Source organism: Trachemys scripta, chromosome 6 (genome assembly GCF_013100865.1).
Source record: "Trachemys scripta elegans isolate TJP31775 chromosome 6, CAS_Tse_1.0, whole genome shotgun sequence".
In the NCBI taxonomy this organism is placed as follows: Eukaryota; Metazoa; Chordata; order Testudines; family Emydidae; genus Trachemys; species Trachemys scripta.
This window is the reverse complement of record NC_048303.1, coordinates 21,448,353-21,515,829: the sequence shown is the minus strand read 5'-3', so window position 1 is coordinate 21,515,829 and position 67,477 is coordinate 21,448,353. Positions and strand designations below refer to the sequence as shown.

The window sequence follows — 67,477 nt, the reverse complement described above, 5'->3', positions numbered from 1 at the left end:
GGGGGGCAGGGGTTCGGGTGCTGCTGGGGGAGGGCACCTGGGGGCAGGGTTTGGGGGCAGGATCCCTGGGGGCAGGGGTTCGGGTGCTGCTGGGGGAGGGCACCTGGGGGCAGGGTTTGGGGGCAGGGGTTCGGGTGCTGCTGGGGGAGGGCACCTGGGGGCAGGATCCCTGGGGGCAGGGTTTGGGGGGAGGGCACCTGGGTGCAGGGTTTGGGGGGAGGGGTATGGGTGCCGCTGGGGGGAGGGGTACTGCTGACCGGAGAGTACTAGGATGCAAAGCTTGGGTGTGTCTGGTGGATCAGAGATGGGGGTGCTGTGCCAGGGAAGAGATTCTGGGGGTGCTCTGCAGGGGAGAAGAGGCAGAATGGGGGCTTGGTGCCGGGGTAAAGTTGGGGATGGTGCTGCTGTAGAGGAGGAAAGACAAGTGAATAGGGGGCAGTAGTCAGATAGTGTTGCCCCACTTGGGAAATCAGATGTGCTGTCAGGGAATGACAGCTCTCACCTGGCTGGATGCCAAGTAGTGTGGTTGGTGCCAATGCCATGGGGCAAACCCAGATTTATGGGACACAGCAATCCATAGAAGAGAGTTTAAGGTTAAAGTATCCTATCCAAACAATGGCCCATTAAGCCTCAAACAACTTTGACAATTGTCCTGGAGCCCGTGGATGACCCCAATGGATGTATAATGGGCAAATTGTGGCATGCTTCGGCCTTGACCCTGCAAAGACATGCTTACACTTTTCAATGGCGTAAACACTTGTACTCCTAGTGTGTACAGTTTATCAAACGTGCAAGGCTTTGTATGTCTGGGGCATTAGTTTTTAATATGGAGGTGCTGTTTCTGTGGAGACAACAGGTCCAGCATGCTCTGTTCTTTCCTAAACCCTTGATCCACAAATATGGCAAGTTTTAGCAGGAGTCTCAGCTTCAAGTTGCATATCACATGCTGACGCCTATTGTTCCTTTAGGGCTGCAATTCTGTATTAAATATTAAGGATTCACTGTTCATGTGCTGTGTTGGGATAAGAGGGAAGGTCCTTTCATGGATTGAGAACTGGTTAAAAGGCAGGGAACAAAGGGTAGAAATAAATAGTAAATTCTCAGAATGGAGAAGGATAACAAGTGCTGTCCCCCAAGGGTCAGTCCTAGGACCAATCCTATTCAACTTATTCATAAATGATCGAGAAAGGGGTAAAAAGTTAGATGGCACAGTTTACAGATGATACTAAACTGCTGAAGATAGTTAAGACCAAAGCAGACTGTGAAGAACTTCAAAAAGATCTCACAAAACTAAGTGGGCAACAAAATGGCAAATTAAATTTAACGTGGATAAATGTAAAGCAATGCACATTGGAAAAAATAACCCCAACTATACAGACAACATGATGGGGGCTAATTTAGCTACAACTAATCAGGAAAGAGATCTTGGAGTCATCGTGGACAGTTCTCTGAAGACGTCCACGCAGTGTGCAGCAGCAGTCAAAAAAGCAAACAGGATGTTAGGAATCATTATAAAAGGGATAGAGAATATCTTATTGCCCTTATATAGATCCATGGTACGCCCACATCTTGAATACAGCATACAGATGTGGTCTCCTCATCTCAAAAAAGATATACTGGCATTAGAAAAAGTTCAGAAAAGGGCAACTAAAATGATTAGGGGTTTGGAACGAGTCCCATATGAGGAGAGATTAAAGAGGATAGGACTTTTCAGCTTGGAAAAGAGGAGATTAAGGGGGGATATGATAGAGGTATATAAAATCATGAGCGGTGTGGAGAAAGTGAATAAGGAAAAGTTATTTACTTGTTCCCATAATATAAGAACTAGGGGCCACCAAATGAAATTAATGGGCAGCAGGTTTAAAACAAATAAAAGGAAGTTTTTCTCAACTTGTGGAACTCCTTGCCTGAGGAGGTTGTGAAGGCTGGGACTATAACAGTGTTTAAAAGAGAACTGGATAAATTCATGGAGGTTAAGTCTGTTAATGGCTATTAGCCAGGATGGGTAAGGAATGGTGTTCCTAGCCTCTGTTTGTCAAAGGGTGGAGATGGATGACAGGAGAGAGATCACTTGATCATTGCCTGTTGGGTTCACACTCTCTGGGGCACCTGGCATTGGCCACTGTCGGTAGACAGGATACTGGGCTAGATGGACCTTTGGTCTGACCCAGTACGGCCATTCTTATGTTCTGTGTTCTGGCCATACCAGATTTAGGACTAAAGGGTCACTATATCATTTTAAACATCAGTCATTGTAAATAAGCACATTTACCTGCATAACTAATAACACCTGTGAGCATTAAAACTGGGAACTTCATAAGTCTGGGGTGCTTTTTCTCTATGTATTCCTGGTTTTTGATGTGTTGTGTGTTTTTTTTCTCATAGACTGTACAGTGGAAATCAATAAATCCAATTTCATTTTAATTTGTAGTTTCACATTTTCTGTGTTGAAATGTTTGGGTTTCCATGGGATTGTTTGGTTAAAAGTGACAAATTCAATTGGAATCTTACAGTTAATATAATGGAAATTTCTATTGCCCTTTGGTTTTGTAAAAACTTTGTTACAAAATTTAAATATGGGTGCAAATATGAGTTGAGACTAGTGTCTCATTAAGGGTAAAATTCCATCTGCGGTTCCTTGTAATTCTATAGCTAGATAATGCATCTCATGGACCTGGTCCTGAAATTGGCTCAACGCTGATTTGGATCTTCAGGCATAGAGCCAGTTGTAGGATTTGGGCCCAAGTGATATATGGGGAGATTTTAAATGGCACAAAGAGCAGTTAGGCATCCAAATCCCATTGGCTTTCAGTTAGTTTCTTTGTGATATCTGTTGGAGTTGGGCTTTTGAAAATCTGTCTGTCGTGGTAAGAGCAAGCAAATAAATTTTGTGCCTTATCTAGTAAATTTTCACAACAGTTTTGTGAGGCTGTATTATAACTTTGGTGGTAGTAAAGGTGTCTATAAATGGGTATGTTTTTAACTTCATAATACATCTCCATGTTGAAAGTGCTTTACAATCCTGAGTTAACACTGACAGAGCTAAGATTGGTTATTTCCAGATTAAGATCTGAGACTTTGATCCTTCAACTGCATTTATGCAGATGCAGAGCTTCATCAGTATGGTTTCATGTGGGTGGATCCAATTTGTATTTATAATATACAGTCATGGAACCTCAACATTTCATTTTTGCAGGAAGGGGATGGATTTCTTTTTGTTTAGGAATTTTCTGTTATTCAGTGGAGTTCATCTTTCAGGTCAGGTGGAAATTTGAAGATCCAGATCTGTATAATTATATACACCTCTACCTCGATATAACGCTGTCCTCGGGAGCCAAAAAATCTTACTGCATTATAGGTGAAACCGCGTTATATTGAACTTGCTTTGATCCACTGGAGTGCACAGCCCCGCCCCCCCCGGAGCACTGTTTTACTCTGTTATATCCGAATTTGTGTTATATCGGGTTACGTTATATAGAGGTAGCGGTGTATATTATTAAATACATACATACATACCAGCAAATCTCTCTGCTTCTCTGCCTAGCCATTACCAGTTGACACTTTCCAGTCAGTGTCATGCTAGAATTGGGTCTTCAAGGAGTTGAAGGATGATAGAGTTGTGATTTTATAGATTACCGGTAATTTGGGGAATTTCCATTCATAAAATGTGATGTGGAAGAAGGTATGAAAGCAATTTTAAGAATCCAGTATTTCTCCTTTCCCTTCCATATAAGATCGTGTTGCTCTGCAGTGTCTGCACTGTTTATCAGACATAGTTCTGACCAAAGTTTAGTTGTAATTTGCTAAACACAGATAAAAGTCCATTTTACAAATTATACACAGCTTGAACATTTTGTCTGGAAAAAACAAACAAAAACAAGACAGTTTTTTTGGGGGGTGGACGGGCGCTAAAGGGAGGGGAAATTTTCAAAATGTGAATTTACAGCGTTTTTCATCCCTGTACATTAAAACTGATCAAACCTACATTTATTTAATTTTGCAAAAGTTTCTTGAGCTTGAACCTACAGAAGAAACTTTTTTTTGTACAGTTTCTGCAAATCATTTGCTGAGTATAATTGCCCTCGTCTGCTCTTGTTTTTATGATAGAGAAAAAGTAATAGTAGTAGATGGCTAGGCTAGCGTAAGGATAAAATGGAGTGTCTTATGCCAAAACTGAAGGAAAGAGGGGAATTATATTGGGCAGGTAAGCAAGAAAAATGTCATTGAGCTATATTCTGTTAAGAGACAGAAGCAGTCCTGAGAAAATTGTCCAGAGGTTCAGCCTTGTAAATATTGGGGAGTGTATTAGTAAAAAGTTTGCCTCTTTCTTTTTACTGTGGTGCATGACCTCCTGGGAGCTGTCTCTTTGATTCAGCTATGAATTGGTCCTAGGACTGACCCTTGGGGAACACCACTAGTTACCCCTCTCCATTCTGAGAATTTACCATTTATTCCTACCCTTTGTTCCCTGTCCTTTAACCAGTTCTCAATCCAGGAAAGGATCTTCCCTCTTATCCCATGACCACTTAATTTACGTAAGAGCCTTTGGTGAGGGACCTTGTCAAAGGCTTTCTGGAAATCTACCGTATATACTCAATCATAAGCTGGTTCGTTTTATAAACCAGCCCCCCCCAAGATGGATAAGTAAAAATGGAAAATTTTTATGACCCGTTCATAAGCTGACCCTATAATTCAGGGGTCAGGAAATTTTGACTCCCGGGCCATCGGGATAAGTTACTGGCAGGCCGAAATGGTTTGTTTACCTCGCGTCCGCAGGCATAGTGGTAAACCTAAGTAAACAAAGTGTCCTGGCACGCCAGCGGCTTACCCTGATGGGCTGGGCAGCAACTGGTGGGGAAATTTTTTGGAGGAAGAAACTAGGGGTCAGGGGAGTAACCCCTGTGACCACCCCCCCACATCACTCCATGCCATCCCTTCCCACCTTATCTGGGGAGGGCCAGGGGAGGATGTCTGTGACCTGGTTGGAGCTGCTCCGGCAGGCTGGGCAGTGCGGCTGCAACCTGCTCCGGCAGTCCAGACCCGGCGGCACGGCCGCAGCATGTTCCAGCGGGCTGGGCCAGGCAGCACGGCCGCAGAGTGCTCCGGTGGGCTGGGCGGCGTGGCCACAGCCTGCTCTGGGGGGCAGGGCCGAGCAGCACGGCTGCAGCCTGCCAGCCCTGGAGTTGCAGCTGCTTTGGAGGCTGGGGGGAGAAGCTGAGAGACTCTGGCCCCGCCTCTTCCCTTCTGGCTCGGCTGGCTGTGCTGCCTCTCCTTGCTCCCTCTGTTGGGGGAAGGGGCTGCGTCCCACCTCTCCCTCTCTATACCCGACCCCCTTCTCTGGTGCTTCCCTTTTTTACTAAAAAAATTCAGCTTATGAACGGGTATATATGGTAAGTACACTATGTCCACTGGATATCCCTTGTCCACATGTTTGTTGACCCCTTCAAAGAACTCTAATAGATTAGTAAGACATGATTTCCCTTTACAGAAACCATGTTGACTTTTGCCCAACAAGTTATGTTCTTCTATGTGTCTGACAATTTTATTCTTTACTATTGTTTCAACTAATTTGCCCGGTATTGATGTTAGACTTACCGATCTGTAATTGCCAGGATCACCTCTAGAGCCCTTTTTAAATATTGGCGTTACATTAGCTATCTTCCAGTCAGATAGATACAGAAGCCGATTTAAAGGACAGGTTACAAACCAGAATTAATAGTTCCGCAATTTCACATTTGAGTTCTTTCAGAACCCTTGGGTGAATGCCATATGGTCCTGGTGACTTGTTACTGTAAAGTTTATCAGTTAATTCCAAACCTCCTCTAGTGACACTTCAATCTGTGACAGTTCCTCCGATTTGTCACCTACAAAGGACGGCTCAGGTTTGGGAGTCTCCCTAACATCCTCAGCCATGAAGACTGAAGTAAAGAATTCATTTAGTTTCTCTGCAATGACTTTATCATCTTTAAGTGCTCCACTGCTTCCTGCTTCTGATGTACTTAAAAAACATTTTGTTATTACTTTTTGAGTTTTTGGCTAGCTGTTCTTCAAACTCCTTTTTGGCTTTTCTTACATTTTTACACTTAATTTGGCAGTGTTTATGCTCCTTTCTATTTACCTCACTAGGATCTGACTTCCATTTTTTAAAATGTACCTTTTTATCTCTCACTGCTTCTTTTACATGGTTGTTAAGCCACAGTGGCTCTTTTTTAGTTCTTTTACTGTGTTTTTTAATTTGGGATCTGCATTTAAGTTGGGCCTCTATTATGGTGTCTTTGAAAAGTGTCCAGGCAGCTTGCAGGGATTTCACTCTAGTCACTGTATCTTTTAATTTCTGTTTAATTAACCTCCTCATTTTTGCATAGTTCCCCTTTCTGAAATTAAATGCCACAGTATGTTCAGTGGTCCACAGCCGCGGAAGTTGGTCAGAATGGTCATGAGGGGTCTGAAATTGGGGAGAAACAAAGTGCATTTAAACTACTTTTACACTAAATTTATGTTTGGTGCATTCAGCATATAAAATTAAATTTAGTACATTATTAATTTGTAAAATATTAGCAGTTCATGTTTTAATATGGCTATTGTACTTGAGGCTTTTTTTTAACTTAATCAGCATGTTAGTTGTAATTCAAGTTCATAATGATTAATACATTTTACAGTTTTTTTATTTCAAATCAAGTTTGTTTTGAATCTAGATTAAAAGCAAAAATTTGGATTGGGATTAAACATTTTATTTTACTGTTAAGGTGTCATGGAAAAACTTGGTCTTGGTCCAAAGGTCCTTCTACAGGAAAATCCAAAACTTATCTATGCTAGACTTACTGGATTTGGCCAGTCAGGAAGATATGCAAAGTCTGCAGGTCATGACATCAATTATTTGGCTTTGTCAGGTAAGCTGTTAACATTCCTATTAGATTAACTTTATTTTTGCTTTAATTAAGAATTGTATTAGCAGGTACTTTGTGTACATGGTTTAAATTACCTGAGTGTTGTCTTCTTCTAGTAAAAGAGTATAAAAGAAGAAAAACCTAGATAAAGTTTTTTTCTTTTTTTTTAAAGGTAAATATAATTTTCATGATAGTCTTTAGTTTTATCTTTTCATTTTGGGCCTAATCCCACAACCTTTACTCACCTGGGCAATCGTTGCATGGTTAGTCCCATGAAACTACAAATCAATAGGTTTACTTGTGTGAGATTGGATTATTGAAGTAAGTGAAAGCTGCAGGATTCAGGCCCTTTGTGAGCTCTGTCTTGCCTGAGTGCTGTATATATCCTTATGTTGAATGCCAGCCCAGAGGAAAGTAGCTAACAAAGTGATGTTATTGACTTCAGGATTGCTGGACCGTGGAACAAAATCCACACTGCCTGCTAAAATAATTTTCTTCTTCCTAAATCCAGTTTAATCAGTACCATTTTGTGTGGTTCTTGGCAGCTATTACTGTAACTTGGACAGCCTTTTGCAAGAAGAAAACCTCAGCCAGCAACACCTGTATCTTTACACACTTTTTGGGGGGGTCCTTTGAATTAGAAAATGTAAACTATGTTTTTGCACCAATTAACTCTTTTTTCCACAAATCAAGTTTTATCAGAGTTTGTTGGCAAAAATATCAGACAGGTATATGGAATGTTTACAGATCTAGCAGTACGCTTCTTATGTGATCCTTAGTATTTCTCAAACTGCTTTTGCCAGAACATCCCAAAGTAAATGATAATCCTAGTTTTTGGCAAACTGTCTATTTTCTAAAATAAAACCAATCTGCCTGAAATGTCACAGGCATGCCAGATAGATTATTTCTGCCAAGTTTAAGGCAAATTAGACAAGGCATTTGGGAGGTGTGACTGCTCAGAAAATGAGGTCATCTCATGTCTTGGAAATTTTCCTTATGGTTTTTGGTTTGCTGTAGCCCAAAAATGACTCGTCCTGGAAAGTCCAAATTAGATTTAATATGTTCACCTACTGGTGCTTATGACACTGTTGAATGGCAGATTTTAGTTATTGAAAAGCTTTCTGCGTGCATCCTAAGCTCAACGGAGTTCTTAACACCATGTGTCAGCTTGTGTGCACTTTAGAAAACACACATTGGTGTGTGAGTTACCTAAACAATTCATCAGTGCCAGGCAGTGTTTTAGGATGCATTGAATTTGTATGCTGCTTAGGAGGAATGTGGCTCTGCTGCAGGGCTGATAAACTCCACATTGCCCCATTGGCAGGAGGAGGGGGAATAGGGTGACCAGACAGCAAGTGTGAAAAATCGGGACGGGGTGGGGGGTAAAAGGAACCTATATAAGAAAAAGATCCAAAAATCAGGACTGTCCCTATAAAATCGGGACATCTGGTCACCCTAAGGGGGAAGAGATTGGTTGTGGGGGAAACTAGAGAGCAAAATGAAGGTAAGGGGGCTGTTTAGCGGAGCAAAGAGGGCTAGCAATCTAGAAGCCCCCTCCCAAATAAAAACAATGGTCAGATCCTCGGCTCTGCTTCAGCCCTTTTTTTGTCACTGCTGCAGTGTAAAGGGGCCATAATGTTGTCTTAAACCGCTAGCTGAGGATTCTCTTGGCGTGTAGGGGATTCCATAGTTACCTTGGTTAAGGTTTATAAATTGAAGAAACTTTAGTTTTCATTTTTCTAACATTAATGTTCATACACTTTATGATTAAATATCTGTTGTTTTTTGCACTGTTTTTCAGGTGTGCTGTCGAAACTTGGTAGAAAAGATGAAAATCCTTATGCACCAGTAAATCTTCTGGCTGATTTTGCTGGTGGAGGTGTCATGTGTGCAATGGGTATAATTATGGCCCTCTATGAACGTACAAAATCTGGCAAAGGGCAGGTCGTTGATGCAAGTATGGTAAGTTTTTGAAATCTGTTTATTTTTAGTTTTCTGTTTTTAAACTCTAACTCTACAAAAGGGAAAAAGGATGAAGTTGTTGGTAAGGCATAGCGCTGGGAGTTAGGGAAATGAAAAGTTAAGCCACCTAATGGGACAGCTTTGCTCCTTCACCCACAGGCAAATGTCTTATCACACCTTGCCACTGCCCTAACTCCTTTACACCACAGAAAATGGACCACAACCTTACCTCTGCCCCATGAATGCCAGTGTCTGACACACCTTTTAACAAACTACCTCCTCCCAATGAGATTATTTGAAGATGTATGATGTGATAGTTTGATGTGTTGGAAGGTGGTATATGAGGCGAAGATTTTATGCCTCACATGCATCCAAAATGATGCATAATGGCAAAAAATGACCCTTAATCTTTAAAATTACTTTTAAAAAAGTCTGCTTGTTGCACCAAATCTATCGAAGTTTTATCTGTCTGCCAATTTTTGTTTAGACAGACAATTTCTTTTGAAAATATATCAGTTAATAAAAACAAAGAACAAGTCAGATGAATTTCAACAACAGATCAGTTTCAAACACTTTATTTTAAAAAAAATTATGAAAAGAAATCAAACAAAATCTACATAGAAAATTCAGAGGACTTAAAAATGAACACTGAAATTTCTCACTGAAAGGAGAGAAAAAACAAAAATGTATGTCCCACTTTAATCCCCTTACAGAAGATAACCTTAGCCATGGAGCCACAATTGGTCCCTCCATTATAGTGTTTTCAAATTAATTTTTTCCTTTTTTAAAAAGGAACACAGTACACTTTAGGTTTAAAACTTGACCTTTCTTAAAAATATTGTACTGCAATTGGTAGTGTCATTTGGATGTTTCATTATGTTCCATTCACTTGAACAGACATTACATAGGAAAGTGCTGGTGCAACACATACATCATCATCAGCAGCAAAGTCAGTTAAATAATAAGCTGAGACACATGAGTCTGGTTCCACTTCCAACTCTGACTCATGGAAAGAGATTTTTCTTTTTTAAACCTATCTAATACCACAACCTATCAATATTTGAACTGTCACTTCATTTTAACCTACTTTTGTTTAATGGGCCCATTACTTATGTTGTTATACAGACATTTGCATCACAATAAGAACTCTTTCAAGTGGCGGGATTTTCTTAAGGAGGAAATTGTTTTTTAACCTCCTCCCATGTCCCCACAATGACTTTTCATAGCATTTCAGTCTTTCATAGATTAGTTTGCCTTTGTCAAGTTGTTCTCAACTTCCTGCCAAGTGGCCTTTTTCAAAAGTCATTTAACAACTTTCACACTGTTCTCTACAAAACTACTGGATTGAGAATACCTAGGATTTGAAGTTATGTACTTAAACCCATACCCTCAAGAAAATGTTTTAAATTCACGTCCATCAAAGTGCTGACCATTATCAGGGATTCCATGCCTGGACAATATGGATTTTATGTGCATTAAAACATATTCTGATGTACTAGTTTCTAATATAACAATCTCTAGTTAATCAGAATAATAATCCAAAATCAAAACATAGTCTTTAGCTACATATGTAAATAAATCCACACTAACTTTAGACTATGCCCTTAACTGTTCATTGTTTATCAACATAGGTTCTTTTCTCTGTTTAGTTTGGTATTTTTGACATGTTTAATACATTTTTATTTTTTTTATTCATTTACAAATGAATATCTCATTATAGCCGATAAAGTATCTCTCTGGCTCTGCGTTTACATTTCTCCATGCCCATTTGTCCTTCATGTATTCTTGTGAGCTTGTCAGCTTTTTATATCTTGGGCACTACTATTCTGTTTCCTGTAAACAATATGCTAAGAGTAACAGACAGTTCTGCTTTGAACTGGAAATATGGACTTGGTATGTAATGTCCTGGCCACCCTGTGGAAATAGCTTTAATTACCTCTGTAAAGACTCATCATTAGCTGTAGCCTCAGCAAATTCATTCCACTTCCTTTCTGAGACAAGAAAATTATTTTTTTTAATCAGGTTGACATGCACTATGTCTGACTCCACCTCTCTTTCTACTACAGTTTTATCAAATGTTCTGGACAATGTGTTCACTACCACCAACTTTTTTCCTGGTATATATACAATTGTTAAATCATACAGTTGGAGCTGGAAAAACAGTCATCATACTGTGGGAGGAGTGTCAACTAACCCCTTCTTTGCAATTGATATCAGAGGCTTATGGTCTGTTTCTGCAGCAATTGGTCTTCCATAAATGAACACATGGAATATTTTACAACCATGCATTAGGGCTAAAGTTTCTTTTCAGTTTGGGCATAGTGGCATTCTTCTTCTGTAAGAGCCCTGGATGAATTTACCACTGGTCTCCAATGGTAGTCATATTTTTGTAGTCATGTTGCCCCTATGCCTTCTTTGGAGGCATCAGTGGACAAATTGGTCAGTCTCCTGTGGTCAAAATACCTTAGCATAGGGGATTTCTGAATCAGTTGTTTCAGGTTGCCAAACTCTTTGTCCAGTTTAGCTGCCCTTGTCCATTGACTGTTCTTTTGCGTGAGTGCATGGAGGTTGCTGGTTTGTGCAGCCAAATTAGGTATAAATTTACCAACAAAATTAACAGTTCCTGTGAATCCCTGTACTTTCTTCTTCTTTTCTGGGTGTGGCATATTTGTTATAGCTTGTGTTCTGCTAGGATCAATAAAGTTAACTTTTTTCCTAAATAGGTTATGTCTCTGAGCCTGAATTTACATTTTTATTTGCTTAGCTTTAGACCTATGTTCCTCTGTTGTGTTGCCCCAGAAGAAAGCTTTAGACCTATTGCTCTAGTCCTGTCCATTGTTTTCTCTAACCTGTAATTATGTTCCTCTGTTGTGTTGCCCCAGAAGAAAGCTTTAGACCTATTGCTCTAGTCCTGTCCATTGTTTTCTCTAACCTGTAATTATGTTCCTCTGTTGTGTTGCCCCAGAAGAAAATGTCATCTGTATGACTTTTGTGCCTTCAGTTTCCTCAAATATTTGCTGCACAGTTCTATGAAAGATTTCTGAAGCAGATTTTAGACAAAACAGGAATCTGCGAAAGCGATATCTTCCATATGGTGTAATAAAAGTACATAATTTGGATCTCTTCTCATCTAAGGGAATCTGCCAGGATTATGCATCTAATATAATAAAATACTTTGTACCAGCCATATCCCCCCAAATGTCTTCCCTGATATATAACTGAAAGTGTTCTCTTTTGATATAGTTATTATGCTTCCTTAGGATCCAGGCATAATCTCAGTGTTCCATTCTTTTTCCCCCCCCCCTACTATTTGCTAGTGAGTGCACCTATTCTGTAGGCTCTTTGAATTACATTGTTTGTTACTAAATGATCATGGTCTTCTTTTGAGATTCTTTTCCTCATACTTAGAGGAATATTTCTAGGGGCTTGTATGATAGGACAATTTGGTTCTGGCAGTTCAATTCTATATTCAGTTGCAAATTTTCCTATGCCCTCAAAAACATCCTGATACTGTTCCTCTGTCCTTTATCTCCTCCACCATATGCACTCTTTGGATCAGCCCAAGGGCTTGGCATGTCTTTAAACCCGCTAAAGATGCTTTATTTCTTTTAACAGTTACAAAGGATATCAGTTCTTTTTGATCTTTTACCTTCACTTCTAGTACTCATGTACATCTAGTAGGAAAGAGTTCCCTATTATAAGCTTTCGGTTTAACCTGTTAGTTGCCATGTTCCCTGTTTTTTTCTTTAACCTTTTAACGCTAATATCTGAAAAAACAATTACCTGAGTGCCAGTGTCCAATTTGTAGGTTATTTGGGGTACATCTATACTTACCCGCTGGTTCGGCGGCAAGCAATCAACCTTCTGGGATCGATTTCTCGCGTTTTGTCTAGATGCGATAAATCGATCCCAGAAGTGCTCGCCGTCGACGCCGGTAATCCTACTCCGCGAGAGGAGTAGGCGGAGTCGACGGGGGAGCCTGCCTGCCACGAGTGGACCCGCGGTAAGTACCTTTAAGTTCGAACTAAGATACTTTGACTTCAGCTACGTTATTCACATAGCTGAAGTTGCGTATCTTAGTTCGAATTGGGGGCTTAGTGTGGACCAGCCTTTTAGAGTCCCATTAGTCTCTAAAGAAATTATCCATTCATCTGTTCCTTCCTCTTCAGATACAGTTTCTAGATAGAACTCTTCTGTGCTGCTGTTTTTGCTCTCATCCTGGATTATGGCATCAGCATGCACGCTTTGCTTCCTCTTCTGCAGTTGTTGATCCTGACTGCAGACATAGGTAAAATGATTATATTTCTTACAAATATTACAGCGCTTACTAAAAGCTGGGCATCGTTGAGGCCTGTGTTTGTGTCCACATCTTGTGCAGTCCTTGAAGCTGCCCCTTGCAAATTCTTGTGCTTTATTTTTTTCATGCTTCTGTTTTTTTGCTCTGTACTGAGTGACTGCTTGCCAGTTTTTTCTCTCTCTTGTTACTATATTCAGAGTGACAGTGGCCTGTTTTCCTTCCATTTTTTTTATTTTATTCAGAGTAATATCAGCTGCCTGACACAGTCTTACTGCTTTATCCAAAGTGAGAGTCAGATCTTCCTATAGCCTTTTTTGCAGCTTTGGATCTATGATTCTAATTACACTTTGATCCCTTATAACTAAGGCTTTGTTTTAGTCACGGGTATTTTTAGTAAAAGTCACGGACAGGTCACGGGCAGTAAACAAAAATTCACGTCCCGTGACCTGTCCATGACTTCTACTATACACCCCTGACTAAATCTGGTGGGAGGGGGCAGCCTGAGGGCACCACCGGTGCTGTGTGGGGGTGTGTGGACTGGGACCCCCACTGGTGCTCGGAGGGGTGGGGGGCTGGTGGGGCTGGCAGGCTCCCTACCTGGCTGCGTGCCTCCCCAGAAGCGGTGACATCCCCCTCGCTCAGCAACTAGGCGGAGACGTGGCCAGGCCACGCTGCATGCTGCCTCCACCCAGAGTGCAAGCTTCGCAGCTCCCATTGGCCAGGAACCGCAGCCAATGGGAGCTGCGGGAGTGGTGCCTGCAGGCAGAGGCAGCACACAGCGCTGCCTGGTCATGCCTCCACCTAGGAGCTGAGCAAGGGGGATGTCGCCGCTTCCAGGGAGCCCCACAGGTAAGCGCCACCCAGCAGAGCTTGCTTCACCCCGTTCCATGCCCCTGCGCCTGCCCCCTCCGTCACCCAAACTCTGGTGCTATGGGAGAGGGGCGGTGGCCTGAGACTGCCCCAGCAGCAGTTGGTGCGACTGGTGCAGGGCCATGCTCACCGGCTGTGCAGAAGTCACAGAGGTCACGGAAAGTCACAGAATCTGTGACCTCCGTGACAAACTCGCAGCCTTACTTATAACTGAATCTGTTAATCCACAGTTGCAAGTTTGGCTCATTAGCTTCCGCTCTGTTAGAAATTCTTCAAATTCTCCTTCCTTTTGTCTTCTGACATAAAATATGTACCTTTCAAATGTTTACTCTTTTTAGGTAGTTGGGCCATAACTCACTCTCTTGGCCTGATCTAATGCACGCCTTCAACTCCTGTGCCTCAGGTCCTGCAGTGTTTAAGAAGATTGCTATTTTCTGCTGGTTTTCTTTCCCACCAAAGCTAGCTGCTTGCTTGCATGCATGCATATATATATAATCTCTATTTGAATCTCAACCAGGAGTCTGCTGCATTACCTGAGAGTTTCAATTCTTTGGGGATTTTTAGTTTGTTTATCTCCGAGGTGACTCCTTCACCACAGTCCTCTCTTCTTTGTCCTTTCTTCTACCTCACTCTGATACCATGTGTTGTTTGTGGATTCATAAGAAGAAGGTATAGTCTAGACTCTTAGAAGTAAGGCTTTACTAGAACTAAAACAGAATTATGTAAGACAAAGGAGACCCAGGTGCTCCTAGCTACATACCTGTTGAACCCGACTTCAGACTGCTTGGGTTTTCTCTATCCCAGTTCCTCTATCATGTGTTCTGCTCTTAAAGGTACAGGGCATACTCCTATGATACCTTTCCATCAAGGTCCCTTGATACCTTTCCATTTCTTTTAGGATACCTCTTACATAAGTTTAATATGCTCAAAGCCAAACATACCTTTTGGTTTCCCGTAATCAGTGCTCGGAGCTCTACACCCATATGTCAACATCCTCACCATCTCTGCTACCCTGTAGGGTTCCTAAAGTGTGCTCGCCGGTGAGAACAGGGAGCTCCATAGATTAGAGAGAGCTGTGGGAGAATAGTCAGGTTAACACAGTGATCTCTATGTGCATCTCAGTTTTCTGCGTACTGAGAACTAGAGAGAGGTGTTTCTCTTTTGACTTCCTTCTTATTTTCTGCAAGCAGTCTTATCTCAGCCAGTTAAGTGCTGAGGCACTCACTGTCCTGTAGAGCCACTGAGGTTGGCCTGTTACCTTACAACTCATTTCTTTGCTATTTGAACCACTAGGAGCTTGATAAAATAAGAAACTTCATCTGTTCAGTATATTAATATGTCTTATTATCTTTCAGGGCTCCTTATTACTCCATTTAAACTTAAAAAAAATCACACACATTATTTTAAAGGCAAGATTGCTCTTATGAGAATATTACAATTCAAAATCCTAACCTTAATTGTAAATTTATGAATACTTGTTTGTGTGGAATTGCCAGCGATTTCACTAGTAACTCTGAATTTGTTTTTGTTCTTATTTTTGTTTTTAAATAAATCTTTAAGGTAGAAGGAGCAGCATATCTAAGTTCTTTCCTGTGGAAATCACAAAATTTAGGCCTTTGGAATAGACTTCGGGGGGAGAACTTGCTGGACAGCGGATCACCTTTTTATGAGACCTACAAGACCCTAGATGGGAAATTCATGGCAGTTGGTGCCATTGAGCCCCAATTCTATGAGCAGCTAGTAAAGGGTAAGTAACTTTCAGCAGTTGGTTCATACATGTGCCTTTCCTCAGCCAAAAGTGGTTGAATGAAATGAAGTCATTATCATTTGATATTTGTTCCATGAAATCCATTATGTTTGTTTTTTTTGTACAGGCAAGAGACCTTTTGAAACCAGTTTCAATAAACTATTTTTTGTAACATTTGGATGAGTAGGTCTTCTTTAAATAGATATTTTTAATTACAGATTTTCTTCTGGAGATGTGCTACTGTGTTGTTTTGTGACTGAATACTGAACAATTTCTTTGTAAACCACTATTCTCAAAGGATTATAAATCTGCTTCAAAAACTCATTGTGGGTGGAATGCAAGGTTTTAGGCTAGACTGCAAATTAAAAAATATCTTTCAATTTTTCAAATAAATTAATTAAACTATTTTAAAATGCACTTGCAGTGTAGATAGTTCGTAATAGCATTTGACTTTTTAGGTTAAATTGGATTTTTAAAAACAAGTTGGCTATTGTAAAGTAACTTTTACTGCCAAATTTCATAAAGCTTTGTAATGTCCGACATCAGATTGTCATGCTATTAATCTGTCTTGCAAATACTATATGCAAGTTTTTCTAAAAATCCATGATAGGTAAAGTAACAAACTAATAAAAGATGTTTAACACTAGACTTCACTAGACTTTCCTCTTGCACTTAAAACCTGATGTGCTCCTTGCTTCCCACATCTTGCCCCCATCCCCAGTGATAGACCTTTCCATTCTCTCTTGTCAGAAGACTGGGACTCCTTTAGAATTGAAGTTATGTACACTTTACACAGGAAGATTTGGGATTTATGTTCCATTTCCAATATTCAGGTTATGAACTGTGCAAGAATCTGCTTTCAGTTTTATCTAATTTCAGTTTTGTTTTGCAAGTAGAAGAAACACCAAGATAGGAGGTGCATAAGGCAAATGTCTAAATATCGGAGTATAATAAAGCTCTGCTATGTTATGCACAGTGATAAACATACTGCACCCTTTTTATTTTGAAAGAATAGTTTTTATTCATTGTTTTGACTGCTGTAAGCCTGTTTTTGAATAGAGTGTTAAGTATAATTAATTTGAGTGCAGCTGGGATCCCAGTTGGAGTGTGACAGCCTTATATAATCCAGGACAATCCTTTTATTCGTTTTGTATAACAAACCCAAAATTTCCCTCCATTGCTGCTGGCCTTTCATAAGTTTCCCAGCCTTTGTAATTGCAGCATCTCTGCCATGTTCAGAAGAGACACTTCTCTTGGGAAATAGCTACGTAATGCTGAGTGCCGCCTTATGAAATTCCCTCTCGCAACCTGCCCTCTTCTCTGGGATGGAGCCTCTGGGCCTGATTCCACTCACATCAGTATAAATAAGGAATAACCCCATCAAAAGCAAAGGGGATGACTGAGGCATACTCAGTGTGGCTCTTTAGGTCCTATCTCAAGCAGATGGTTATTCCCTAGAAATGTTACAAGGGGTCATACAGCCAGACAGCAACATCTCCACATTCAGACAGAACTAAGAGACTGGTCCTATTGGGATGAAGATTTTCCTTCTCCTTTTGTCCTCTCCCCATAAACAAACAGCGATGATGGATCAGAGGGACATATTGCCCCTGTCCAGCAACCAGTGATGGGAGAATCCTTCATTCCTAACTCTGTGATGGCTTCTTTTGTATAATTGACAGGCCCTATTATGTATTCCAAACATTTTTGGTCTACCAACTCACAATGATTTGAGCAGCAGAAATAAATGGGGCTGTGTACAAAAGGTACTTCACTTGTAGTACTCCACTAACTTGAACAGGTTCTGTAGTTTCAGTAGAGAAAAGAAACTGGACCTAGGACAGGGAAGCAGGACAGAGATTGTAAGCTCATTCATGAGTAGGCTTGGCAGAATTCAATTTTTATTTTTTTTTCTGAATTTTGATAGATTATACCCATTTTAAAGCATTTTTTCTATTATCTATTTGAATTTTCACAGCTGTGGGAAATTAACGGAGAGTCAGATATTATTTAATGACAGTAGATGTTGAGATTCAAAGAGTTAAAGCTTTATTTTTGTAACAAGACTAATTCAGAAGTCTGAATCACAGAACTTTGCCCATAGTCTTCTGTTCCCACAGTTAGGTGGTTTGAACAAAAAATAAATTAAGTATGGGCCATTTGTTAAAGGCACTAGAATGCCTATTATGTCTTTTGCTAGAGTCAGCAGATGATACCAGATTTTTGAAAGCTTTACAAATTTCAACTCATGTCATCATTGTAGTAAAAAAACATTGAGCTGGTCTTCAGAGAGATTCATGGAAGTGTTTATTTTGAACTTTTCTGAACAGACTGGACAATCTTACCATGGACACTTAAGTTACTGATGCTGCTAGTGCATGTAATGCCACGCTGGGCATGACAGGCAGGGACTGGGTTTCACTTCTTCGGTATTCAATTGCTGTTATGCTGTCATCCCAGAGCACTTCACGTGCCATGTACAAGTCAAAATTGTGGTTGAACTCTTCTGCCTTACAATGGAAAATATACATAATATTTTTGTAGTTGCTAAAATTGTATGACATCTCAGCCTTGACAAATGGATCAAACACTTTACAGTTGGCAAGAAGAGATCTTAATCCAGAGAGTCCATCTGGTAGGTGGCAGGATATGGTTGCCTTCAGTTTATTTTGAAATTCTGATGCAAAAGCATGCATTGCAGATTAAAAGAATTTCCTTTTGGGTCTCATTGACTCAAAGTTCACTTCTTTTAAGGCATTACATACAACAGCAGCAACTTTGAAATTGCCGTAAAGCAGGGTATCAATGTGATGTAACCAGGGTACATTTGTTTCTATTTGCAAATGAACCCTGTGGCTTTTTCCCAAAAATATATAAAGAAAAAGAATTTGCAATACAGTTCTTGCTGGTTTCCATCATCTTCAGCCATCCAACATAGTTTCATTGCCTTCTTTGCGATGATTGCATCTTCTTCTTTAATGAGTTTGTCACACTGTCCCAATGTATATAAATACATTTTGCTCCCTCAAGCCAGGCAAACCAGCATGATGGTACAACATGAGGGGAAACAGGCAAACCTGATGGGCTCATGCTGTTGCTTGTACAGACTTTAAAAAACCACTTGCCTTGGCCTGTTAGCATGTTTAAATATCGCTGGAAACTGTACTACAGATTTGTTGACATTTTGGAACAAATCCAGTTTAGATTGCATGCTTAATGGCTGTATGCAAAAGATGAGCAATACATGGTATGTGCAGCAGATAAGGATACATTTCTTTCAAGTCCTTTACTGAGAGCTGGATGTACATTGGGGAGTCACTGTTGAGTGACATACAGATTTCCCACATTTGGCTGTAGTCTTGCAACACATCTTGAATCCTAATTGAAATTACCTCCACATTGCATGTTTTTGTCACTGAAGTATACTGCAAGGACGTTCATTGCTGGCCATCCCAAAAGCTCTGTGGTTTCATCAGTGTCTAAAGACAATTTCTCACCACTCAAAAGATCCTTATTTACAGTTTGTTAGTGAGTGAAAACTTTGGGCAGGTGTTTTTCTTCCAACGGATGATGTACTGGGTGAGTGCATGCTGGTGCATACTTGTGCATACTTTGTATAATATAAAGCTGGAACCATGGACAGCATTCCTTGGAATTGCCTCCAAGCACAATGCACATACGAGATCATGTAGAAAATCTGTAACTTCTTCCATATTTTGTCTCAATCTTCCCAAACACACTTCTATTGAAGCCTGGCCTACCATTGCTTGACTTTCTTTTAATTTCAAATGAGACATACAGTTCAGATGTTCAGCAATACAATTTAACTTTTCAGAGATTTCTGTTCTACAAACTTGACAGAGTAAAATGTCCTCATATCCCTTTCCAGACATCTTCACCAGTTTGAGTTTGGTGTTAGGATATTCACTGCAGTGTTATTCTAGAGTGTTGTTTTATGTCTGTAATGGGTCATAAAAAAAAAAAAACTTGCTCGTCCTTATTGTACACACATATTTAAGCCCCAACAACAAATGTAATTGCATTCATGCTTTTCCTGAAATTTGCACTGTTGTGTTAATTAATAAGATCTGCTTGGCGGCTACTGTAGGCCTTTGCCACATGATTGTTTATTTCCTCTGATTGATCCTTGCCTGGCCTCATGGCCAACCGCATGGTCCTGATCCTGTTGGGACCACAACGAGGAGGACGAGCCCTGTGTTGTGAGGGAGATCACCTCACTGCTGAACAGCTCCAGCCTGGGGGCTGCCTTTCCACACTCCTGGGCAGAGAGTGAGCGAGCAGGGGCTGCAGCGGGCTCACTGCATTGCTGCAGGTCCAATGACACTTTATCACGGCAGGCACCAGGTGCGGGGAAAGCTGCCATCCTAGTGGGGCAGAGCAGAGACTCCCAGCCAGGACTGTGAGGAGGAGGAGCCCATGTCCACAGGGGAGGCTACACCACTGTTGAATGGCTCCAGTCTGGGGAGGGCCCCCTCACTCCTAGTTAGTGAGTGAGTGGATCCTTGACTACAGGGCTGTAGAGGGCTCCTTGTACAGCTGTGGGGCTGCTGACACCAGATCTCTGCACAAAAAAAGTGCAGGAGAGGTGTTATACCAATAAAAACTAGCAGGATCTTATTAAAGGGGACAAGATAAAGATGCCACATTTATTATGATAACAATTTGATTTATGACTAATATCTTAATCCTTATACACACATTATACCGAATACCTATACACACACACACACATTCACACACACACACACACACACACACTTCCATCAGATGTTCTGCAGCTGCTGCATAGTTACCAGTCCTGCTTGAGTCTGTGGCTTGAGTTTGCAGCTTGGGTTCGTAGCTTGTGGCGGCTAACTGGCCAGGAAAGCCGGGCACAAGGACGAGCTGGGTCTCTGTTGGGCATGCACCGATGCCCTTCCATGTTGGCAGCAGAATGTTACCCTCCTCCAAAGTTTTCCATCTCACCCATTCTTTTTGTAGGCTTTAGTTTGAATCCAGAGACTATAGGTCTTGCTGTGTGACGCTGCCTTCTGGTTTGGTGATTGATCACCCGTCAATTGCAGACATGACTTTCAGCCTTGGACCGGGCTTTGATCTTCCTTTTATTGTACCTTGTCTTTTTAGGGTGGATTCTTCTTACTTTGTTAGGGCTCTTGTCTGCATCTTCAGCTGTTGGTGTTTGAACTCTATTTAATCAGGACAGGCTGGGGCTGGAGGTTGATTCCATCATCCATACATACCTCATTCACACATTTAAACTAAACTAATAAGATTACAGCAGGGTTTGCAAAAATGAAGGTTGCAGCAAGCCCTTACAAAATGGAGTAAGCGTTTTAAAATGGGGTTTGAATTACAATATGGCAAACAGTGAACAGAAGTTACAATATAGACAAGTATAATGGATGGCAAACAGTGAACAGAAGTTACACTGTAGGCAAGTGTAATAAATGGTGAACAGAAGTTACAATACTGAAACAGTGCAAGTCTCAGTGATTTAAGCATGAATTGGATTGATAGTGAAACTTACAAAGGCAGCTGACTGAACAGCTATGGCTCTTAACAAGCATCTTAATTGTTAATTAGCTAGTTATTGGGGTAACCGGTTTTATGAATGAATATTGTTTCATTCATAAAACTTTACTTATGAAGTTACATTAATAAAGTGAACAATTAAAAACAATTTCATTCATTAGTTCTACAGAGGCCGCGCTCTCTCCATCTGTTACTGATGAATTTTTTTTCATTGATTTCAGTGTGGCAGCTGAAATTGTTTACCAATATCTGTGGATTTAAACCAAATCCTGCCAAGCCTATTTATAAGAGAATCCTCCAGTCCCCTCTAGCTGTGCAACTTCCTACTACAGGAGTGTGGGCATGAATAGATTAGCTCACTGGGTAGCTGGCATATGTGACCTTTCAGGGCTTGCAAGCTCCAAGAAACTATTTTTTGGTTAGTTAGAGGCCTATGAATAGTACCACTGCTTTGAATTACTGCCTCTGTTCTGCGGATCTCAAAGCACTTTACAGCCATGTGAATTAATGCTCACCTCTACTCTAAGAGGTGAATATTATATCTGTTTTGCAGATAGGGAATCTGCGGCACAGAGAAAAGAGAGACATCTGGGATTAGAATTCAGATTTCTGACTCACAGCTGATGCTTTAATTGCTAGACCATGACTTCTCCCCTTAGCAATGAAAGCAAAACATTTCCAGATGTTTCTATTTTATCTTTCTTTTAAAAGAACGTTTCCCTTGTAATTGATATGGGCAATATGCTTTGAGGTGCGGTGCTGAAATTCTAACTTTCTCTGACTTTCCAAACAATGGATCTAGTTTTAGTAATTTTTTTTTTTTGATTTTGTGTTGTTGGCAGGGGTTGCTAAGCACCTCTGAAAATTAGACCTCTTAGGTCGTTAAATATTGATTCGGATGCTTAATTTTAGGCACCCAAATTTTATTCCAGTATTCCAACGTCCTAATTAACCATGTTTAGTTTATTTTTTAACAAAATTTAACTCTGAGGTTAGAACAAACGTCCTATTTTTTCTGTTGCTTCCAAGAATTGCATAGAGCGTGTTTACACTACAGTTTTTGGTTGAAACAAGTTATGTTGGTGTACAGCTGCCAGGTTTGTACATTGCTCAGGCACTGGTGTACTTGACTGCTTGTTCTGGCGCTATGCATACTTACAGGAAGGCTTGTGTCAATGCAAAGTGCGGTGCACTATGGGTAGGTATTCCCAACATGCCATGTTCCTCTGCAGGGGCAGTTCTATGTATTTTGCCGCCCCAAGCACGGCAGTCAGGCAGCCATCGGCGGCATGCCAGCGGGTGGTTCACTGGTAATGCAGATTCGGCAGCATGCCTGCGGGAGGTCCACCGGTCCCACGCCTTCGGCATACCCGCCGCCGAATTGCTGCCAAAACCGCGGGACCGGTGGACCTCCTGCAGGCATGCCGCTGAAGACAGCCTTACTGCCGCCCTCATGGCGACTGGCAGGCCGCCCTCCGCGGCTTGCTGCCCCAGGCATGCTCTTGGTGCGCTGGTGCCTGGAGCCGCCCCTGTTCTTCTGTCTGGAACAGTGCCTTTTGGGAAAGTTTTTGCAATGTTGATGAGGTAAAAATGACTCTTCCAGGAATCTCTGGGGACTAGGGGTCAAGCTCCCAGCATCCCATAATGTCGTTCAACTCATAATTTTTGTGTCTTTTTAAAAAAATCCCACAAGCCTGTGTGGCACTTTTCAGTGTCTGCCATCTCTGACTGATGCATGGAGCATACAGAATACTGCACTATTGTCATGAACGTTGCAAATACAGGACACACAATTCTCCTGTATTTGCAGACTTTAGGAAGTACCGCAACTACAGGGGATATGATGATTTCTTCAAGGACAGTTTGCTGAGGGACATAGTGGAAAACAATTCAAGGTTGTTGGTGGCGTTCACAGAGCAGCTGCAGATGATGGCGTGCTGCTTCTGGACCCAAGAAATGAGCACTGACTGGTGGGATCGCATTGTAATACAGATTTGGGATGACAAGTACTGGCTGCAGAACTTTTGGATGCGAAAGGCCGCATGCCTGGATCTCTGTGCCAAGCTCATCCCAGCCCTCCAGCGCAGGGACACCAGAATGAGAGCTGCATTGACAGTGGAGAAGTGCGTAATGATTGCACTCTGGAAGCTTGCAATGCTGGATTGCTACTAGTCAGTGCAAAATCATTTTGGAGTTGGAAAATCCACAGTGGGGGCTGTTGTCATACAAGTGTGTATTAACTGTCTCCTGCTTTGCAGGACTGTAACTCTTGGCAGTGCGCAGGACATAGGGGATGGATTTGTAGCAGTAAGGTTCTCAAAATCCACGGGGCAATAAAGGGCATGCACTTCCCTATTTTGGCACCAGCCCACCTTGCCATAGAGTACATCAACAGAAAGGGCTACTTTACTGTGGTTATGCAAGTGTTGGGGGGGTCACCAGGAATGCTTCACTGATATCAATATGTGGGTCAGAGAAGCTGCATGGTGCTTGCATCTTTAAGAACACAGAACTAGTCAGAAAGCTGCAAGTAGAGATATTCTGTCCGCATCGGCAGATTATCATTAGTGATATTGAAATGCCAATAATGATTCTGGGGGACTCAGTCTACCACTTGCTCCCCGGCTCAGGAAGCTTATTGATATTTTAGCTTTGGGATACCTCTGTACAGCTTTGCTCTCCAGCCCAGGTATAGGGAGCATGGCCCATTAGTGCGGGGAAGGATTTTATGTTGCATGAAACAATAAAATTTCAGTCCCTATTCCATGGTGTGCATATAGGGCATTGGCACTGAATATTGGAACTATTTTTCACAAGTGGGGGTTAGTTCAGGATCTCACTCTTGAGGCACTGAGAGCTCAGCTCTTACTGGTGTTCCGGAGTTGTCTGTACCCATATGCTGCTAGTTTGTTTACTGTAGTGATGCCAGATGAACTCATTGTGGAGTGGTGTGGGAAAGTGTCCTACGGTGGTGGAAGAAAGAAGGCAGCCATCCCTTGAAACCTTCTGGAGAGGGTTGCAGAGTATCTCTGTGAAAGTTTCATTGAGCTCTTTCAGGAGGATAAAAAGGACATTGCTATGTACATAAAGTGCTCTGCAATCTCCTACAAGCCTTAGGAACATAACACTGTGGTGGAAAGTTTGCTTTTTAACAGTAAAAGGACACATCATAAATGAATAAATAAATAACAATTAAAAATGTTATGTTCTGCAGAAATTGATGCCTGTAGGTGCCCATGCTCACCAGGGAACACTTTCTACTTGCCATTAGCTAATGGATTTTTCAAGCCTGGGTTATATTGTAAACAGTGATACAATATTTTAGTTAAAGTCGTTTGACTTTAAAATACAATCAAAATGCATGTTATAATGAGTTTGGCATCTTGTTAGTAATTCCTATCTTTGACATATAGATGTTATATACCATGCTAATGACTGATTATTTGTTGATCTTGTACACGTTTTGGGGTTCTTTCAATTTCATTCATTTTAATTTGGCTAATAGTTCTTTCAGTCAATACACATGTAGAATTGCTGTCATTTTAATGGGAAATGACAGACCTGATGAATAAGATTGCATCATTAGATTAATTTTTAGTCAAATATTTGGTCTTAAAAAGAAGGCAGAACATCTTGCAGGTGATCTGCAAACTGTTCTTGTTCTGACGGATTTTTGTCAGCTTTTGGCAATATGTGCTTTGCTGTCCGGTAGCCAGACTAACATGGGCAGGGCCGATTGGGGGGGGGGGGGAAAAACGGTACAAATTACCGGGGTCCGGAAGGAGGCTCAGGGCCCGACTATGTTGCATATGTTTTTGTCTTTCATTTGTATACCAGGCAGGACATATTTGTTTTTTGTTAAATTAAAATCACATCTGTTATATTAAAGTTTTTTTTAAAATGTTCTTTAAATTTTTTTATATGTTCTTTAAGAATAAATGTTTTCTTTTCCTATTCCATGTTTCATTTGTATACCAGGCAGGGCATATTTTTTTTTTTTTTTTTTTTCCACATCAATACAAATCCCATGTAAAGATTTTTAGCCGGTCCGCCCTTGCTGGGGGGGCCGAAATTTTTTTTTCACCAGGGCCCAAACCCACTCTCGGTGGCCCTGAACATGAACATGCAGAACATTATTTCAAATTTAAGTGGGGGGAGGGAGGGAATTAAGTGCCTGATTCTGTTTTCTCATCAGTTTTATGCTGGTCTGACTCCAATGACTAACTTGGAATTGCTCTAGATGGGAAAGTTCTGTGGCCTGTGTTATACAGGAGGTCAGACGAGATGATCACATTGGTATCTTCTGGCCTTGGAGTCTATGAATCTAGATTGTCACTAGAGAGAGCAGAAACAGGCTCTAAAGTGCTGCATGCCCCTCTCAGTCTCACTGTTTTAGGGAGTCAGCCCACACTGTGCATGAATTTTATAAAAACAACTTAGAAGGCACCTTAAAAACTTGGGGTTATAGTCCTTATATGTATAGAGGATTTCTATAATTATGTCCTATTTGGGATAATGAAAGTTACAGTAGATTTACACGTGCTATTTAAAATTTTTGATCATACCGCATTAGTTGCAGGTTTGCTATTTTAAAAAATCTACAAGTTGAGCAAATGGTTTTCTGATTACACGTTATACAGCTTGAATTATGTAGAGTTTCAGCTTTTATTTGAAGTCAAGTATAAGATTTTGGTGACAAATTAATTTGTCTTTTGCTAATTAAACGAGCTTCACTGTGGCACTTCATTTACACTGAAAGTCTCAACAATAAGCTATGAAATTGTGGGGAATTGTTTTGAAGGAAGGAAGAATTATTGTGAATGTGTAAAGTTTGATTTTTTTTAATCATTTTATAATAAAAACAGTCCTCTACCTCCCTCCTAGAGCCCCAAGGAGTCCTGCTTTCACTGCACCTGTAATTGTTATTGTATGCAGACTGCAATTGTTTAATGCAAATAAGAATTTGGATATATAGCTGCTTACATTCATGTGTAATCATGATAATTGCATATACACATCTACCTTGATATGACGCTGTCCTCGGGAGCCAAAAAATCTTACCGCGTTATAGGTGAAACCGTGTTATATCGAACTTGCTTTGATCCACCGGAGTGCGCAGCCCCACCCCCCAGAGCGCTGCTTTACCGCGTTATATCCGTATTTGCGTTCTATCAGGCCACGTTATATCGGGGTAGAGGTGTACAAACTAAGCATGCAAATGTGGGCATTACAGCACTCACCTTCTGACATTCTTGCTCACAAAGTCTCTTCTCCAGTTATAAAATACTGTAATTTGAGAGACTCATTATCTGAGACTTTGGGGTGGAGGAGGAGAAAAAACAATGAATGCTTATTGTAGTGAACACTGTAAAATGTGCTGCTGCTTTTGAGTTTTTGACAGATTTAATTATTTGTGAGAATTGGTTATATAGTTCTATATTAATTGTAGTGCCACACATTTTATGTGTGGCTACAATCGTGCAAATTTAAGAAAGCTCTGGCCTGTTGTTTCGTTCAGTCGTGTGATGGCAGTGTAGCTTCAGATCAGCTGTATGTAGCAGCACCATGTTTTGAAAACAAAATTAGCAGTTTAAAAAAAACTGTTAATGTTCCTTAAATGTCCTTTTAAATACCCTCACAGAAATACTAGTGTAACATAGCAGTAATTGAGATCTGACAGGCCAGTGGGTTTTCATTAATTTTATCTTTGCTCAATATTTTATATTTTCATCTGACTTTAAGTGGGACTCCACTTTCAGCGTTACTTTTCTAAGAATCTGTAGAAATATAATTTTTTATAATATATTGCAGTAATTCATTGAATTACACACACATCTTTACAGCAAAAAGTATACAGGGGAAACTATTTTTCTTTCCCTGGGAGTGGAAGAAAACCACTGTGTTTAAAGCTGTTCTACTGTAAATTACTGACCTTTTCTAAGCAAATACAACTAGATTAAAATCATAACCCAATAAACTGAAAACAATTCCTAATTGCTATACCAGATATGCTATATATAAAACATTTTGAATTTTGATTATGTTCTGATCGAGTTGGACATTCTGTGGTATCCTGAAGCATGCTATATTGTATAAATTGTTTCCCTGTTGATTACATTCCCCTTGTTATGATCATGTCTGTCTACACCACAAATAGTCCAGACTGGAAAATGAAAATCTGTAGTACTTAAAGGCTATGAGCTCATATTTATTTAAAAGTTGAAGTCTGCAGTGGTTCTTGGAAAATGAATGCGTAATACTAAATTCTAGGATGTGTGCTGTTGTATTTCTTTAGGGTAAATTCTGCTAATTTTCATTTACACAGTTATACTTAAAGATGATGTGTAATCAGATAATGATATAGCTCTGTTCAGGATGGATTGACTGCATTAAGCCAAAATAAATTATAGAATTTAAGCACACACAGCTAAATGCCTTAATGATAAAACAATATTTCAAGTTGATAAGATTTCAAGTATTGAAACAGAATTACATACACACGTTATCATTTGACTTGATTTTTTATGTTGAGGTAGAATTGAACTCCTCTGCTAGCTCTTATAGAACGGAGTATCCACGTAGTACAATGTGTTTTGATTTTAGCAATGTATTTTGAATCAGGCTTAATAATACGATCCTTACAAAATTAATTCTATTGTGTCGCTGATAGGTAGCTAGAAATTTTAATTCAATTGAGGATGCTAAACTAATATAAGTTGGTTTTATCTTTCTTTGGGGTTGATTGTATTATGAAGAGTAGATATTAGCCCAATGATTAATTCAGTCAGTGGTTACATGGAACTTGCAGGAAAAGCCCAAATGAAAGGTGTATTTCTGAGTCTGCAGATACACAGCTTCAGTATGGTTTCCAAGCAGCAGCAGAGTGATACTAACAAGATTTTACTCATTTTTATTCCTTTTCACAGCTGCTATTCAGAACCTTATGGGCAGCAGCAAAACATTAATATTTCTGGGGAAGCTATGGGGCACCACAGAGGCAGGCACTGGAATTAGTCACATGGGAGGAAGATCCCAAAATAATGTGGAGGGACGGGATGGTGGAGACTTTTTCTTTTCCCATCCCCTCTGCCTTGCAGCAGCCAGGAGATGCCACAAGAGGGGTAGGGTAAAAAAGGCTCTTTTACCCTTGCAGCAGCCAGGAAGCTGTGGCAAAGATAAAGAAAGCTCTTTCTCCCTTCCTGCAACTAAAGTGGAAGGATCTTTATTTAATCAGTCATCTAGTAGCCTAGATCTGGTGTGAAAGATGGAGGTCCAACCATGTTCCAGAAACAGCACCCTGGTAAGAATCCTAGTTGTCCCCTCCTTACTCAGAACCTGAGGTGATGGTAAATGGGGACTGGGCTTCTCACCAGAGCATTGCACCTGAAGCTTGGTTGAGGAGGTTTCCTCACCCCCTGTTTTTTTCCATCTCACTCTTAGATTTCATCCCTAGCTAATAGGTGTCAGGTAGGTGTCAAATTTCAAATAGATGTCAAATTTTTCAACTCCTGCTTATTTTTGTTAATTTGTCTCAAATACTTCATTGGTATTTTGCTATTATATATCTTTTAAAGTAAACTTCCTAGGGAATCTCTTGAAGTATACATCAAGGGGTTAAATTGGGCATTGGAATCCTACTCTAGCTCATGCCTTCCTACTTTTTACAGTTTGCCTATGCAGGGAAATCCTACAGAATAATCATTTAATTGAATTGTGCCTTTGTTCCTGCAAGAAAGCACTTTCCCAGTGTGGTGTCAAGTATCAGAGGGGTAGCTGTGTTAATCTGGATCTGTAAAATGCAACAGAGAGTCCTGTGGCACCTTTAAGACTAACAGATGTATTGGAGCATAAACTTTCGTGGGTGAATGCCTGCATCTGACAAAGTGGGCATTCACCCACGAAAGCTTATGCTCCAATACATCTGTTAGTCTTAAAGGTGCCACAGGACTCTGTTGCTTTCCCAGTGGTAATTGTAGCAGTAGCTTGAGTGATCCTCCTCCATTTCATGTTCTAAATGTTGATCCTGATCTAGCTAAGATAGTGGAAGTGTGCTGAAGCGTAGGCAAGATTACACAATGAATGATCAGTTTCCTTAGCAATGGAAGGAGAGAGATTGAACCAAAGAGTTCAGGTTAGGGGGAGGGAAAAGTACTACTGGTAATTGGGCATGGTAGAAGAAAAAATATCTTCTCTTTTCGCATCTTTTCCTGTTTGAAAGCATTTGGAAAAGAGATTCCTTAGCAGACTCAAATTAAATTGAAGCCTTACTTGTTATATATAGAAGTGCCTCTTTTAAATGTCATTTAATTTATCATTTTCATAGTTAGACCTTTCTTGTGAGTGTATGTATATATTACGATGTTTGCTTAGCAGTTAAAGTTAAGTAGCAAAAATAGTTTCATTTATAGTGTATTGTCACACTCATAACTTTCTAAAAAATTCTCTCCTAGTTCTGGAATTTTCCAGGCTTGGTCTCCGCTGAAAGGATATGTTTTTTTTGTTTCTATATTCTAAAAGAAAACTCAACAGGTATTCCTAAAAAATTGCTAGTTTACTCATATATCTCACAAATGGCAGGAATTTGAGAGTAAATTATGCTTGTCTGGAAGTACATACATCTTCACGTTTTGAGTGGAGGGAGTAGAGTGATTGGATTATGGTTATAAGTAGGTCTGGCTGAAATTTTTTTAACTAGAATATGTCCCGAAGTAAAAATTGTTCTTTTTGCAGTGTTGCTGAAATTTTCAGTTTCCATGGGGAAAATTGAAATGACTGCTCTCTGGCTGCCTGCCTGGAAGGCTCTTGTCAATTTCACTTTCCGCCTGTGAAATTGACGTAATTTTTTTGGGGGGGGTGGGGGCAAGCTCCAAGGACTGAGAGGCAGAGCACCTGGGTGCTCTTCTTGCCTTCTTGTTCTGGGGTTTGAGAGTCAAAGAGCCCAGGCACATGTGGAATTGACATATGAGCCTTCTTGGAGGGTGGCTTCTTCTGAAACAGAATTTTGCTTTGAATCCCTTTCTGTGAAAAAAAAAATGGTGGTTTTTGACAAATTTGGGATGAAATAAAAAAAATTCAAAATTTGTTGCGGAAAGGGATTCTCTTTTTTTGCCTAGCTTTAGTTATAAGTGATTGAAAAGTCCCTTCTGAGCATGCTTAATAGGCTTTTAGCAAAGCTTGGTGGTGCCCGTCCTTTGTTGTGAGGTTCTCCCTGCTCAGTCGAACAGGAACAGGGGACGAGGAAGGGGGTTGCTACTCATAAGCAGCCTTTGGGACTATTCATTGCTATAACATTAGATGCAGGAAAACATTATGGGCAAAAAATTGTGATTTGTGTGATTTTCTTATTTGTATGGTGCAATCTGGTGCTTTTCAGACATGCAAGAAGATATGGAGTCTAGTGCTTGCAATCTAAAGCCATGTCTACACTGAAAAGTTAGATTGACCCAGCTAAATCACTCACAGGTGTGAAGAATCCACACCACAAGTAGTGTAGTCAAATTGACACCCTCCCCCCCCACACTCCTGGTAGACAACGCTAGGTTGATGGAAGAATTCTTCCATCTGCTGGACAGCTGCAGTAGTGCCACTGTAGTGTTTCAAGTGTAGACAAGCTCTTAGGAGGCAAAGAAATGGGGGAAAGTGATACAGCATGAAAGTAAAGTGATAGGGGATCTCCACATTTTTGCTGCATTTTCCAGTAAGGTTTTATTTTTAAAAAAGTTGTTTTTATTTCTTTTTTGTTAAAGGTGTCACAGTACAAATGATAGAGATTGAGAAGGTCTATTAGGCAATAAGGTCTCTATCCCTATCTTTTCTACATTATTTTTTCCTCTGTTTCAGAGCTATAAAGTCAAAAGTATATAGCTCTTAGCTCTGTACCCAGTGTGTGCTGTCTTTATAAGCCTATATCTGATGCACTTTAATATAATGGCAAGAACCAGGGATGGTGGTTTTTCCTTTCCTTTTTCAAATTGTGTGCCCTGTAATCAATTTTGAAACCACTTGTAACTGAAGCCTAATGTGCTATGACCATTATGCTGTCTCAGGTGCCTGCAATAAATGTGCTTGAGAAGCAGGGTGAGCTATGGGCTGCAGAAAAAGCATTTACTCTATTTGTATTAGTGTGCCTAAAGTACAATACGTCTAATTCCAACTTTGTTTTTATCCTTTTAGGACTGGGGTTAGATTTAGATAAACTTCCCAGTCAGCTGAGTTTCTCTGACTGGCCTGAAATGAAGAAAATGTTTGCAGCTTTATTTTCCAAGAAGACACAGGCAGAATGGTGCAGGATCTTTGATGGCACAGATGCCTGTGTGACGCCTGTTTTATCTTTGGATGAAGTTGCCTTACACCAGCATAACAAAGAGCGTGGTTCTTTTATCAAGAATGATCAGGAAGAGATAAGTCCTAGACCATCTCCTCTTCTTTCAAGGACTCCAGCTACTCCATCTCCCAGAAGGGATCCTTTTATAGGAGAACACACAGAAGAGATACTTCTAGAATTTGGCTTTACCAAGGAAGAGATTGCTAAACTTCACTCTGAAAAAGTAATTGAATTCAATAAGCCAAAAGCAAATTTATAATATCTAGCTATGCAAATCAGAAAAGTTTCAGACTGTCCCCATATGATTTTATGCATTAAAGTTGGAATTACATGAAGAAATGTTAATGTAGCACCACTTTTTCAGGGCTGGGGGTAGAGGGGTAGGTGTCACTGTTAAATTAATACATTAATTGAGGACTAAATGTACAAACTGTATTCCTAATTGGATTAGAATGCCTACCGAATGTTACCTTTGAAATTTTGTCCGGGGGGTGTTTGTTTTGAAAAGATCTGCAATATTTGCTTGTTATAATGGTTTACGTAATTTTTAATGTTTCCTTCAATAAGTGTATTATAGGAAATGTGTGGTTGTTTTAATCCTTGTGTTTTTAATATATGTTATAATTAGCTGAAGGCAATGATTTTTATAAAATACTGTTATACTTCATAAAGAGGTTGCTGTGTTGTTCAGTTATAAATTTGAGAGAGAGCTCTTTTGCCTGTATTTTCACAGTATTGATAGAAAATTAATTTGCATTCTCCTCTCAGAATATACATTAAAATACCATTATTTTGGCATGATCTGCTTATAGTGGTATATGACAGAGCAACTGTATTTAAAGCCTGGCTACCTTTCTATCGTACTGTTAGTCCCATGATTGTATTACATTTGGAGTCTTAATTTGTCTGGAAAAATTGCCCCGGGTTGAAAATTGATATATTAAAGTGTCTGCCAATAAGCAACCCTTTCCCCCTATTCTGAAAAAAATGGAAAATAGGTGTAACCATATGAGTAATAAACAATAAGTTACCGCATATAGACCATAGTCTCTTTCAAAGTTAAAGTGGCCATTTGAAACCTTCTGACACTTGAAACATTCTGGCATGTCTTATTCTAAGTACAGTATAAATAAAGCAAATAGTTACAACAATAGTTATTGCATAGATGCCACAACCTCTCTTAAATTGGTAACTTTATGCATTTTTTCCAAAAGCAGTTAGATCACATGATGCACTGATTGTCTGACTTTAAAAAGCTAACCAAAAAACACAATTCAAAACCATTTGCATTCTAGGAGCAGATACATTGTTTCAATGCCTCTGCACCTAGAATGCAAATGGTTTTGAACCTTTATTTGTTTTAAAGCCAGACAGCGCATCATGTGGTCTAGTTGCTTAAGTTTAAAAAAGACTGTGGTATCTATGAGGAATTATTGTCGTAACTATTTTCTTTATTTATACTTGGAATAGGACACATCAGAATGTTTTAGTGAGAGCAATTAAGGTCTCACTGAGAGTGTTTGCTCTTTTAGGATTATATTCAGTATTTACTAAAACTGAGGTATACTGTAACTCATCTGGCCTCTGTGTAGTCAATATTACTGCTGTGAAATTTTTTTTTTCTTATGGTACTTAATGGCTGCGTGGGCTTGGGAAAACTTTTATAAACACAGGGTTATGATCAAATAAATTAGACAAATATGTGACAAAAGATGCATTGGGTCACTGGATGATAACAATCATATCTTCCACATTTTGGAAGATTTTTTTGTCTGAAATTGTCCTAATCCATATCCATGATCAAATAATAATTTACTCTAGTTCAGATCCTTCTGGTCAAGCCAGGGAATTATAAATGTGATCAAGTCGGGGAAACAATCTATGGTGTATATTTAGGACCTGATCCAAACTCACTGAAGTCAATGAAAAGACTCACATTGACTTCACTGGATTTTGGAACAGATCCCTAATTCAGGTATATAACCTGATCAGTGGTGTTGATATATCAAGTACAGATTTTTACTGAAACTTTCAGTTTTCACTTCAGACCTATTACTTTTTCATGTAAAAAGTTTTTCTTTAGACTCTCTTTCAATAAATTGAGAGATTCTGAAGCACCTTCATCTTTGATTTTTTAGCACCAACAAAAATGTCTCCCCTGATTTAGTTCTGCACGAAATGGATGCAAAAATAAGCCCCAGACATCTATCTTTTGGCAGATCTTTGCTAGGCTTTGTATCGCTTATACTTTTCCACCATTGTAGCAACAAGGAGCAATGGTCTCAAGTTGCAGTGGGGGAGGTCTAGGTTGGATATTAGAAAAAACTATTTCACTAGGAGGGTGGTGAAGCACTGGAATGGGTTACCCAGGGAGGTGGTGGAATCTCCATCCTTAGAGGTTTTTAAGGTCCGGCTTGACAAAGCCCTGACTGGGATGATTTAGTTGGCATTGGTCCTGGTTTGAGCAGGGGGTTGGACTGGATGACCTCCTGAGGTCTCTTCCAACTCTAATCTTCTATGATTCTATGATCATACTATTACAGACAGACAGACAGTAGAAACAAAACATCTATCCTCAACTATCTATAAAGAGCTGCACTGACAAAATATTCCAGGTCTTTCCTGTCCCACAGTTAAATTTATTTGTTACCTGTGCTGACCTAGTTTATAGTTGAATGGTGTGGGTTTCTGTGTTTTAATTGGGGGGGGGGAATGGGAGAGTTAATTACTCTAAAAGTGGGAGCACAGCTTATTGCAAGACTGTACTCAAAGAGTAGTTATCAATGGATTGCTGTTAAATGGGGAGGTGGTATCTAGGGGGCCCCACAACGGTCAGTTTTGGGTCTGATACTAGTGAATAGTTTCATTATGACTTAGATAATGGAGTGGAGCATATGCTTATACAATTTGTGGATGCCACCAAGATGGGAGGGCTTGCAAGCATTCGGAGGACAGGATTAGAATTCAAAACAACGTTGACAAATTGGAGAATTGGTCTGAAATCACCAAGATGAAATTCAGTAAAGACAAATGCAAAGTACTGCACTTAGGGAGGTAAAATTTAATGTATATCTACAAAAATTGGGAGTAACTGGCTAGGTGGAAGTACTGCTGAAAAGGGTCTGTGGGTTATAGTGCATCACATTGAATATGAAACAACAACGTGATGAAGTTGCAAAAACGGTTTATATGATTCTGGGGTGTATTAAGAGGAGTGTTGTATGTAAGACCCGGGATGTAATTGTCCCACTCCACTGGGCACTGCTGAGGCATCAACTCGTGTACAGTGTCCCAATTCTGGGTGCCACACTTCAGGAAATATTTGAACAAATTAGAGAGAGTCCAGAGGAGAGCAACAACAATGATCAAAGGTTTAGAAAACCTGACCTATGAGAAAATTTTTTTAAAATGGCATGTTTAGACTTGAGAAAAGAAGACTGAGGGGAGATCTGATAAATCTTCAAATATGTTAAAGGCTTTTACAAAGAGGATGGTGATCAGTTGTTCTCCATGTCCACTGACGGTAGGACAAGAAGTAATGGGCTTAATCTGCAGCAAAGGAGATTAAGGTTAGAGGTTAAGAAAAACTTTCCTAGCAACAAGTTTCCAACTAGGAGTAGTTAAGCTCTGGACTAGGCTTTCCAGGGAGATTGTGGAATCCCCACCACGGGAGGTTTTTAAGAACAAGTTGGACAAACACCTGTCATGCATGGTCTAGATCTAGATTCTCAAACTGGGGGTCAGGACCCCTCAGGGGGTTGCAAGGTTATTACATGGGGGGGTCGAGAGCTGTCAGACTCCACCCTAAACCCCGCTTTGCCTCCAGCATTTATAATGGTGTTAAATATATTAAAAAGTGTTTTTAATTTATAAGGGCGGGGTCGCACTCAGAGGCTTGCTATGTGAAAGGGGTCACCAGTACCCCTTTGAGAACCATCGCTCTGGATTCATTTGGTCCTGCCTCAGTGCAGGGGGCTAAACTTGATGATCTCTTGAGGTCCCTTCCAGTCCTACATTTCTATGATTAATTTATCCTGTATTTGGTAGCTCAAGTAGCTCTTTCACTTCTAGTGATCTTGTAACAATAATTAGTACAAAATATGCAGATAGAAGTGTGATTTTTTTCTCCCCCACAGTTGACAGAGTTCCTATTGTGTACTCAGTACAAGAAGTATCGTCTTTGCCCTAAATGATTTATTTAAATGCAAAATGTAAGCAAATATGAATGGTGGAATAGCCCTTCAGTGTATAATCTCTGATCAGTAACAGGTAAGGAAACTTTAGAAATGACTTTTCTTTCCCTTTAGAGAGCAAAGCCTTGTGGTTAAAGCACAGAACTTGAAATCAAGGGATCTGGATTCTGTTTCCTAGCTCTGGCACTTCAAGTTATGAGCCAGTGATAATACTGCACTGGCGTATTGGGAGGGTTAATTCATTTATCTTTGTAAAGTGCTTTGAAGTCATACCAGGAAAGGTAATTTCTGGAGCAAATCTCCCTCCTCCTCCTCCTCTGTGGGTGCTGAGGTCCCCTAGGCAGCAGAACCTGTGTGGATCATTGAAAGCCAGGGGAGTGCAAGCTTTGGGGAGGGCTGTGCAGGACATGCACAATACCTATCTGACACAGAGCTCTGTTCTGTAGCAGTTCTCTGTCAAAGGAACAGTGGAGATGGCTCTGTGGATCCTTCTTCTCTGGATCTCTGGAGGGGGCATGTTCGGCCCATAGTAGCGTAAGTGACTTTACAGCTATTCAGCAGTCTGGGAGAAGTATTTTTGCTTCCCACTATCATGGAGAATGAGCACGCAACCCAGTATTCAGGCTGTTTGCTGAGTGGAAGGATGTGGGCCTACGTGCTTAGTATTATAATTGCCTTATAGCAGTAAGAGTAGTTTTGTTTTCAAGCCAAACCTATGCCCCAGCCCACGAGACATGGGCACCCATTTTCTCTACTTTCCCCGGAAAGATAATCCTTCACTCATGGATAGTTGGGAGCTCTCCAGATAGCCAGGAGCTCAGTTCTGCTAATCTTCATATACACTTCCCCACCCCCTCCTTTCCTAACTTGTGATCTCAGCGGCAGGAAAGTATGTGAGCCCCTCCTCCAGCCCAGACCTTTCCCTCTCAGCATGTGAGCCAGGCCCCCTGTCATCCAGAGCTAGAACAAACCTTCTCTGAGCCACTTACAGGAACATCAGGCTTAGCTAGTCCAATGACTTTAACGAAACAGGATTTCAGTGCAGGACTTCCACCACCATCTGAGCTGGGCATTGCTGGCATGGACAGCAGCAGAGGGAAGGAAAAAGCTGTGTTGGAATCCTTGGCAGGAGGAGACGCCTTTGGATCAGTGGAGCCTGTCAAAAAGCCCTCGGGAAGGCTGATTATGCACAGCATGGCCATGCTCGGCCGGGAGTTCTGCTATGCGGTGGAGGCTGCCTTTGTTACCCCGGTGCTGCTCAGTGTGGGGCTGCCCAAGAGCCTCTACAGCCTGGTGTGGCTCATCAGCCCCATTCTGGGCTTCGTTCTGCAGCCTGTGGTGGGATCAGCCAGTGACCACTGCACCTCTGGCTGGGGCAAGCGGCGCCCTTACATCCTGGCTCTGGGCATTCTGATGTTGCTGGGTATGGCTTTGTACCTCAATGGGGACATGATGGTCTCAGGTGAGTGAGCTGCACGTGCTGAGCTAATAGACAAAGCTCATCCTGCTTCTTGAACCAGAAAGAAAAGAGGGTTTTTTTGGTCTGTAAATAAAGGTGAGAACAGGGACATCACATTACTTGGTCTCGCTGAAAGAGCTGGGGAACAACATGATCTTTTCCAGGTTCCACCCTAATGCTGCCTGTTATTTGCCAGATTGTTCTGTCCTCTGTATGTGCGAGTACAATCTATTGTATGTTGGTGCAGTTGCTTCAAAGTTCATCTAAGAAATGTCCAGGCTCAGACAGGTTTAAAGAGCTAACGCATGACTCGTTTAATTTGACAGTAGATTTTATTTGCATGGTTCAAATCTGGTATCTGCAACTGAATAAGTATTGCCCTTCCCCACCTCCCTGCTCCAAAACCTCTAAACCAGGGTTGGTGTTCATAGCAAAGAAAGTAATTATTCATGCATGTGCTTAATTTGGGAACGTGTAGTGCTGGTGAATAATAGATAAGAACAACTCCTTGGGGATTATTTTGCATTGGAAATCTTGAGCAAAACTGTGTAAGGCCTTGGCTACACTCGCGGATTCACAGCGCTGCTGCGGCAGCGCTGTGAAGCGCGAGTGTAGTCGTGCCGCCAGCGCTGCGAGAGCTCTCCGAGGGGAATAGCTTGCAGGGCTGCGAGCGAGCGTGTAGCGCTGCAGGCACTGATTACACTGGCTCTTTACCGCGCTGCACTCGCTGTGCTCAGTGGGGGTGTTTTTTCACACCCCTGAGCGCAGCGAGTGCAGCGCTGTGAATTGCCAGTGTAGCCAAGGCCTAAGAATAACATCCTAGAGACCATTATGTTTCAGCTCCAGATGTAAGTTATTGAAGTTTAGCAGCCCAGGTGGAAAGCTACCTTTGCTATTATAATGGGTTATTCAGGGGAAGAGTACATTTCTCTAAACCAGTATCTGCTGTGCTGCTAGCTTTCCCTTGAGCTGGGTTAACTGGGATGTGTGTACCCATATGAAGACATTGTTTGCAGGCATTGAGGGAGAAATAAAATATCCCTGTCAGGGTCACGGCTCTGTTGCATTTAGTCTATAAACTACTGCAAAGTCGGGGGCTGTTGTAAGAGTGAGTTTATTTTTCTTTTTGCAGCTTTGATCCCCGAGCGAGGCAAGCAGCGGACCTGGGCCATAGTGATAACCATGCTGGGCGTAGTGCTCTTTGATTTTGCAGCTGACTTTATCGATGGTCCCATCAAAGCGTATTTATTTGATGTTTGCTCTCATCAGGATAAAGAGAAGGGTCTTCATTACCATGCTCTCCTCACAGGTAAGCAGGCCCCCTTCTCTCACGCACTGTCTCTGGGGGCAGAGAGTGAGCAGTAGGGTTTTTTCCTCTCACTGCACTTCTAATCTTCTTGAAGGAACTGATCATCTGATCCTATGCCTCAGTCACGAGTGATTGTTGCTGGGGTTTTATTCTGGAAAAGGTCAGCTTGTGACTACAGCTGCAGGGATTCTGCTGCCAAAAGCTCCACACATAGCCTGAAAATGACATTTGCAAAAATGCCTACCCAGGGTTAAGGGTGATTGAACAAAGTTGCTCAACATTCTCCCTTCCCCACTTTTCAAAAAGACATATTGAGTTTTGCAGCCTGTTTTGTCCCTCCCCGCCCCCCCCCCCCCCCCCCGCCCCAGGCAAAAGTTAGTGAATATCATCTGGATTCAGTGTCCAAAGAAGAGAAAAGTAAAGAACAACTGTTGAAAGGAATAACACTCCTTTATTAAAAAGAGAAGGAGAGATGCCTAAGCTGCATCGATTGGACCCAAATTTCAATGGTATTCAGATGCAGGTTGGGGCCAACTTGTTATATAGATGTACAGGCCAAGATGAAGTTAATAGACTCATAGAATTCTAGGGTGGGAAGGGACATCAGGAGGTCATCTAGTCCAACCCCTGCTCAAAGTAGGACCAATCCCCAGACAGATTTTTGCCCCAGATCCCTAAATGGCCCCCTCAAGGATTGAGCTCACAACCCTGGGTTTAGCAGACCAATGCTCAAACCACTGAGCTGTAGATCTGTACGTTTTAAGGCCAAATCCAAATTTCCACAAATTTGGGGGGTGTTTGTGTCCAGGGTTTTGGTTCAGTTTGTTACATTTTTATATACTGTGTGAAATTCACTTATGTTGCAGAAGGAGAGGGCAAGGCTCTCTGTTCCCCTTAAGTCCCATGTTGAGGATACACAGGAGATCACAGAAAGTTGCCTGCACTAAAAGGGTCTCCAGCTAGCCCTGGATAGGCCAATATGGAAGGGCTATGATAGGAGCTGACCTGATGGTCTGTAGCATCTATGATAGTTGTTCAATTCCTGAGGATGGAATAGTGGCTACTGGCAAAGATCCTGTGCTAGTTGTGGGAATTTCCTGCCCACCTACATTTTATTCTCATAGAACCTGATTACTTGGGCTTTTTGCAATTTAAGTTAATTTCATCCATTACGCATACCTAGATAGAAACTGTTTGACAAAGAGCACAACTGTTAGTTACAGGTCTGTTGCATCTTACGCGCGTTTAGCATGCGCGATTTCAGCTTTACACGGTTGGCAAAAACAAAAACAAAACAAAACAAAAAAGAGAAAAATAACAATTTTAATCTTGTACCTGTAGTGCGGGCGATTCTGCCCGCCATTGAACTCAATGTAATTTTGACTATACGCGGTTTTCGCTTTCCGCGCTAGCTGCGGAACGGAACCCCCGCGTAAGATGAGACAGACCTGTATGTGCAAATGAAGATGTGAGTCTCTATAGCATGTACACTAAATGCATCCCTTCCTCTTTGAGGTTGTTTTTCATATGATGACACAATACGGGCCTAATTGCCAAATGCTGAGTTGTGCAGCTGCAAATCTCATTTGTGAGTGACGCTGATCTGTGATGAAACAGACTCCAAATATTAATCTTATTCATTGCTGCACAAGAGGAAGGACCATTTTCCTCAAAAAGACATTCTTAGTGTAATCATTATTATTATCATCCATGATATTTCATGTGTCCAGAAGTATTGTAGGTTCAGATCAAGCAAGGATGCAGTCCTTGTGCCGAAAGGCACACAGTCTAAGTCAACATAACACAATGAATAAGGGTCATAATCAGTCAAACCCCGGTAAAGTGCTTAGTAGACACCAGAGCTTCTCAGTCCACACTGCGAGCGGTTATCCTTGAGAAAAAATACTAGTTACTGTGTTTATTTAATATTGATCACTCAGGGAAAATGTTGATGTTGTTCTTTTTTTAATCCTAAACTAATAATGTATTATTAAAGAGGAATATAGGGAAGTTTTCATATTTCTAACTCCCATGTAAAGATTTATATGCCTAGATGGTGAGGTTATCCATTATGGAGGAATTGTGCAGAGACTATGGGTTTTGTTTCACTTAGGATTTCACTTTGGACTTAAAACATATACATGTTAATGACCCATGCTCTCTCCATTAAGCCATTCAGTCGTCTTGACAGTGTCATAAACTTATACAATGGGGGCTTATTTATTAACAAATTATGATTTGCTGCCATAAATACTGATGGGTGCAGTGCAAAAATGTTTAATTACTGGAATTCAATTTAATAACCAAGTTATAAAAGCTATTATAGAACATGACCTACCAGGCCAGACCCATACGGATATTTAATCAGGAGTTAACATAATATGAGGCATTTGTCTCTCAAGGGGACAGTACCAGAACATATGTAAAATGGAAGTTTTAAAATACATTCAAATTGCAGTTCTTCTAGGGAACATTATATTCTGTGTTTAAGGTTTTTTCAAGCATAGATACACCAAACTTCTGTAAATAAATAATAGCCGGTCGTATCTGAGCTTGATCATCTCTTTTTAAAAAAAATTATGGTGGGGCAAATGCAAATATGTCATTTGTCAACCTAAATTTCTGTTATAGGCCTGTATAAAATTTTTTTTGACATGATCCAAAGATACTGTACTGTCTCATGTTATTTAGACCCTGCTGCTTAACAATATAAATACCAAGGCTCCTAGGGGACGTGGAGCTATAAAACAGAAACTATTTTTACATTGGAATAGATTACAAATAAAAGAATATTCTAATGTTACTCGCACTAAATAAGGATTTAAAAAAAATTTTTAAGAAAAGAAAAAGGGAAATAAAACCTCAATAAAACATGTAGGGAGCAGGGGAATGATACTATCAATTAAACAGCATTGGTTTGCCCCACACTTGGCAGCAGTGGCCCGGCAGTATTGCAGCACTTGCCCAGTGTGCCTTGCTCATAACGTGGGAAGGCCCGTAAAAACCAAGTTGCAGCCCATCTCTCCCTATGGGGCCCTTTTGTAAATATACAAATTGATTTTGTCAGCATGCCTAGATGCTGCTCGTTTAAATATATTTTGGTGAAATATATTTCCGTACTTGAGCAGACTCCTTAATTCATCAACTGGTGGATGGAGAAACATGATAACTGCTCACTGATGAAACATAGTAACGGCTGATATGAAGAAATTGCTTTTAGTAAAGGTCAGCTACCTGCCATCAGCCAATCATATATCATCTTTGGGTGTCCTGTAACCCCCCCTGGAAAACAATATGTACCCTGACGAAAAACAACACCCCCGCTGGTGCCAAGTACCACCCATGTCAAAACCACCAAGGACACCCCCCACCCAGTAGGTACCCAATTCTCGTAAATAATGAGGAAGCTACCGGGAAAAAGGAACAGACCCCTACTCTTATTTCGCATAAATGACGTATTATTTGTAATATGCTTGCGGTCTGACAGAATAAAGCAGCCTGCGAGCTGCTGCTAAGTGTGACAGTTTTCGGACTGTCATCCCAACGCGTTGGTACGTATTGCAATAAACTGGCCTCAGGCTTGAGTCTGTGAACTAAATTCAATGCGTGGGTGACTTTTTCCACGACAATGCATAGGTAGATCTAAGTGCCTGCGTGCCACAGGGCATGGAGTAGCAGCTGCCAATACAGCCTTTATTTTAAGGGGTGGTTTTTGACAGGGCCGGCTCCAGACACCAGCTGAGCAAGCTGGTGCTTGGGGTGGCAGATTGTTCGAGGCGGCATTCTGCCCAATCCTAGGGCGGCACAGCCGCCTTTTTTGTTTGTTTGTTTTGTTTGTTCTTGTTCCGCTCCGGCCGCCCTATAGGGGGCGGCAGCGTGGAGAACCAGAGCGCCCTGCAGGGCAGTCCTCTTCCTTCCCTCCCCGCCAACCGGAGCGGAGCCCTTGCGGCAGGAGGCGGCACAGTGGGAGGGCCCGCGTGGCAGCACCCCTGCTGTAGCCCTGGCCACCCCCTTCTCTCTCTCCCGCCCGCTCCCTCTCCCCCCCCCCCCCCCCGCCGGTCCCCCTGCACCCGCGCTCCGGCCACGCTGCAGGTTTTTTTTTTTTTGCTTTACCGTTCTGGCCGCCCAGTTTTTTTGTTTTTGTTTTTGCTTGGGGCGGCCAAAAAGCCAGAGCCGGCCCTGGTTTTTGATTTCCCCTTTGGTGGCTGTGTGGTGTGTCTGCCTGTGTGGTAGCAAAATGCAGTGAAAGGAAGCGGCTGCTGGAGCAATAACTGATTATTAAAAACTTATCCTCACACTTCTGCAACTAACTCACTAACTTTAGGAATGCGATGGATACAATGTGTATTGTGGTAGTATTAGATTTAATTCAGATCATGGCACTTTCAGTCTAGAGGCCAGGGACTGAGTGGACCATAGGGGATGAACTCCCATCTCAGCCTCTTGAAATAGTCCCTCCAAATCAGGCTTGAAGAACATTGGGGTGGGGTGTGACGGAGCCTGCACTGCTGTAGTCCATGCTGTTATCCTCACACTAGCCCTGGGTTACCTAACAGGTGCTATGGATTGGGGGAATTCTGTACTCAGAAGATTTTTGGGATCGGGCTTGTGGGAGGACTTTGTACCCCAGGGCTGTCAATCCAGCATCTCTTATGAAAATTAAATTAAATCATTTCATTATTTAAAAACAACAACAAGCTATTGTGTAAGCACTTGCATTTTTATATCCAGATGAACTAGAATTTAGGAAGCTATTTCATGTCATGACTCGATAACTATCTATGCCAAGGTGTGAATGGGTCCAGAGCCCACGGCCTTATGGTTGCAGTCTCTGGCGGTCACCCCGCCTCGTGGTTGTAGTCTCTGGCAGTCACCCCACCTAGCAATTGTGCTGGGGGAAGTAGGGGAACCTGGGTCCTCCTGCTCCACCAGGTTCCAATCCAGGGCCCTGCGAGGCCAGTCCTGTGGCTTTCACTCTGGGGTGCCTTCCTAGGTCACTTCCTAGCTCCCCCTTCCCTGCAGCAGGCTGCAGTTTGTCCTGGCAAACCTCATGTCCTACCTCCTGGGTTGCCCACCTATCTCCGGCCCATAAGAGCTACTGCTCCCTGACGCTCCTCCTCCTGGTCTGGGTCTGGCTGCGTCATCCTCCAGAGCTGGTCTTTCCCCCTGCCCTGTCCGTCCCCAACTGGGTTGGCTGGCTCCCCTTCGAATCTGCTCAGCACTGACGGAGGAGTGGGGCCTCCTGAGCCCAGAACTGCTCTTGAATCCTTTGCTGTCCCGTGCGGGGTTTATACACCCAGTCACACAGGGATTCACTAAAAACTCTAATTTCTTGTGATGCCTGGAATTCCCTCATAGGTATTATGACATCTTAATAATAATTCTTCAGTAACTTACTGGGGGTTGGGTTTTTGTTTTGTTTTTAATAAATGCCAGTGGAGTTTTCTTTCTTTCTTTCTCTCTCCAGGTCTGGGTGGTGCCCTGGGTTACCTAACAGGTGCTATGGATTGGGGGAATTCTGTACTAGGAAGATTTTTGGGATCGGAATTCCAGGTGATGTTCATCATTGCGGCTTTGGTTTTCCTAATCTGTCTTACTGTACACTTGTGCAGCATTCCCGAAGCCCCTCTCAGAGATGACAGTACAGAAACTAAGCTCTTGCTGAAAGTGGATGGACCCTCCGAGTATGGTTCCATCGAGAGCGTCAACAATGGTTATTTAAAACCAGGATATGCTGAAAAAAAGATTTTATCTGAGTTGGGGAAATCCACCGAAACACCACAGACACAGGTAATTGTTTTGTAGCCTGTAACATTCCATTTGGGGAAGGTCATAGCTCCAATCCTGGAGCCTATGATGCAACTGCAAGTGATGTGGTCAGCTAGACCCTCAGGTTCTCTAGAAAAGTAACATGGAAGCAGTAACATTCTTCTAGGGATAGTTACTTTTCTTCAGTTTGTCATCATCAGCCAGATTGGTGAAAACTACAGGAGAGGCAGCATCGTTTAGTGCTTAGAGAAGGCAACTGAGGAGCAGGAAATCTGGGTTTTCTATTCTAGACTCTTCCATGGATTCATTATATAATCTCGGGCAAGTTTCTTAGCTGCTGTTTCCCAATATTTCCCCAGATGGGGTTAGCAGTATACCACTTTGTAATGAGCTTTAACACCATATAGTGTAGAAAGAACGAGAAACCCAGCTGCCCTCTGATACATATGAACAGCTCCCATTGAAGTCAATGGCACATACACATGTAAGCTCTAACGGCAAAATATCAGTGTTCACTGCTCTAATTAAGTATGGTATTCAGATCTTGGAAAAGTAAATCCTGGCAATGCTGATTTTGTTTTAATTGCTTCTTAATCAGATACGCCAACTGTGAGTCAGTGGTAAACGACTGGCTGCTGCGTTTTGTTACTTAGGAACTTTATATCTATAACTTCTCCAGTGTTCCCCAGGTGGGACCGGGTGCCGAAGAGCTGTAAATTGGCACATGCATTTTGTACGTTCCATTGAGGCCTTTTATTTTCAAGCCAAGGCAACTTGGAAAATCTCTGAGATGATTCTCTCTGAAAAACATGGGAACATTGTGTCTCTAGCATAATGCTAGCCAAGTGAAATAGGCTAGCATTATGCATTTTTTTTTTTTTTGCTGTTATGTTGACTAGAAGTGTTAAGAATCTTCACTGCATTGTTGTGGTAGCCTAGGAAAATGAAATGCTAATCTATGTGTTTGGTTCCTAACCACGAGTAATGAGCTAGAGAGCTGCCTGTTTTGCTTCCCTTATGTGCAAGTGTCTCTGATTTAAATCTTTGGAAACTAGTTATATCCTGTGGCCAAAATGTTCAGATATGGGTGCTTAAAGTTAGGCACCTAAATCCTCATTTAGGTTCCTAGATAAAAGTGGCCTGATTTTAGGTGTGTGTTTGTATTCTGCTTGCACCTAGAGGCCCCATTGTGCTAGGAGCTGTACGAACATAGAATGGATGATAGGCCCTGCTTGGAGGGAAGACAAAAAGAAAGAGACAAACAACAAATAATCAATTTGTCAGAATTATGGAACTAATACATTACAATGTCTCCCTGCTTTTCCCCTGCCATCCCCTCAGCCCAGCTGCAGCAGCCAACATCCTTCACCAGCATTGCTCACCAGGAGTGCCCTTCCTCGGATTGTTCGAGGTGCCGAACACGCACCACTCCCTTTGGCCACAGAAATTCTCAGAAAGGGAGATTTATTGAGAACAGAGAAAGCAGGTCACATAAGAACATGATAAGCAGGCGGCATAATACAGCTAGCCACTCACTGAACAAGCTAATGTCAGTGAATCAATCACACATGATAATTCAGAAAACCCAACCTGTCTTTTCTTGCTGTTCCACTAGCTTCCTCTCTAACCTTTTGGTTGAGCAACTTGCCAGAGCCCCAGATGCTGGTATTGAGGGTCTTGTGTCTCTCAGTGTCATCTTCTTTTCCTCCACCTGACTTGTAGCATTCTTATGCATCTCATGTTTCTTTGATGTGTGTGGCTTAGCAGTATCAGTCCAGATACCCTCGCCTTGCCACAAATGTGTGTATCACTCCAATGCCTCCCTAGAGACACAACTTCTGTCTATCTCATGCCATATCCGCTGAATGTTTTCCACATTCATTTACTACCACTGCTAAACCACTTAGGTTCCTATTGTTCTGTCCCCCTTTTATATTTTATTTCCAAACAAGCACCCCTTCAGGCTCATATTTGCTCTAGTCTAAGGATCACGCTCTTGCATATTTATTGTCTCGGCAAGAGGTATCAACCTGAAGCCAGGCTGATCTGCCTTCAATGAGACAGGCTTGGATTATTTTTGCAATTCCCTCTTAAACTGATTTCTGTCCTGTATCAAATATAAATTGACGTTGTTGAAAGCTTCTGTGAAAATTTGTGAGTTCAACACCGACCCTTGAACGACACTAAAAAAAACCCTACGTTTACAAAATCAGAAATACTATATGAACTAAAAAGCACTTGCAAATTGCTTTATAAAGACCTTTCACTAAAAGAGAAGCGGTTCTGTTAACATAATTTTTGCAAAAAGGAATGATTGTGCTTTTTAAGGGCTACCAGTGAATTAGTTAATCTAATTAATGCCAGTGTTTTTGTTCCAAGATTAGATACCTTAAAAGCAATCAGAGATTTTCAGAATGTATTATGAATCTTTTGACTAAACTCCTGGTTCTTCATTGTGATTGAGTTGTTATAATATGAATAGACATCTGGACTGAATGCTTGTCCTCTAACATGTTGCCAGATCGTTTAGGTCCTGATTCTGTAACCCTTAGCCATATTGAGTAGCACTTATCCCCATGAATAATCCCATTGATTTCAAATTGATTTCATTGAGAGCTGCTAGGTGCTTGGTGTTTTCGAAAAACAGGTCACATTTAGGTGCATGTGATGGGGACCCCACGGCTCCTGTCCTTTTTGCTTTGCACAGACTGCTCAGAGACCTTCTATCTTGTAGATACCCCAGTGCAGTTTATTTAGTGTTTCACTCCACCACTTTTCATATACTACTGTGGTCACTGTATTTTACAATGTTATCCAGCTTTGCTAACCCTTCTGCAAAAGGTAGGGGAGAAGGGAAGATGTCTCCTCCCCAAGAACTCCCATTTGCCTCCCTCCCCACCCACCCGTTCACATGAAAGGGCAGATTTTGGCCCACTGAAGTTTTTTAATTAGCTACAAAGATTTCAGGAGAAACACAAGTGAGCGAAAGATAATTTTAGCCAAACCTAATTGCCTAATCTCGGGCTGTTTGGTAAATTTGTGAGTTTTTTTATTTAATGCCCACCAATACAGTGCTCTACACTGTACAAACAAATAAGCCATGGTACCAATGCCTAATAACATAAAGTCTATTTCAGATTCACATAAAACAGTTCTTGTATGTAGACTGTAAGAAAACCTCTCTTTGTAAATGGTCTTGTAGTTACAGCATTGGACTGGGACTCAGGAGATCTGGGGTCAGTTCAAGCTTTGCCACAAAATGTGTGTGATCTTGGGCCAGTCATTTAATCTCTCCCTGTGCCTTAATCCTCTGTCTGTTAAATGGGATGATGGTATTTCTTTCTCCCACCATTTGTCACATCTTGTCTATTTAGAGCTAAATTGTGACACCTGTGCTGAATACTACCTTACTCCTTGGGTAGTTCCATTGATTTCAATGGGATTATTTGTGATGTAAGGCACTATTCAACACAAATAAAGCTAACACAATCCGGCCCTTGTGTTGTAGGCTCTTCAGGGCAGGGACTTTTTCTCATTGTGTACTTGTACAGTGCTTAGATCCCTGATCTCAGTTGGATTCCCTAGGTGCCATTGTAATACAAATAAATAGAGCTGTTCAGAAAGTTTATTTCCCCCCTATGGAACATTTTGATTTTTGGAGAAAATATTTTGGCCAAACCCAAAATATGAAAATGTTGAACTACCACCACGGTGCCTCATGGGCGCTGTAATTCAGGTACCCTGTGCTCTCATTGTTTTCTATACGCCAAGCTCCCTGGCTATATTACATGTCCCATCAGGCACCATGGTGTCACCTCATGGTGAGGTGTTATATAAAGGCAATGTGGCGGCAATGTGTGATGGGAACTGAAGTCTGGGTGGGGAGACCAGCCCACAGAGGAGAATGGGAATATGGGGCACCTGAACTACGACTCCCAGGAGGCACCTCTGTAGCATTTCACAATAGAAATATTTTGATTTTCAGATTAAACATTTCATTTTCTGCTATTCAGTTTTTCTGTGAAAAAATTGAATTCTGACACTTCGTGAAAAATTCCATTTAGTCGAAAACCCAATCTGCTGCTGAAAAACAGTTTGACAGAAAATTTGGAAATAAATAGTAATATTTAATATCAAGAAAGACTACACCATATTGGGCTGATCCAGCTCTCATCAAAGTCATTGTGAGTCTATCCATTGACTTCATTAAATGCCCGCTAACCAATGCCCTAGTTCTGCTGATACCAAATAGAAAAGAAAGGTACAAATACGTAGTTACTGAACCGAACAAAGAGACTGTCAAGATTGCAGTGACTCTTCCTAGTGAAACAAACAGAAAAGGCCCAGACTGAAAAAAGCTGAGATCTTGCCGACCCACTGTCAGCTGTTTTGTTAGTTTTCAAAGCAGCAACACTGTTGTTTGTTGTTAATTGTTCCTTCCAGATTCAGACACGGATGACCGTTAAATGCCTTCTGAAGGCACTTTTAAGTATGCCTTCCCACTATCGCTGTCTGTGCATCAGTCACCTCATCGGGTGGACAGCTTTCCTTTCCAACATGCTCTTCTTCACTGACTTCATGGGACAGGTAAGATAGGTACACATCTCCTCACATACCCCAAAAGTAATCTTCTCGTGGGATTGTTTTAAGCACTTGCCTATGCTGTGACAATGATGTCAGGGTCAGTAACTGCTAGAACAGCTGACTGAGAGTTTTGTAAAGGACAGATGAATGCCCTCAGGTCCTCATTATAGAACTAGATCTGTTGGGTAGCGGGGGCAGGGAAGGGCCTCCTGCCTTTTGATGTACATTTGGCTGAAAGAGATAAAATAATGATTTTAATCATGCTTCCTGGAACTTGCAAGGACATCTATTCCCATTTAACTATTTAGAACAAAGCACAGAGATGTGTTGCAAACACACCAGTGCTCTGCTCATTGAAAGTGTACTAATTAAAGACCTGCTGCTGCTTTGGAATAGGCTCTGCTGTGGCGCACTGGAGTAGCAGTCGCCATGCGCACCCTTCATCTGGAAGCATAACAGAAAAGCTTCCCTAGGGCAATACAACCCTCTGCAGCTCAGCCCTTTTGCCTCCTTTGTGAACAGGCTTCCCCTTCCATGGCCTCTAGACTGTACTGTGGTGCCTTCTCTGGAGCATGACATCAGCTCCTTGCCATTGGTGGTTCCTTCCTTTCAGGGCCCCTGAAGCTCTCCCTTCCTCCAAGCAGTTTCCAAACCAGGGGCTCCCCGTGCTCTACCCTAACCATGTGGTTCTCCCTTCTTCTTGCCTCTCTGGCCCCAGCTGCTTCTTTTCAGTCAGGCTCCTGACGACATTCCCAGCAGCTGCTGTCCTTCCCACTGGTTATCCCAACACCTCCCACCCAGCAGCCTGCTTTCTTCTGGCCCCCAACCATTTGCTAGATGCCACTAGGGGAGAGGGAGTGTGTGTTTCCCAGGGAGTGTGCTTGTAAATATATGGCAGCGTGGAAGAGAATGGGTGAGAGGTGAATAAGAGACTAAGTCTGACAGAGAATGAATGGAAGGAAGAGTGTATGCATGAGTGTAAGGATGAGTCAGAGAGAGAATGAATGACTGTGGCAGAGTGAGAGGGACTGAGAATGACTGACTGTAGGCAAGTGAGGGGGGATAGGTGGTTGAAAAAAGGGAGGGATAGGTTGGGAGGAGAAGAGAGGAGGAGGACAAGGAAGAAAGGAAGCAAAAGGCAAAGTGAGAAAAATGAGAAAACAGAGCCCTAGAGAATGGATAATCCGGAGAGAAGAGGAGGGCAACAAGAAGGGTGGGACGCAAGGCAAGTGTGAGAGGGACTGTGGGGAGCTAGCTGAGGGAGATAAACAGGGAAAATGGGGAGGAACTTGAGAAGAGAGGAAGAGAGAGATGGTGGGAAACTGGGAGGGAGGGAGAGTCCCAGTGGGTGGGAAGAGGCAAGAACAGGTTAGAAAATAATAAAGAGGGAGGGAAACAGAAAATGGAAGTGAGAGGGGAGAGAAGAAAAGAAAAATGAAGTGCACCACTTGAAGGCTACAGAGTGTTGTGTAATTGGTCTCTAGTTTTCTCCCCACCTGAAGGAAATTAGGTCCTACACTGGGAACTCCAGTTCCTTTGGATGTGAGACTCTGTGTGAATGCAGAGCACTCACCTGCACTTTGTGGTGTATTTCAGATAGTATACCACGGAAATCCTTATGCGCCACATAACTCCACAGCTTACCTTACCTATGAAAGAGGAGTCGAGATTGGATGTTGGGGCATGTGCATCAATGCAATTTCTTCATCGCTCTATTCCTGTAAGTACCCGGGAATGTACTCTGGCACTGTGTTTCAGAATGGGTTTGATACTGTACATTGTTTCCCATGTTTTAAAAAAAAAAAATTCATGGCGTGCAGTGTTGTTGTAGCTGTGTTGGTCCCAGGACATTAGTGAGACAAGGTGGGTGAGGTGATATCTTTTATTGGACCAACTTCTGTCGATGAGAGAGACTATCTACTGTTTTTTAATTTTAAAACCTTTCAGAAATGTTACAAGCCCCAGATCCACAAAGGGACCTCGGTGTGGCAATGCCTAACTTTTGGGCATCTAGCAAATCACAGGAACAAAAATGGGATCCACAAAGCCTGAGCCTCATGTGCAGACGCCCTATACAATGAATGGGGAGAGACAGGTGCCTTAAACTGTGATTCAAAAGAGCCAGCACACTAGGTGGGGAGCCATCTTAGCTAGCTAATGGGAGATGCTGACAAGAGGGGTGTGTCCTAAGCCTCACCTTTCTCTCAGAGATAGGCACCTGGTCCATGATTGGGACCCTCCTCTCCTAAAATCAGGTGGCTTATGCACCTGACTCCACAGAAGAAGGAGGGATGGTGGTGCTGTTGCTGCCCACTTTATAACTTTCAGCCTAGGGATGTGGAAGACTCAGGTTCAATCCCCATTTCTGCCTAAGGTGGAGAAAGGATCTGAACAAGGGTCTCCCACCTCTCAGGAGAAGTGCTCTAACTAAAGGGCTATGAGCTATTCTGATGTGGGGCATCCTCTTTCTGTCCAGTTTGAAGTTGTGCCTACCCTTTATGGCTCTGAGCCCAAGTTTTCGTTCCATTGCAGTCGGACTACTCAGGAAGTGAGGTACTGTGCAACAGGAGAAGTGGCCCATAAGTATTAAAAATGACCCAAAGGCGAATGCTGGAGGTAGAATGGATACACTGGGGATAGTTCTAAGGTTCTGTTTCATCTAGCAATCCTGCCGCTGTGGCCCATCTCTTCATGGCCTCTCCCCACCGGTGCGCCTCACAAGAGAAAGTCATCACAGTGTATTGCAAGACCTTGCGATAAAAATGAATCTTGCCCTGCAATATCATTATGTAAATGTGTTAGCCCAGGGCCAAAAATCTGTTTATTAGCCCTTGGCATGGTGATAAGGGAATAATATATAAAAAACTGTTCAAAAAGCTTTCACTTTCTCTGTAGGCAGAAAAGTGAGTAAACTTTTGGAGGGCTGAGCTATGCATCTAATAAAAAGGCCTTATTGTAATCCTGTGTAGATCCTTTCCTTTTGGCTCTCAATTGCAGATATTTGTGTAATACTTCCTTCAACTCCAACAGGAACGTCTAAAACTGATGTCAAATGCTCCTGATGTCAAACAGTGGATCTGTTTGCCTTCATCCCAGCTTGTCAAAGAGATTCTCTTATAATTGAATGCTTGAAAGAAATACTATTGCAATTACTAGATTGGGTTTTTTTAGTCTCAACAGTTTTCCCCCCCTTTCTGTTCACAGACTTGCAAAAAGCTCTTCTGCCTTGTATAGGATTAAAGGGACTTTATTTCATTGGATACCTGCTTTTTGGGATAGGCACTGGGTTTATTGGACTGTTTCCCAAGGTATATTCTACTCTGGCTCTGTGCTCGCTCTTTGGAGTCATGTCCAGCACACTGTACACTGTCCCATTCAACCTCATTGCAGAATATCACAGGGAGGAAGAGGTGAGTTTAATGTCTAGTAAAGAAGGAATTGGTATTTGCCTTGTTTTGTTTGGTCCATTTTAGCTGGAGAAGGGGATTTATTTTCATTTCAGATGGTGCCACGGGGGGAGGTGGAGTGTCAAATGTACAGAGCTTCAAGAGTGTGATGATAAACAATGCTAATATTACAAATCATTTGCCATTATAAAGCACTTTTCACCTGAGATCTCAAAGAACTTGAGAAACATAAATGAAGCTTGTGCCAACCTTGTGAGAGAGGTAAGGACTGAATCAGTTTAGGGAACTGCGGCACAGAGGCTAAGGCCCCAGTCCTGCAAGTCACTTAACTCAGGCAAACCCATGTGTTTGCATGGAACCCCACTGATGCCAGTGGGTTTCTGCAAAGGGTGTTTGTCATGTTATGGGGTGCAATCCAGACTAGTGAGGGATTATGTCACTGCCTACCCTGTAATCCTGGGTGCCTTAAATGTTCTGCTGCTGTGGCTCCCAGCCTGGTCACCAATAGGCAGAGGACAAGCATTGCACTGAGCGTCTGTGTATTAAGCAGCTCCAGTTCAGCAACCCTAATTCCAGTAGCCTACTATGCTCTGGTCTCCACCAGCCTTGGTCACTACTAGCCAAGTGACTCCAACACACTCCCAGTCCCGACTTTGCAGAGCACGGGGTTTGGGGAAATGTCCAGCCCTTTCCTGGACCATTCAGAGAAATATTAAGGTTTGTTTGCTCCTCTAAAGAGACTGGAGTTAACAATCACTTTGAGTCACACAAAACACTGGGTTGGCTTAGGTTACAAGTAAAACAAGTTTATTAGCGGAAGGAGATAAGATTTTACGTGATACCAAGTAAAAGGAATAAAGTTAGAAAGGGTTACAAATGAACTAAAGTAAAAATAAGTTTTCTAGTGACTCTGACTTAACAAAATCACAGTCTTGGTTCAAAGTAAGGTTCTTCTCACACTTTCTTCCAGCAAGATGGCTGGCCTGCCCCTTGGTCAGGATCTCCCACAAAGTCCAAGTGCCTGGTTCCTTTGTCTTCTTAGGTGACAGCTCACTTGAGGATCTTCCCCTCCCCCCCTTTTATAGTCCAGTGAACCTTTGAAATGGATTCTTCTGAAAGTTACCCCTTCCCCCCAAAATAAAGTTAATTCAAGCTGTGAGGAAGGAGACATGGAGTCTGGTGGCTAAGGAAATTCCATGCTGGTTTCTTCCCCTGATGGTGTTTGCTAAAATGAAAATTAATCTGTTTCTGCCCACTCTGCTGCAAATAAATGGCCACTTGACATGTGATTGGCAATCGACTGATGCTACCTGGCTGGAGGTGTTAGCTTGTCTTTTGTTTGGGAGAAACCTGTTTACACACTCCCCGGACTTATCTGGTAAACACATTTTAGTCTCACATTTTCTTCATGTTTGTATGGTCCCTTGAGCATTTATTGTGCATATCCCACACAAGACTATTAATGATCAGCATGTTATTGGTTTTCCAGTGATACCTTACATGATACATATCAAGTACAGTTTATGACATTAATGAGTTGGGGTACACGGAACTGGTCACACCAGCTGAAACTCTCTAATAGATCTCAGGGAGTCCCTGCTCTCTGGCATTGGGATGCTTTTAGGTACAGTGTCCACACAGAGCTCCTTGCAGGATTGGATCTGAAGAGCTTGTCCACACATGACAGTCTTTCTGATATAAGGTAGGGTATGAATTTAGAGTGGAATAGCTGTTCTAGAATAACTCCATGTGTAAACAAGCCCTAAGTGACTTACCTGAGGCCACACAGGTAGTCAAAAATGGAGTGGAAATATAACCTACAAGCTGTGGTTCCATCTTGTGCTTTAACCACTAGACTACACTTCCTTGTGAGCAGGAGGGGGAACATTCAGCATTCTGAGACAGGCATTTGTTTATCATCACATGTTTTTTAAATCCAGGTGTGGTACATATTTGAACAGTGTTTAGCACAAAGGGGCTCCAATCTCTGATTGGGGCTCCCAGAACTGCTATCATACAAATCAATAATCATATACAACATACATAATCGGTTTTACAAGCTAGGTCTGTGCACAACTCTTCCTGCAAGCAAGCCTGGGGGCTGGATCCTCATCTTGTATAAATCAGTGACGCTCTATTTACATCAGTGGAGCTGAGCCAGTGTACACTAGCTGAGGATGCAGGTGAGTCCCTAAAGTATATAACCAAAACGTGTAAGGAAATGTAAATAGCTTAGTTAACTAAAGGTATTACACAAATGATTTGTTAAAAGAAATGGAACTTTATGCACTTCAGCATTAAATTATCTGAATAAAAAAATAAGGTATTTGTTATGCTAGAATAGAGATTTTCATAGATTCTAGGACTGGAAGGGACCTCGAGAGGTCATCGAGTCCAGTCCCCTGCCCGGAAAATTTATAGGAAAATGAACCAGCCTGTAGTCATACAATAATTGCCCTACCAGATCAAATTTAGCCTTGCATCCTGTCTCTGAGAGTGGTAGCACCAAATGGTTTAGAGGAAGGTACAAGAAATCCCATAGTGGACAATTATGGCATGCCCTGCCATTGGTGACATTTCTTCCTGACCTCTGTGAGAGGCTCCCTTTAAAAACTGCTTTTATCCTGTATAGAATAAGCTTCTCATTATCCATACAAATGTTTGGAATCTGTGTGCAAGCCTGCACAGTGGGAAATACAATTCCAAAAGAAAACCTTGAAAGGACTTCATTTCTTATGCTCAATTATATCATCTTACTCTGCACAGCAGGTCCTTCATGTCACGTAAGTTAAGGTGTTAAGCTCTTTAAAGGAAAGTTCTCTCAAGTGTCTTAAGTTGGTGAGAGACTCTGAAACATGAAAGATGAATAAGAATTTGGAGGACTTGATCTTTAGAAAAGTTTTCAATATAGGCTGGAACTGGAAACTTTGGGGAGATGAATAAATGAAATGCGAGCAAAGCGAATCATAATACAGCATATATGGCTGCAAGCAGTGCGTGGCTAGATTGAGTCAGTGAGAGTACAGCAACTATAAGAGCAAGTGAAACTGCAACCTGACACTTGAAAGATGACTTACAGAAAGCTCTTATTCCAATGAATCCTTGGAGGGTATTTTTAATGTGGTGGAACATTTCCCAGAATTGACTTTTAATTTTGCCAGTTAATTTCTCTGTTCTTGGCAGCCCAGATCAGTTGTCACTAAGTATTTTAGAAAGACTTAATAAGGGATGGGGATGAACCACAAAGCTAAAATGTGGGGGAGGAGAGGAAAGGGAAACTGAACCCAAAGTTTCAGGTTAGCCCATTATACGAGATGCATAATGCAAATCTAGCTCTGGGCAGGTTCAGGGATGCTGGATTCAGACCGATCTGTCACTAGATGTAATTGAGTTAAAAGTTATGCAAGTGGAAATGTGTAGTTCATATTTAATAAGCCAATGTCCTCAAAGAGATAATCAGAAGAGAACCAGTTGCTTCTGCTTTGATGCCTGCTTCTTGATTTAACTCTGTTGGATGGTATGGTTTCACCAGTTCTGAAACTAACAAAGTTCGTTTTAATCTCAAACCTTCTAAAATATACAAGCTAGAGTAACGAAAAAGCATGTCATAGTTGGCTGTATTTGTTAAAAAACTGATGTACCTGTCTTTGGAACCGTAGGCACATCATGGGAATAAGCACAGCCCAGTAAAACATTCACCATTTCAATAAAAACTATTATTTGAGTCCAAAATCCCCCAGATGACTTGCTTTTTGCATGACGTAGTCAAAAATAAATGTGGTTGGATCATGTTATTCAAGAAAAGCATAGAACAAAGAGCAGACCTTTTTAATCAATGGGCTTTCTATGAAAACGGAACTGCACCAGGATGTAAACTATTGGCCTCTCAATTCCACTTGTGTATTGAGCACAAAGCTCCCTTGTTGCCTGTTATCTGAGTATGGTTATCTGCAGCTGATTTGGAATACACTCGGGATAGGATCCATGATGGGACTTAGGTGTTGTAGTACTGAGAGTCACAGCCCCTAACTTTAGATGGGAATGAATGAGGAGGAGGAGGAGGAGGTGGTGATGCCCACCCTATAACCCAGTAGTTCGAGCACTAGAGAATAATTCCCTCTGGCCCAATGACTATTTCAGTATTTATCCACAGTCATTGGGCTGGAGTGCAAGCAAGTGAAGGAATAACTCTGTAGCCTGGTGGTTAGGACACCTATGTAGGAGACCCTGGGTCCAGTCCCCCTGCTCCAGTCACTATTTAATCCAAAGTGGAACAGCTTCAAGAGGAGAGACTGAGGCAGTCACACTTTAGACTCTCCCAGAACTCACTGGTTTGAGCACGCTCCTGAGAGGTGAGAGACCCACTGTGCTCCAATCCCTTTTTCCCCTCTGACAGAGGTGGGGGATTGAACTGGGTCTTCCACATTCCAGGCCAGAGCTCTATCCAGTGGGCTAAAAGTATAAGGTGCCTCCCCTTCACCCACCCCCTCAATTTTGAATGGGACCTGATCTGGTAGGCATGCTCAGAGGCCGCCGACAGGATTGGGCCCTGCACCTCACTTAGGTGGCCAAATGTGCCCTTCTTCCCCTGGTTTGTGAATCGCTCTGGAGCGTAGGTGGGAGATAGGCATCTGGGCATTTAGAGTGGGGCAGCTGTGCACATGGTCCAAAACGTAGGTATCTAGGGAACTTTGGCAGTGGAAAGTTATGCACCAAATGAGTTTAGGCACTTACAGGGATAGGCGGCAACCAAGCGGGAGGGCCAAGTCACCTCTACAGTAGGAATAGGCTGAAGAGTGTTGTGGGGAACTGAGGCTGACCCTCACCACAAGAGGGCTCTCCAGGATGATGAGTCATGTAGCAATTTCCCATAGTTTTTTTTTAAATTTGAGTCTGAGTAGCATTTTGAAATACAATATGAAAAGCACTTAAAGAAATCAACAAGCATACTTAACAGCACAGGGCGTTGTGTTCCCTGAGCTAGCTGCCTACCCACCATAAAGCACTGAAACTCTCCTTAGCTCTTGCTCTTTGATCTTGCAGTGAGTGCTTACGACAAATCCTCTGTGTTCAGGAGTCTGCAAGAGGGGCAAAGTGAATCTATAAATTATCACTTAATTTTAGTTTCACAAAGAGAAGCAGAACTCAGTCCACACATAAGAATAGACAAATCTTGTGTTTTGCTACTTAGAAATAAATGGATTTTATGGTTTTGCACCAGCTGTTTGACCCCCAGCATTGATAACAATATTTGTTATGCAGAACTATAGACTAGAGATGGTTTTCAGATATGAAGGGCTAAATCCAGCCTTGTGCTAGGCTGGTACACTGCAGGCGAAGGTAGAATGGCTGCTGTTGAGCATTAAGCACTAACTAGTGGCATGGTGAGGTTGTGGTATGGACTGCTCAAAGACCCACCAAAGTGCACTCCCCAACACGGTACCCCACTACAAGGGATCTTGGTGTGTGTGTATGGGTAGGATTCCTGTTGCTTAGGATACCTCACGTGGGTGCAAGTAAGGCTGTTCTTTTGACACTGAGCCTTTTAAATCGGTTGGGGCCTAGACTAGATATCCCTCTCTCCCATATGTTTACTGTGACCGCTGCGATCAGCCCAGGAAGCAGGGCAGTCTTGGTGCATGGTCCTCTGCTGTGGAATTCTCTTCCTGGCTTGGTTTGCCAGAGGCTGAATCTGCTGACCTTCAAGTCATGCTGCAATGTCCATTTCCCCACTCCCCCAGGCTGAGCGTGGCTATAGAGGAAGATGTGTTGGGAGAGGGTAATGGGACAGTTGAGGGTTTGTGTGGGGATTTGGAGAGTTTGTCATGGTTTGTAAAGACTGTATCTGAATGATTGTTTTCATTCTGTAACTACTACACATGCACCCAGGGCATGGGACTAGCACATCTTAGACACCAGAAGACTGAAGAGAGAGCAAGCAAGCCAGCATCCATTGTTGGCAGCAGCTATCTCATGATCTGGCAATAGCTGCATATAGTACAATGGTTTCCCTTCAGAACACTGTAGTCGGTGGTTAGAGCACTGACGTGGGACTCAAGACATAGGGTCTATTCCTGATTCTGCTGCTGGGTGATCTTAGGCAAATCATTTTGCTGCTCTGTGCCTCAGTTTCCCCACCTGTAAAATGGGGAGAATGATAGTGACTGCCTTTGTAAAGCATTTTGAAATCTACTGATGAAAAATTCTATACAAGAGCTAGGTATTATTGTGTATTAATCAGTTGTCTCATTTGATTGAGTTTCATTTTATGCTTATTTGCAGAGTCAAAAGGAACAGAATGGAGGAGAAGCTGAGGCCACTGGAAGAGGGAAGGGAATTGACTGCGCGGCGCTCACTTGCATGGTGCAGCTGGCACAGATCATTGTTGGAGTGGGTCTGGGGTTCTTGGTCAGTGCTGCAGGCAGTGTAATAGTGGTTGTGATTTGTGCATCCGCTGTGGCATTAACAGGCTGTTGCTTTGTTGCTTTCTTTGTTCGGTATGTGGAATAGAACAGTGCATAGATGAAGGAAGAAATCCCCACGGGAACTTTGTCATTCTTGATCTGTATCCATTGGGTGCAGTTTCTACACTGATATTTTTATAGCACGCTCTTCTTTCATTGGCTGGAGTGGTTAAAATTCCAGGGCATTATTTCTCCAGAGTGGAAATACGTGGTAAAATTGGTGGCCTCACTTCTCAGGCTGTAAGATCTCTCCATGACTTTCCTTCCTCTGCCCCAATTTTGTGTTAACATGTAAGCCACTTTCATACATGGCAGTGTAATGCTCTTCATCATTAGTGGTAATGCTCATCATTAGCCAAGCTGGAGAAGAGAAGAGATGAAATGTGTGGCAAAAAGAATGTGTCCAGTAAGAGTGAAAGCTGGGGTTACTGATCCCAAACTCCAAGGAGGTACTTTTAAGATGGGGGTTCTTAGCCTGGGGTCATGGTTCCAAGGAAGTGTCAAGGAGTCACACCCAGTGCTTAATTTGTGCCAGGGCTGAGCCCTGGCACCTCTGGGCTTGGCAGTTCATAGCCCTGGCACCTCTAGGCTTGTCACATCAGTTATGAAAGTAAAAAAATTGCTTGAGCTCCAGCACCTAATTGCTTGAGCCCCAGGACCTTCATTAGAGATTAAGCACTGGTCACAACCACTGTGTCCTTTCAGTATTGCCAAATGGGAGAGGGGTTCCGGCTAGATGAGGAGCGGGCGTAGTATGGAAAAGTGGATCCTGGTGTGGAAAAGGTTGAGAAGTCCTACTTTAAGGTATATCCCATTACTGGACAGCTTTATGTGGTATGTTGTGCTTATATAAATGTGAAAGAAAAACACAGAACAAGATTTTCAAACATGGATGCCTAGAGATGGGCTCCTAAGTCCATATTGAGGCACCTAAATAGGGAGTCAGTGGGAAGCTGCTGGGAGTTGAGCAACTTTGAAAATCTAGCCCCTTGTTTAAATGTCTAAAATTAGGCACCCATTTTTAAAAAATCTTGGCCAAAAATTCTAAAATTTGTGAGCCACCTAAAATGTTTAAGCTGAGTGATACAGTACTTACCTTAACTGAATGAATTCAGACCTGTTTGCTCTCCTCTTTTGCACATAAGAGTCTAACTTGATCAAATTCTTGTTTTGCTTCTTTCACAGCATTCAACAGAATATTATTATAACTTAATTCAGTTCCACAAAGCATTACCATGAATTGTTCTATATCCACACCTCAAACCAATATATTAAATCCTATAGGCAAACCAGTCTACTTTTATTTGAGTACAGAGCTTGCATCTTTATTTTCATTAAAACACCAGAATTTGTTACAGAATTTGTCTCCTGAATCATTCCATCCAGATTCAAGTCAGTTTCAAATTGGACCATAAAAGGTTAAGATTAAAGATGTCTGAATGAGCTTTAGAGACCTGATTCTGTATTCCTTACTAACTGGAGTCAAGTTTGGTGTACTTAAGAAATACTGGACCAGACCTGTTATTAAGTTGTATTCCTGGCTAAAATGTATCCAAAAGGAGCATTGAGCTGCTTGCTTCCGAAGTGTAGCATTTGTTTTTAAAGCGAAGTGTCTTTATTTGTGGTGTGCATCTTCTGTTCTGGTGCCGTTCCTATCCATGTCCCATGTTAAGTGCTAAGCCACATGAAGCCTTCTGTTAATGCAATATTATTACGCAATCCCACAGTGAGGGATTGTTGCCAGATATTTTTTCTAAAAAGTACTGTACAGTTCTGACCAGCACCATTCAGTCAAATGTGTTATCGACTTCATCGCACATCGAAGTACCAGCAAGCGGCATGAAGTGACCAACCCTGTGCGTGTTGCTCGGTTTTTGATTTGAGTGCTTGGGTGTTTTTGTATTGACATGCCACCTTGATGCATTCTTTTATGGTTTTCGACTCTGCCAAGCGTTTCACATAATGTTATAAAACTCTCCTTCGCTCTCCCTGTCATTGTAATGGGGTGTCCACCCCACACAAGGCAGAGCAGCTTGTTGGGCTGCACTTCAGAGACAGTCAAGGCCTGAAAAGCTAACTGATGATGGATCCCAGCTGGACAGGGGCAGGCTGTGCTTAGAATCATAGAATCATAGAATATCAGGATTGGAAGGGACCTCAGGAGGTCATCTAGTCCAACCCCCTGCTCAAAGCAGGACCAATCCCCAACTTGTATAAAGCCAGCAAGCTGAGAGCAGAAGAGGGCTGTAAGTGGCTGAAAGTAGCATGCAGTCTCTCCCTGGGAAAAGGGAAGTGTGTCTGGAGCTATAGAGTCTGGCAAGAAGCCAAAGAAAGGAATAGTCTACAGTTACTCCCTGGGAGGAGGGAGTTTGGGCCGGTAAACACAGAGGAGGGGGCTAGAAGATAGAGCAGGGAAGTAGGAATGAATCTAGGGAAATACCAACAGGGTTTGGGAGCAAGCAGCCTGGAGTTCCTTGACAGAGGGTCCCTGAACTGGAACCCGGAGTAGGGGATGAGCCTGGGTTCCCTGACAGCCACTGAGAAAGTAATGTAGGACCTGTCCTTGGAGCAGAAGACTGTCTAGAATGGCATGTGGGCAGCTGACTGAGTGGGACTTTGATACCCCGGAAAGGGAAGACTATACAGGGAGCTGGCCAGAGGGCTGAGACATGAAGAGGGAGAGCTGCGAGTCCTGGAGAGCAAGGGGTGGGGGAGGCCGTGTGAACAATGGTTGGAAGGGGGGCATCGGACTTGAGTGGAGCTAGCTACAAGGAGGCACCCAACAGTAAGCCCTTGGAGGTCAATTATCAAACATGTTTCCTTGCTGATATTTGGGACTTCAGTGAAGAATCATACTGGGGAATTCCAGTCTCAATCCTTGGGCATCTGCATGGTGTACCTTTCCCCCCTCCCCCAACATTGTTCTCATCCCTCCTGACAGCACAGCTCATGACACACACACACACACCCCATTGCATTGCTGCCCGTTAACCTCTCTCCCTTATTACCTCTGCTGTGTGATTATGGAGAGAGAGCATCAGTGGAGTCAGGCTGGGGGGCTCAAAGGGTGGCTTGTCAGCTCTGCAGCATGTTCTCCCCTCCCACCTGATCTTGCTGAAGTCCATTTACCAATGCTGTGTTGCATTTGCGCTCCCATAGCCAGGGATGGGACAGAAACTAAAACACATCCCCTACTTTTTTAAGACTCCAGAATAATATTCCCGCTGAAGCGTCTCCTACACAAAAAGGCATCCACCCCAAAATACAAATATCCTGATTAGAAAATGGAAAAATTCCAGATGTGTGCATCTTATGGAAAAAAACTTTTAAATGGCACCAAAACCAATCTTAAATATTACAGGTCCTAAGCAGGAAACAAAGTTTCGCTTCAGCACTTTGGAAATGTTACAGATATTGAACATGTTCACTGTAGTACCATTCATTTCAAGGGTTCCACCAATTCTGCCCTTTTAATTTTAATTCAATGCCTGGACCAAATTATAAATAGCATCAGTTACTGCATTTAATAGCAGTAACTTAATAAGATGGGCTATGAAGTCAAGAAGACATTGAGCTTGGTACTGGTCATCCAGTTTTACCTCGATATAAATAGGATCCAATATATAAAGACCTGATGTGGAGTATAACCAGAGAGAGAGAGAGTGTGTGTGTGTGTGTGGGGGGGGGAGGGACAGGCACCCTGTCCAGGTGTTTGTCTAACCCAGGTGTTCTCAACCTGTGGGCTGCTTGTGGCCCAATCATCACACAGCTGTGGCCCATGTGACATCCTCAGGGCCATACAGGAAGAATATGTATTTACACGTGGGGGAATTCTGTGCCACTGTGCATGTGCAGAATTCATGTCTGGTGCAGAATTTTTTTTTTCCGCAGAAAATACATTCTACCTGAGAAATGGTGCAAGCCTGCCTTTCACGCACCAGAGGCCATTGTGGCACCAGAACAGCTAGCAGCTGGCTGCATTTATCAGAGCACCCTGCCCATTGAGCCAGGTTAGAACAGACAGAGTGGGGTACATGGGGCTCCTGGGGATCACAGACTGGGGTTCAGAATGGCTAGTTGGGGGGACAGACTAGCACTTGGGTTCAGGAGCTAGTGGAGTGACAGCATTGAGCCAGGAGCTGAATGGCAGGGGTGCTGCAGGGACACATGGGGCAGGAGTGAGGGGGCTGCAGGGACACATGGGGAGAGGGCAGATGTGCCCAACTGAATGGAAGCAGCTTGGGATCAGCAAGGGTCTGCATGGGGGAGGCTCCACAATTCCCTAACAATCCCCCCACCAAAAAGCCCCTGTTCCATACTTCTCCCACCCACCCTCTAGATTCACTTCCAGGTTCCTTTCCTCTCCCTCAGCTCCTCTGTTACTCCAACTCCCCCAAGCCTTTGCACTGCTTCTGAGGGGTGCAAGAAATACATTTCTGTATTGCAGTTTAAATGAATTACTCAAAGTTCTGTATTAATATGCCTAGTAATGAATCTATTTGTCAAAAAAACATTTTGTTGTCTGTATTGTTACAGACATATTTGCTGACAGGTATTTTGAAATAAATTACCAAAATAATTGAAGCTGGCATGATTGTATTTTGTTATTTTGACAAATAAAATATGCAGAATTTTAAAATATTCTGGTCAGAATTGTTGGTTTTTTGGTGCAGAATTTTTATTTTTATTGCACAGAATTCCCCCAGGAATAACATATTGTGTGGATGCATATGCAGCCCATAATGATAAATAAGCTGAGAACCACTGGTCTAACCTGTTACTATAAACCTCCAATGATGGGAATTCCATGATCTCCTATTTCAGTACTTAACTATTCTTAGAAAGTTTTTCCTCACATCTAACCTAAATCTCCTGTGCTGCAGATTAAGCCCATTACTTCTTGTCCTACCTTCAGTGGACATGGAGAACAATTGATCAGCATCCTCCTTATAGCAGCTGTTTTCATATTTGAAGACTGTTATCAGGTTTCTCCGCCATCCCTCAGTCTTCTTTTCTCAAAGCTATACATGGCCAGTCCTTTTTAAATTTGTCATCACAATTATGTTATCTAAGCCTTTTATCATTTTTGTTGCTCTCCTCTGGACTCCCCAATTTGTCCACATCATTCCTGAAGTGTGGCACCCAACACTGGACACACTACTACAACTGAAGTCTCCCCAGGACCAACTAGAGTGGGACAATAACCTCTCAGGTCTTAGATACTACACTCCTGTTACTACATCCCAGAATGGTATTTGCCTTTTTTGCAACTGTAAAATATTGACTCATATTCAATTTGTGATCCACTATACCCTCCAGATCCTCTTCAGTAGTAGTATCACCTAAGCCAGTTATTCCCCACTTTGTATACCTGATTTTTTTCTTCCAAAATGAAATACTTTATTGAATGTCATTGTTGATTTCAGACCAGTTCTTCATATATCACTTTTTAATCCATAGACCTCAAAGCACTTTACCGAGGTCGGTATCGTTATTGCCATTTTTCAGATGGAGAAACTGAGGTATAGAAAGGGGAGGGGAGTTACCCAAGGTCCCCCTGTAGGCCGGTGGCAGAGCTAGGAATAGAACCCAGGTTTCCTGAGTCCTAGTGCCCTGCTTGATCCACTAGAATACAGTGCATTGTGTGATGAGTAACTACCCCAGCCTTAATGGAAATAGCGATGGCCTAAATGAATCAGAGCAGAAAACAAGGGTTAGCCTTGTTAACTTTCCAGGCTGACACTTTGTTTCCTTTTTCTTTCCCCCAGGAAATACTATTTTATTTCCTGTTTCACAGACAAGCATGAGACTTGAATCAAAACATGCAATAAGGATATTTATTTGTTTGCTTAGAAGTGCTTTACAGTATTAGTAATGTCGTGCTCATTATCCCAATTTGCACCCTATTTTTCATAATTCCATTTGGTTCCCTTGAAAACAAGCAACTCAAGCAGCTTGTGTGAAATGCTTTCTTCTTGATTAAACATGCAGCTCAGGAAGCAAACAGAAAGTCTTAACTTTGGCAACGCTTGCAGAAAAAGCACACTATCTCCCCAGCATTGATCCCTTCAGTCTTGTCAAAAGATGCTGGGGGAACAGTGGTTGTCAAGAGGAGACCTAGGGAAGGTATGCTTGGTGTTCCTGAACTACTGTAGGTGGCTAGCTCAGTGGAGGAAAAGGATGATGGCATTTGCTGTAAAACTACTTTGAGTGGCCTTTTTCAGTTTAAAGCTATCAAATATCACACACTTTTTTTCTCTTAAGTTTCTGGAAATTTTCATTTCACAGAACCTAACTGGTGCTTCTATGTGTATCCATGGAGCAAAAATGTGGAAACACTCCTCCCAGCCTAAACTATTACACTTTTCTTAACTCTGCGGCTCGCTACAATGTAACCAGTATAGTACATCACTTTTTAGTTATTTTTATATGGATCTCCCTATTTTTTTCTTTAGGAGAATTAAATCCTCCCCCATATATTAACATCTCCCTTGTGTATTAACTATATTGGTTCTACTCCTTGTAGGGGCATTAAAACAAGTTAACATCTATGAAAAAAAACACAGGTCTGCTCCCTGTGTGTATTCAGAGTAATCAATGCTGACTGTAGTGGGAAAAATAAATGCTTATTGCTTTCGACTTTTGTTAGCCTGGCAGAACTGACACACATAGATCTGATTTGTCACTTTCAAGACAGGAGATCTTGTCTAAAAATTACCTTTTTGTGGGCACAATTATTTGTGAGCACAAGATTGTGCCTCTATAATAGGAGGCTGGGCTGTGGCTCTCTTAAAAATCAGGCGAATTCCTCCCACCCCAAAGCCTGAATGCTTGGTTGGTCTCCAGTGCCCAATGAGACAATACTTCTTAAGAATGTTGTGAATAGCTTCCCTTTTCAGCTTCTAGCTTGAAAAGTGTCCCACTCCCTTTTGTCTAATTCTGAAGGTTCATTATAAATATACATCATCCTAGTCAAGAAAACCATGCGCCCCTTTCTGGTTTTAGAGTTCTTTGGCTAGCATCTCATGGTATAAAGCTGCAAATATGCTCAGAAACATCTCTTCTTCATATGTCTGAGGCTTAAAAGCCCAGTCACAAAGAGAAATTTTTGAGTTATCAGACACCAGAGATTTTAAAATAGTGCCTTTCCACTGGAAAGTAATAAACTAACCTTCCCGACTGGCAAGCTGTCTTTCCCTATTTAGTACCTGGTGCCTCTGTCCTCTCTTTCACCTTCTATCCCCAAGCTAGCTTAAGATATTTTCCTGATATTTTCCCTTGGTAGCAGCTACCTATCACATTGGTCCAGAGTCTGCAATTGTTACTCTGGCAAAAGAAGTTGCTGGCTGAATTTAGCATCAAGTACACAATAAGCTAAAAGTACTTCTAGCAACTGAATGTTACTAGTAAAGAAGTAAGGCAGCAAGCCGCATACAGGGAACCCCCTAAATCTGTGCAAAGCCTCTCTGAAGTCAATGCATTCCATGTGGGTGCAGGAATCTGCATTGACTTCAGTGGGGTTGTACATGAGCACAGGGACCTCACTGCAGAGTCAGGGCCTAAGTTTTGAATTTCAGAAAAACAGTCACAGTATTGCTAACCTCAGTCAAAAATTTTGAGTCAGACCTCAAAATATGAGATTTGCTTAAAAATTGTGATTTTTTTAAAAATAAATGTATTGTGGGTTCTTTTTGCCTTCTGCTTTCTCAGCCTTTAGGATGCTCTTGAGTCACATTTCATAATTTTCTCCACAACCATTAGGGCTAATTTTATGTGTGCATGTGTCTGAGATTCTCTTGACTCCAGGAGCTGGAGTTTTAAGAGAAACACCAAATAATGTGAGACTTGCCATAAAATCGCAAGCGTTGGAAACAATATGTTTAGAAAAGATATAATTTTCCCCAGGAGAAAGCACTTACACCTTTCATAGTAGAACCACACTAATATCTGTAAAATGGGGTTAGACCTTTCCCTTTATGAGTCCATATCATGTGTGCTCAAATTCCAAGATTTGTTTTTTCATAATGACAGCTCTGAAAACTGAAACCTAGGATCCAAGAGTCTAACTAGGTTCTTTTCTTATACTTAATCACCTGCCATATAGGGGCAACAGGGAAAATGAGGGCCTTACTTAGAGTTGTGGAATCCCTATTGCCTTCAGATTAGGAACACGCTGACAGCTGTACAACTCACATCTCCATCACTGGGTTTGCACAGGTGTCACTGATTAGCGCTTACTAAACAATTTTCTTGATGATGCAGGAGGAGGAATATAATCCCTCTGACTTCCTCTTAGCCTTGTCAGATCTGTGGGCCCTTACATGTGATTCCAGCTATGCGGCTGCATCCATATCCAGTCTGAGAAATGTGGGCATATATGTACATGTAAGAATCCAATTATTTTCTTACTTTGTATGTTCTAAGGAACATATCTTCCTGCAATCGAGACATTGGACAGTGGTTAGAGAAAAGCAACAAGATGTTCTATGCATTTTTACCAATTATGCTGAGCCAAGGGAGCTATTTAACCCACTATCCAGTCTTTTCTTGTAGAACTTGTTTTACCAGCCACCTCTGACCCCTTGTGTGATGTAGAGAACTTTGACAACGGAATTTTTGTTATAAACAGATTGTCAATAATCCCCTTGATCT

General features: G+C 41.9%; 2 protein-coding genes across 2 annotated transcripts; both read left to right on the top strand.

The window, feature by feature from the left end:
- Positions 1 to 6,746: 6,746 nt before the first annotated feature.
- Positions 6,747 to 32,313, top strand: AMACR (alpha-methylacyl-CoA racemase; the record flags this gene model as incomplete). Its single annotated transcript, XM_034774367.1, is given in 4 exon segments — positions 6,747 to 6,890; positions 8,689 to 8,849; positions 15,577 to 15,763; positions 31,490 to 32,313. Coding segments are annotated over 4 exon segments (902 nt in total), but the record flags the coding sequence as incomplete, so codon positions are not given.
- A 4,478-nt stretch (positions 32,314 to 36,791) lies between these two features.
- On the top strand, positions 36,792 to 59,401 carry SLC45A2 (solute carrier family 45 member 2). Its single transcript, XM_034774890.1, has 7 exons — positions 36,792 to 37,295; positions 38,425 to 38,601; positions 44,069 to 44,391; positions 48,814 to 48,957; positions 50,551 to 50,674; positions 52,159 to 52,364; positions 58,644 to 59,401. The coding sequence occupies exons 1-7, from the start codon at positions 36,848 to 36,850 to the stop codon at positions 58,869 to 58,871; spliced, it is 1,650 nt and encodes a 549-aa protein (XP_034630781.1). The 5' UTR covers positions 36,792 to 36,847; the 3' UTR covers positions 58,872 to 59,401.
- The last annotated feature ends 8,076 nt before the right edge of the window (positions 59,402 to 67,477 follow it).

What these genes read in the sequence shown, in the direction of transcription:
- SLC45A2 (XM_034774890.1), top strand. Translation starts at nt 36,848, where the DNA reads ATGACTTTAACGAAACAGGATTTCAGTGCAGGACTTCCACCACCATCT. An exon ending in TCACTGACTTCATGGGACAG is followed by an intron (nt 48,958 to 50,550) that starts GTAAGATAGGTA and finishes GGTGTATTTCAG; the next exon opens with ATAGTATACCACGGAAATCC. An exon ending in TTCTTCATCGCTCTATTCCT is followed by an intron (nt 50,675 to 52,158) that starts GTAAGTACCCGG and finishes TTCTGTTCACAG; the next exon opens with ACTTGCAAAAAGCTCTTCTG.